This window comes from Oncorhynchus keta, chromosome 30 (genome assembly GCF_023373465.1).
Source record: "Oncorhynchus keta strain PuntledgeMale-10-30-2019 chromosome 30, Oket_V2, whole genome shotgun sequence".
NCBI classification, from domain to species: Eukaryota; Metazoa; Chordata; class Actinopteri; order Salmoniformes; family Salmonidae; genus Oncorhynchus; species Oncorhynchus keta.
The window spans coordinates 2,768,253-2,838,947 of record NC_068450.1 but is presented as its reverse complement, the minus strand read 5'-3'; the positions used below and the strand labels follow the sequence as shown (position 1 = coordinate 2,838,947).

The 70,695-nt window shown below is 47.4% G+C and overlaps 1 protein-coding gene and 1 long non-coding RNA gene across 3 annotated transcripts; one reads left to right on the top strand and one right to left on the bottom strand.

Annotated features, from left to right (window-relative positions):
• Window positions 1-26,719: 26,719 nt before the first annotated feature.
• On the bottom strand, window positions 26,720-28,555 carry LOC127913723 (uncharacterized). 2 transcript variants are annotated; one of them, XR_008086549.1, is made up of 3 exons: window positions 28,456-28,555; window positions 27,804-27,998; window positions 26,720-27,017 (listed from the first exon to the last, which is right to left on the bottom strand). It is a non-coding gene; the product is annotated as an uncharacterized LOC127913723 (long non-coding RNA). The 2 variants fall into 2 exon arrangements; XR_008086550.1 differs by lacking the exon at window positions 26,720-27,017 and adding an exon at window positions 27,037-27,145.
• Window positions 28,556-41,434: 12,879 nt separating this feature from the next.
• Window positions 41,435-62,037, top strand: lpar4 (lysophosphatidic acid receptor 4). The gene is made up of 5 exons (XM_052487226.1): window positions 41,435-41,727; window positions 55,422-55,988; window positions 56,153-56,443; window positions 60,106-60,338; window positions 61,329-62,037. The coding sequence occupies exons 2-5, from the start codon at window positions 55,704-55,706 to the stop codon at window positions 61,681-61,683; spliced, it is 1,164 nt and encodes a 387-aa protein (XP_052343186.1). The 5' UTR covers window positions 41,435-41,727; window positions 55,422-55,703; the 3' UTR covers window positions 61,684-62,037.
• The last annotated feature ends 8,658 nt before the right edge of the window (window positions 62,038-70,695 follow it).

Here is a 70,695-nt window from a genome sequence, read left to right as displayed (position 1 = left end):
CAGGTCAGCTTTTAATTCTGCTCTGGACCCAGGTCAGCTTTTAATTCTGCTCTGGTCCCAGGTCAGCTTTTAATTCTGCTCTGGTCCCAGGTCAGCTTTTAACTCTGCTATGGTCCCAGGTCAGCTTTTAACTCTGCTATGGACCCAGGTCAGCTTTTAACTCTGCTATGGACCCAGGTCAGCTTTTAACTCTGCTATGGACCCAGGTCAGCTTTTAACTCTGCTATGGACCCAGGTCAGCTTTTAACTCTGCTATGGACCCAGGTCAGCTTTTAACTCTGCTCTGGTCCCAGGTCAGCTTTTAACTCTGCTCTGGACCCAGGTCAGCTTTTAACTCTGCTGGTCCCAGGTCAGCTGGTCTGGTCCTTTTAACTCTGCTCTGGTCCCAGGTCAGCTTTTAATTCTGCTCTGGTCCCAGGTCAGCTTTTAATTCTGCTCTGGTCCCAGGTCAGCTTTTAACTCTGCTATGGACCCAGGTCAGCTTTTAACTCTGCTATGGACCCAGGTCAGCTTTTAACTCTGCTCTGGTCCCAGGGTCAGCTTTTAATTCTGCTATGGACCCAGGTCAGCTTTTAACTCTGCTATGGACCCAGGTCAGCTTTTAATTCTGCTCTGGACCCAGGTCAGCTTTTAATTCTGCTCTGGTCCCAGGTCAGCTTTTAATTCTGCTCTGGTCCCAGGTCAGCTTTTAACTCTGCTATGGACCCAGGTCAGCTTTTAACTCTGCTATGGACCCAGGTCAGCTTTTAACTCTGCTCTGGTCCCAGGTCAGCTTTTAACTCTGCTCTGGTCCCAGGTCAGCTTTTAACTCTGCTATGGACCCAGGTCAGCTTTTAATTCTGCTCTGGTCCCAGGTCAGCTTTTAATTCTGCTCTGGTCCCAGGTCAGCTTTTAACTCTGCTATGGTCCCAGGTCAGCTTTTAACTCTGCTATGGACCCAGGTCAGCTTTTAACTCTGCTATGGACCCAGGTCAGCTTTTAACTCTGCTCTGGTCCCAGGTCAGCTTTAACTCTGCTCTGGTCCCAGGTCAGCTTTTAATTCTGCTCTGGACCCAGGTCAGCTTTTAATTCTGCTCTGGTCCCAGGTCAGCTTTTAACTCTGCTATGGACCCAGGTCAGCTTTTAACTCTGCTCTGGTCCCAGGTCAGCTTTTAATTCTGCTCTGGTCCCAGGTCAGCTTTTAACTCTGCTATGGTCCCAGGTCAGCTTTTAACTCTGCTATGGACCCAGGTCAGCTTTTAATTCTGCTCTGGTCCCAGGTCAGCTTTTAATTCTGCTCTGGTCCCAGGTCAGCTTTTAACTCTGCTATGGTCCCAGGTCAGCTTTTAACTCTGCTATGGACCCAGGTCAGCTTTTAACTCTGCTATGGACCCAGGTCAGCTTTTAACTCTGCTCTGGTCCCAGGTCAGCTTTTAACTCTGCTCTGGTCCCAGGTCAGCTTTTAATTCTGCTCTGGACCCAGGTCAGCTTTTAATTCTGCTCTGGTCCCAGGTCAGCTTTTAACTCTGCTATGGTCCCAGGTCAGCTTTTAACTCTGCTATGGACCCAGGTCAGCTTTTAACTCTGCTATGGACCCAGGTCAGCTTTTAACTCTGCTATGGTCCCAGGTCAGCTTTTAATTCTGCTCTGGTCCCAGGTCAGCTTTTAATTCTGCTCTGGTCCCAGGTCAGCTTTTAACTCTGCTATGGTCCCAGGTCAGCTTTTAACTCTGCTATGGACCCAGGTCAGCTTTTAACTCTGCTATGGACCCAGGTCAGCTTTTAACTCTGCTCTGGTCCCAGGTCAGCTTTTAACTCTGCTCTGGTCCCAGGTCAGCTTTTAATTCTGCTCTGGACCCAGGTCAGCTTTTAATTCTGCTCTGGTCCCAGGTCAGCTTTTAATTCTGCTCTGGTCCCAGGTCAGCTTTTAACTCTGCTCTGGTCCCAGGTCAGCTTTTAACTCTACTCTGGTCCCAGGTCAGCTTTTAATTCTGCTCTGGACCCAGGTCAGCTTTAATTCTGCTCTGGTCCCAGGTCAGCTTTTAATTCTGCTCTGGTCCCAGGTCAGCTTTTAACTCTGCTATGGTCCCAGGTCAGCTTTTAACTCTGCTATGGACCCAGGTCAGCTTTTAACTCTGCTATGGACCCAGGTCAGCTTTTAACTCTGCTATGGACCCAGGTCAGCTTTTAACTCTGCTATGGACCCAGGTCAGCTTTTAACTCTGCTATGGACCCAGGTCAGCTTTTAACTCTGCTCTGGTCCCAGGTCAGCTTTTAACTTGCTCTGGACCCAGGTCAGCTTTTAACTCTGCTATGGTCCCAGGTCCTGGTCCCAGGTCAGCTTTTAACTCTGCTCTGGTCCCAGGTCAGCTTTTAACTCTGCTCTGGTCCCAGGTCAGCTTTTAACTCTGCTGGACCCAGGTCAGCTTTTAACTCTGCTATGGTCCCAGGTCAGCTTTTAATTCTGCTATGGACCCAGGTCAGCTTTTAACTCTGCTATGGTCCCAGGTCAGCTGGTCCCAGGTCAGCTTTTAACTCTGCTCTGGTCCCAGGTCAGCTTTTAACTCTGCTCTGGTCCCAGGTCAGCTTTTAACTCTGCTATGGACCCAGGTCAGCTTTTAACTCTGCTATGGTCCCAGGTCAGCTTTTAATTCTGCTGGACTCAGCTTTTAACTCTGGGTCCCAGGTCAGCTTTTAATTCTGCTCTGGACCCAGGTCAGCTTTTAATTCTGCTCTGGTCCCAGGTCAGCTTTTAACTCTGCTATGGTCCCAGGTCAGCTTTTAACTCTGCTATGGACCCAGGTCAGCTTTTAACTCTGCTATGGACCCAGGTCAGCTTTTAACTCTGCTATGGACCCAGGTCAGCTTTTAACTCTGCTATGGACCCAGGTGGCTCTGGTCCCAGGTCAGCTTTTAACTCTGCTCTGGACCCAGGTCAGCTTTTAACTCTGCTATGGTCCCAGGTCAGCTGGTCCCAGGTCAGCTTTTAACTCTGCTCTGGTCCCAGGTCAGCTTTTAACTCTGCTCTGGTCCCAGGTCAGCTTTTAACTCTGCTATGGACCCAGGTCAGCTTTTAACTCTGCTATGGACCCAGGTCAGCTTTTAACTCTGCTATGGACCCAGGTCAGCTTTTAATTCTGCTCTGGTCCCAGGTCAGCTTTTAACTCTGCTATGGACCCAGGTCAGCTTTTAACTCTGCTCTGGTCCCAGGTCAGCTTTTAACTCTGGGACCCAGGTCAGCTTTTAACTCTGCTATGGGTCCCAGGTCAGCTTTTAACTCTGCTCTGGTCCCAGGTCAGCTTTTAACTCTGCTCTGGTCCCAGGTCAGCTTTTAACTCTGCTATGGACCCAGGTCAGCTTTTAACTCTGCTATGGTCCCAGGTCAGCTTTTAATTCTGCTATGGACCCAGGTCAGCTTTTAACTCTGCTCTGGTCCCAGGGTCAGCTTTTAATTCTGCTATGGACCCAGGTCAGCTTTTAATTCTGCTCTGGTCCCAGGTCAGCTTTTAACTCTGCTCTGGTCCCAGGTCAGCTTTTAACTCTACTCTGGTCCCAGGTCAGCTTTTAATTCTGCTCTGGACCCAGGTCAGCTTTTAATTCTGCTCTGGTCCCAGGTCAGCTTTTAATTCTGCTCTGGTCCCAGGTCAGCTTTTAACTCTGCTATGGTCCCAGGTCAGCTTTTAACTCTGCTATGGACCCAGGTCAGCTTTTAACTCTGCTATGGACCCAGGTCAGCTTTTAACTCTGCTATGGACCCAGGTCAGCTTTTAACTCTGCTCTGGTCCCAGGTCAGCTTTTAACTCTGCTCTGGACCCAGGTCAGCTTTTAACTCTGCTATGGTCCCAGGTGCTGGTCCCAGGTCAGCTTTTAACTCTGCTCTGGTCCCAGGTCAGCTTTTAACTCTGCTCTGGTCCCAGGTCAGCTTTTAACTCTGCTATGGACCCAGGTCAGCTTTTAACTCTGCTATGGACCCAGGTCAGCTTTTAACTCTGCTATGGACCCAGGTCAGCTTTTAATTCTGCTCTGGACCCAGGTCAGCTTTTAATTCTGCTCTGGTCCCAGGTCAGCTTTTAATTCTGCTCTGGTCCCAGGTCAGCTTTTAACTCTGCTATGGACCCAGGTCAGCTTTTAACTCTGCTATGGACCCAGGTCAGCTTTTAACTCTGCTATGGACCCAGGTCAGCTTTTAACTCTGCTATGGACCCAGGTCAGCTTTTAACTCTGCTCTGGTCCCAGGTCAGCTTTTAACTCTGGGTCCCAGGTCAGCTTTTAACTCTGCTATGGACCCAGGTCAGCTTTTAATTCTGCTCTGGTCCCAGGTCAGCTTTTAATTCTGCTCTGGTCCCAGGTCAGCTTTTAACTCTGCTATGGACCCAGGTCAGCTTTTAACTCTGCTCTGGTCCCAGGTCAGCTTTTAACTCTGCTCTGGTCCCAGGTCAGCTTTTAATTCTGCTCTGGACCCAGGTCAGCTTTTAATTCTGCTCTGGTCCCAGGTCAGCTTTTAACTCTGCTATGGTCCCAGGTCAGCTTTTAACTCTGCTATGGACCCAGGTCAGCTTTTAACTCTGCTATGGTCCCAGGTCAGCTTTTAACTCTGCTATGGTCCCAGGTCAGCTTTTAATTCTGCTCTGGTCCCAGGTCAGCTTTTAATTCTGCTCTGGTCCCAGGTCAGCTTTTAACTCTGCTATGGTCCCAGGTCAGCTTTTAACTCTGCTATGGACCCAGGTCAGCTTTTAACTCTGCTATGGACCCAGGTCAGCTTTTAACTCTGCTCTGGTCCCAGGTCAGCTTTTAACTCTGCTCTGGTCCCAGGTCAGCTTTTAATTCTGCTCTGGACCCAGGTCAGCTTTTAACTCTGCTCTGGTCCCAGGTCAGCTTTTAATTCTGCTCTGGACCCAGGTCAGCTTTTAACTCTGCTCTGGTCCCAGGTCAGCTTTTAACTCTGCTATGGACCCAGGTCAGCTTTTAATTCTGCTCTGGTCCCAGGTCAGCTTTTAACTCTGCTATGGACCCAGGTCAGCTTTTAACTCTGCTATGGACCCAGGTCAGCTTTTAATTCTGCTCTGGTCCCAGGTCAGCTTTTAACTCTGCTCTGGTCCCAGGTCAGCTTTTAACTCTGCTCTGGTCCCAGGTCAGCTTTTAACTCTGCTCTGGTCCCAGGTCAGCTTTTAACTGCTCTGGTCCCAGGTCAGCTTTTAACTCTGCTATGGTCCCAGGTCAGCTTTTAACTCTGCTATGGACCCAGGTCAGCTTTTAATTCTGCTCTGGTCCCAGGTCAGCTTTTAATTCTGCTCTGGTCCCAGGTCAGCTTTTAACTCTGCTATGGTCCCAGGTCAGCTTTTAACTCTGCTATGGACCCAGGTCAGCTTTTAACTCTGCTATGGACCCAGGTCAGCTTTTAACTCTGCTCTGGTCCCAGGTCAGCTTTTAATTCTGCTCTGGACCCAGGTCAGCTTTTAATTCTGCTCTGGTCCCAGGTCAGCTTTTAACTCTGCTATGGTCCCAGGTCAGCTTTTAACTCTGCTATGGACCCAGGTCAGCTTTTAACTCTGCTATGGACCCAGGTCAGCTTTTAACTCTGCTATGGTCCCAGGTCAGCTTTTAATTCTGCTCTGGTCCCAGGTCAGCTTTTAATTCTGCTCTGGTCCCAGGTCAGCTTTTAACTCTGCTATGGTCCCAGGTCAGCTTTTAACTCTGCTATGGACCCAGGTCAGCTTTTAACTCTGCTATGGACCCAGGTCAGCTTTTAACTCTGCTCTGGTCCCAGGTCAGCTTTTAACTCTGCTCTGGTCCCAGGTCAGCTTTTAATTCTGCTCTGGTCCCAGGTCAGCTTTTAATTCTGCTCTGGTCCCAGGTCAGCTTTTAATTCTGCTCTGGTCCCAGGTCAGCTTTTAACTCTGCTCTGGTCCCAGGTCAGCTTTTAACTCTGCTATGGTCCCAGGTCAGCTTTTAACTCTGCTATGGACCCAGGTCAGCTTTTAACTCTGCTATGGACCCAGGTCAGCTTTTAACTCTGCTCTGGTCCCAGGTCAGCTTTTAACTCTGCTATGGTCCCAGGTCAGCTTTTAATTCTGCTCTGGTCCCAGGTCAGCTTTTAATTCTGCTCTGGTCCCAGGTCAGCTTTTAATTCTGCTCTGGTCCCAGGTCAGCTTTTAACTCTGCTATGGTCCCAGGTCAGCTTTTAACTCTGCTATGGACCCAGGTCAGCTTTTAATTCTGCTCTGGTCCCAGGTCAGCTTTTAATTCTGCTCTGGTCCCAGGTCAGCTTTTAACTCTGCTATGGTCCCAGGTCAGCTTTTAACTCTGCTATGGACCCAGGTCAGCTTTTAACTCTGCTGGACCCAGGTCAGCTTTTAACTCTGGGTCCCAGGTCAGCTTTTAATTCTGCTCTGGACCCAGGTCAGCTTTTAATTCTGCTCTGGTCCCAGGTCAGCTTTTAACTCTGCTATGGTCCCAGGTCAGCTTTTAACTCTGCTATGGACCCAGGTCAGCTTTTAACTCTGCTATGGACCCAGGTCAGCTTTTAACTCTGCTATGGTCCCAGGTCAGCTTTTAATTCTGCTCTGGTCCCAGGTCAGCTTTTAATTCTGCTCTGGTCCCAGGTCAGCTTTTAACTCTGCTATGGTCCCAGGTCAGCTTTTAACTCTGCTATGGACCCAGGTCAGCTTTTAACTCTGCTATGGACCCAGGTCAGCTTTTAACTCTGCTCTGGTCCCAGGTCAGCTTTTAACTCTGCTCTGGTCCCAGGTCAGCTTTTAATTCTGCTCTGGACCCAGGTCAGCTTTTAATTCTGCTCTGGTCCCAGGTCAGCTTTTAATTCTGCTCTGGTCCCAGGTCAGCTTTTAACTCTGCTCTGGTCCCAGGTCAGCTTTTAACTCTGCTATGGTCCCAGGTCAGCTGGTCCCAGGTCAGCTTTTAACTCTGCTCTGGTCCCAGGTCAGCTTTTAACTCTGCTCTGGTCCCAGGTCAGCTTTTAACTCTGCTATGGACCCAGGTCAGCTTTTAACTCTGCTATGGTCCCAGGTCAGCTGGTCCCAGGTCAGCTTTTAACTCTGCTCTGGTCCCAGGTCAGCTTTTAACTCTGCTCTGGTCCCAGGTCAGCTTTTAACTCTGCTATGGACCCAGGTCAGCTTTTAACTCTGCTATGGACCCAGGTCAGCTTTTAACTCTGCTATGGACCCAGGTCAGCTTTTAATTCTGCTCTGGACCCAGGTCAGCTTTTAATTCTGCTCTGGTCCCAGGTCAGCTTTTAATTCTGCTCTGGTCCCAGGTCAGCTTTTAACTCTGCTATGGACCCAGGTCAGCTTTTAACTCTGCTATGGACCCAGGTCAGCTTTTAACTCTGCTCTGGTCCCAGGTCAGCTTTTAACTCTGCTCTGGTCCCAGGTCAGCTTTTAACTCTGCTATGGACCCAGGTCAGCTTTTAATTCTGCTCTGGTCCCAGGTCAGCTTTTAATTCTGCTCTGGTCCCAGGTCAGCTTTTAACTCTGCTATGGACCCAGGTCAGCTTTTAACTCTGCTCTGGTCCCAGGTCAGCTTTTAACTCTGCTCTGGTCCCAGGTCAGCTTTTAATTCTGCTCTGGACCCAGGTCAGCTGGGTCCCAGGTCAGCTTTTAACTCTGCTATGGTCCCAGGTCAGCTTTTAACTCTGCTATGGACCCAGGTCAGCTTTTAACTCTGCTATGGTCCCAGGTCAGCTTTTAACTCTGCTTTTGTCCCAGGTCAGCTTTTAATTCTGCTCTGGTCCCAGGTCAGCTTTTAATTCTGCTCTGGTCCCAGGTCAGCTTTTAACTCTGCTATGGTCCCAGGTCAGCTTTTAACTCTGCTATGGACCCAGGTCAGCTTTTACCTCTGCTATGGACCCAGGTCAGCTTTTAACTCTGCTCTGGTCCCAGGTCAGCTTTAACTCTGCTCTGGTCCCAGGTCAGCTTTTAATTCTGCTCTGGACCCAGGTCAGCTTTTAACTCTGCTCTGGTCCCAGGTCAGCTTTTAATTCTGCTCTGGACCCAGGTCAGCTTTTAATTCTGCTCTGGTCCCAGGTCAGCTTTTAACTCTGCTATGGACCCAGGTCAGCTTTTAATTCTGCTCTGGTCCCAGGTCAGCTTTTAACTCTGCTATGGACCCAGGTCAGCTTTTAACTCTGCTATGGACCCAGGTCAGCTTTTAATTCTGCTCTGGTCCCAGGTCAGCTTTTAACTCTGCTCTGGTCCCAGGTCAGCTTTTAACTCTGCTCTGGTCCCAGGTCAGCTTTTAACTCTGCTCTGGTCCCAGGTCAGCTTTTAATTCTGCTCTGGTCCCAGGTCAGCTTTTAACTCTGCTATGGTCCCAGGTCAGCTTTTAACTCTGCTATGGACCCAGGTCAGCTTTTAATTCTGCTCTGGTCCCAGGTCAGCTTTTAATTCTGCTCTGGTCCCAGGTCAGCTTTTAACTCTGCTATGGTCCCAGGTCAGCTTTTAACTCTGCTATGGACCCAGGTCAGCTTTTAACTCTGCTATGGACCCAGGTCAGCTTTTAACTCTGCTCTGGTCCCAGGTCAGCTTTTAATTCTGCTCTGGACCCAGGTCAGCTTTTAATTCTGCTCTGGTCCCAGGTCAGCTTTTAACTCTGCTATGGTCCCAGGTCAGCTTTTAACTCTGCTATGGACCCAGGTCAGCTTTTAACTCTGCTATGGACCCAGGTCAGCTTTTAACTCTGCTATGGTCCCAGGTCAGCTTTTAATTCTGCTCTGGTCCCAGGTCAGCTTTTAATTCTGCTCTGGTCCCAGGTCAGCTTTTAACTCTGCTATGGTCCCAGGTCAGCTTTTAACTCTGCTATGGACCCAGGTCAGCTTTTAACTCTGCTATGGACCCAGGTCAGCTTTTAACTCTGCTCTGGTCCCAGGTCAGCTTTTAATTCTGCTCTGGTCCCAGGTCAGCTTTTAACTCTGCTATGGACCCAGGTCAGCTTTTAATTCTGCTCTGGTCCCAGGTCAGCTTTTAACTCTGCTATGGACCCAGGTCAGCTTTTAACTCTGCTATGGACCCAGGTCAGCTTTTAATTCTGCTCTGGTCCCAGGTCAGCTTTTAACTCTGCTCTGGTCCCAGGTCAGCTTTTAACTCTGCTCTGGTCCCAGGTCAGCTTTTAACTCTGCTCTGGTCCCAGGTCAGCTTTTAATTCTGCTCTGGTCCCAGGTCAGCTTTTAACTCTGCTATGGTCCCAGGTCAGCTTTTAACTCTGCTATGGACCCAGGTCAGCTTTTAATTCTGCTCTGGTCCCAGGTCAGCTTTTAATTCTGCTCTGGTCCCAGGTCAGCTTTTAACTCTGCTAGGTCCCAGGTCAGCTTTTAACTCTGCTATGGACCCAGGTCAGCTTTTAACTCTGCTATGGACCCAGGTCAGCTTTTAACTCTGCTCTGGTCCCAGGTCAGCTTTTAATTCTGCTCTGGACCCAGGTCAGCTTTTAATTCTGCTCTGGTCCCAGGTCAGCTTTTAACTCTGCTATGGTCCCAGGTCAGCTTTTAACTCTGCTATGGACCCAGGTCAGCTTTTAACTCTGCTATGGACCCAGGTCAGCTTTTAACTCTGCTATGGTCCCAGGTCAGCTTTTAATTCTGCTCTGGTCCCAGGTCAGCTTTTAATTCTGCTCTGGTCCCAGGTCAGCTTTTAACTCTGCTATGGTCCCAGGTCAGCTTTTAACTCTGCTATGGACCCAGGTCAGCTTTTAACTCTGCTATGGACCCAGGTCAGCTTTTAACTCTGCTCTGGTCCCAGGTCAGCTTTTAACTCTGCTCTGGTCCCAGGTCAGCTTTTAATTCTGCTCTGGACCCAGGTCAGCTTTTAATTCTGCTCTGGTCCCAGGTCAGCTTTTAATTCTGCTCTGGTCCCAGGTCAGCTTTTAACTCTGCTCTGGTCCCAGGTCAGCTTTTAACTCTGCTCTGGTCCCAGGTCAGCTTTTAATTCTGCTCTGGACCCAGGTCAGCTTTTAATTCTGCTCTGGTCCCAGGTCAGCTTTTAATTCTGCTATGGTCCCAGGTCAGCTGGTCCCAGGTCAGCTTTTAACTCTGCTCTGGTCCCAGGTCAGCTTTTAACTCTGCTCTGGTCCCAGGTCAGCTTTTAACTCTGCTATGGACCCAGGTCAGCTTTTAACTCTGCTATGGTCCCAGGTCAGCTTTTAATTCTGCTATGGACCCAGGTCAGCTTTTAACTCTGCTCTGGTCCCAGGGTCAGCTTTTAATTCTGCTATGGACCCAGGTCAGCTTTTAACTCTGCTATGGACCCAGGTCAGCTTTTAATTCTGCTATGGACCCAGGTCAGCTTTTAACTCTGCTATGGACCCAGGTCAGCTTTTAACTCTGCTCTGGTCCCAGGTCAGCTTTTAACTCTGCTCTGGTCCCAGGTCAGCTTTTAACTCTGCTATGGACCCAGGTCAGCTTTTAACTCTGCTCTGGTCCCAGGTCAGCTTTTAATTCTGCTCTGGACCCAGGTCAGCTTTTAACTCTGCTCTGGTCCCAGGGTCAGCTTTTAACTCTGCTATGGTCCCAGGTCAGCTTTTAACTCTGCTATGGACCCAGGTCAGCTTTTAATTCTGCTCTGGACCCAGGTCAGCTTTTAATTCTGCTCTGGTCCCAGGTCAGCTTTTAACTCTGCTATGGTCCCAGGTCAGCTTTTAACTCTGCTATGGACCCAGGTCAGCTTTTAACTCTGCTATGGTCCCAGGTCAGCTTTTAATTCTGCTCTGGTCCCAGGTCAGCTTTTAATTCTGCTCTGGTCCCAGGTCAGCTTTTAACTCTGCTCTGGTCCCAGGTCAGCTTTTAACTCTGCTATGGACCCAGGTCAGCTTTTAACTCTGCTATGGACCCAGGTCAGCTTTTAACTCTGCTCTGGTCCCAGGTCAGCTTTTAACTCTGCTCTGGTCCCAGGTCAGCTTTTAATTCTGCTCTGGACCCAGGTCAGCTTTTAATTCTGCTCTGGTCCCAGGTCAGCTTTTAACTCTGCTATGGTCCCAGGTCAGCTTTTAACTCTGCTATGGACCCAGGTCAGCTTTTAACTCTGCTATGGACCCAGGTCAGCTTTTAACTCTGCTATGGTCCCAGGTCAGCTTTTAACTCTGCTATGGACCCAGGTCAGCTTTTAACTCTGCTATGGACCCAGGTCAGCTTTTAACTCTGCTCTGGTCCCAGGTCAGCTTTTAATTCTGCTCTGGACCCAGGTCAGCTTTTAATTCTGCTCTGGTCCCAGGTCAGCTTTTAATTCTGCTCTGGTCCCAGGTCAGCTTTTAACTCTGCTCTGGTCCCAGGTCAGCTTTTAACTCTGCTCTGGTCCCAGGTCAGCTTTTAATTCTGCTCTGGACCCAGGTCAGCTTTTAATTCTGCTCTGGTCCCAGGTCAGCTTTTAATTCTGCTCTGGTCCCAGGTCAGCTTTTAACTCTGCTATGGTCCCAGGTCAGCTTTTAACTCTGCTATGGACCCAGGTCAGCTTTTAACTCTGCTATGGACCCAGGTCAGCTTTTAACTCTGCTATGGACCCAGGTCAGCTTTTAACTCTGCTCTGGTCCCAGGTCAGCTTTTAACTCTGCTCTGGACCCAGGTCAGCTTTTAACTCTGCTATGGTCCCAGGTCAGCTGGTCCCAGGTCAGCTTTTAACTCTGCTCTGGTCCCAGGTCAGCTTTTAACTCTGCTCTGGTCCCAGGTCAGCTTTTAACTCTGCTATGGACCCAGGTCAGCTTTTAACTCTGCTATGGTCCCAGGTCAGCTTTTAATTCTGCTATGGACCCAGGTCAGCTTTTAACTCTGCTCTGGTCCCAGGGTCAGCTTTTAATTCTGCTATGGACCCAGGTCAGCTTTTAACTCTGCTATGGACCCAGGTCAGCTTTTAATTCTGCTATGGACCCAGGTCAGCTTTTAACTCTGCTATGGACCCAGGTCAGCTTTTAACTCTGCTCTGGTCCCAGGTCAGCTTTTAACTCTGCTCTGGTCCCAGGTCAGCTTTTAACTCTGCTATGGACCCAGGTCAGCTTTTAACTCTGCTCTGGTCCCAGGTCAGCTTTTAATTCTGCTCTGGACCCAGGTCAGCTTTTAACTCTGCTCTGGTCCCAGGGTCAGCTTTTAACTCTGCTATGGTCCCAGGTCAGCTTTTAACTCTGCTATGGACCCAGGTCAGCTTTTAATTCTGCTCTGGTCCCAGGTCAGCTTTTAATTCTGCTCTGGTCCCAGGTCAGCTTTTAACTCTGCTATGGACCCAGGTCAGCTTTTAACTCTGCTCTGGTCCCAGGTCAGCTTTTAACTCTGCTCTGGTCCCAGGTCAGCTTTTAATTCTGCTCTGGTCCCAGGTCAGCTTTTAACTCTGCTATGGTCCCAGGTCAGCTTTTAACTCTGCTATGGACCCAGGTCAGCTTTTAATTCTGCTCTGGTCCCAGGTCAGCTTTTAATTCTGCTCTGGTCCCAGGTCAGCTTTTAACTCTGCTATGGACCCAGGTCAGCTTTTAACTCTGCTATGGACCCAGGTCAGCTTTTAACTCTGCTCTGGTCCCAGGTCAGCTTTTAACTCTGCTCTGGTCCCAGGTCAGCTTTTAATTCTGCTCTGGTCCCAGGTCAGCTTTTAATTCTGCTCTGGTCCCAGGTCAGCTTTTAACTCTGCTCTGGTCCCAGGTCAGCTTTTAACTCTGCTATGGACCCAGGTCAGCTTTTAACTCTGCTATGGTCCCAGGTCAGCTTTTAATTCTGCTCTGGTCCCAGGTCAGCTTTTAATTCTGCTCTGGTCCCAGGTCAGCTTTTAACTCTGCTCTGGTCCCAGGTCAGCTTTTAACTCTGCTATGGACCCAGGTCAGCTTTTAACTCTGCTATGGACCCAGGTCAGCTTTTAACTCTGCTCTGGTCCCAGGTCAGCTTTTAACTCTGCTCTGGTCCCAGGTCAGCTTTTAATTCTGCTCTGGACCCAGGTCAGCTTTTAATTCTGCTCTGGTCCCAGGTCAGCTTTTAATTCTGCTCTGGTCCCAGGTCAGCTTTTAACTCTGCTATGGACCCAGGTCAGCTTTTAACTCTGCTCTGGTCCCAGGTCAGCTTTTAACTCTGCTCTGGTCCCAGGTCAGCTTTTAACTCTGCTATGGTCCCAGGTCAGCTTTTAACTCTGCTATGGACCCAGGTCAGCTTTTAACTCTGCTATGGACCCAGGTCAGCTTTTAACTCTGCTATGGTCCCAGGTCAGCTTTTAACTCTGCTATGGACCCAGGTCAGCTTTTAACTCTGCTATGGACCCAGGTCAGCTTTTAACTCTGCTCTGGTCCCAGGTCAGCTTTTAATTCTGCTCTGGACCCAGGTCAGCTTTTAATTCTGCTCTGGTCCCAGGTCAGCTTTTAATTCTGCTCTGGTCCCAGGTCAGCTTTTAACTCTGCTCTGGTCCCAGGTCAGCTTTTAACTCTGCTCTGGTCCCAGGTCAGCTTTTAATTCTGCTCTGGACCCAGGTCAGCTTTTAATTCTGCTCTGGTCCCAGGTCAGCTTTTAATTCTGCTCTGGTCCCAGGTCAGCTTTTAACTCTGCTATGGTCCCAGGTCAGCTTTTAATTCTGCTCTGGTCCCAGGTCAGCTTTTAACTCTGCTATGGACCCAGGTCAGCTTTTAACTCTGCTATGGACCCAGGTCAGCTTTTAACTCTGCTCTGGTCCCAGGTCAGCTTTTAACTCTGCTCTGGTCCCAGGTCAGCTTTTAATTCTGCTCTGGTCCCAGGTCAGCTTTTAATTCTGCTCTGGTCCCAGGTCAGCTTTTAACTCTGCTCTGGTCCCAGGTCAGCTTTTAACTCTGCTATGGACCCAGGTCAGCTTTTAACTCTGCTATGGTCCCAGGTCAGCTTTTAATTCTGCTCTGGTCCCAGGTCAGCTTTTAATTCTGCTCTGGTCCCAGGTCAGCTTTTAACTCTGCTCTGGTCCCAGGTCAGCTTTTAACTCTGCTATGGACCCAGGTCAGCTTTTAACTCTGCTATGGACCCAGGTCAGCTTTTAACTCTGCTCTGGTCCCAGGTCAGCTTTTAACTCTGCTCTGGTCCCAGGTCAGCTTTTAATTCTGCTCTGGACCCAGGTCAGCTTTTAATTCTGCTCTGGTCCCAGGTCAGCTTTTAATTCTGCTCTGGTCCCAGGTCAGCTTTTAACTCTGCTATGGACCCAGGTCAGCTTTTAACTCTGCTCTGGTCCCAGGTCAGCTTTTAACTCTGCTCTGGTCCCAGGTCAGCTTTTAACTCTGCTATGGTCCCAGGTCAGCTTTTAACTCTGCTATGGACCCAGGTCAGCTTTTAACTCTGCTATGGACCCAGGTCAGCTTTTAACTCTGCTATGGTCCCAGGTCAGCTTTTAACTCTGCTATGGACCCAGGTCAGCTTTTAACTCTGCTATGGACCCAGGTCAGCTTTTAACTCTGCTCTGGTCCCAGGTCAGCTTTTAATTCTGCTCTGGACCCAGGTCAGCTTTTAATTCTGCTCTGGTCCCAGGTCAGCTTTTAATTCTGCTCTGGTCCCAGGTCAGCTTTTAACTCTGCTCTGGTCCCAGGTCAGCTTTTAACTCTACTCTGGTCCCAGGTCAGCTTTTAATTCTGCTCTGGACCCAGGTCAGCTTTTAATTCTGCTCTGGTCCCAGGTCAGCTTTTAATTCTGCTCTGGTCCCAGGTCAGCTTTTAACTCTGCTATGGTCCCAGGTCAGCTTTTAACTCTGCTATGGACCCAGGTCAGCTTTTAACTCTGCTATGGACCCAGGTCAGCTTTTAACTCTGCTATGGACCCAGGTCAGCTTTTAACTCTGCTCTGGTCCCAGGTCAGCTTTTAACTCTGCTCTGGACCCAGGTCAGCTTTTAACTCTGCTATGGTCCCAGGTCAGCTGGTCCCAGGTCAGCTTTTAACTCTGCTCTGGTCCCAGGTCAGCTTTTAACTCTGCTCTGGTCCCAGGTCAGCTTTTAACTCTGCTATGGACCCAGGTCAGCTTTTAACTCTGCTATGGTCCCAGGTCAGCTTTTAACTCTGCTATGGACCCAGGTCAGCTTTTAACTCTGCTCTGGTCCCAGGTCAGCTTTTAACTCTGCTCTGGTCCCAGGTCAGCTTTTAATTCTGCTCTGGTCCCAGGTCAGCTTTTAATTCTGCTCTGGTCCCAGGTCAGCTTTTAACTCTGCTCTGGTCCCAGGTCAGCTTTTAACTCTGCTATGGACCCAGGTCAGCTTTTAACTCTGCTATGGACCCAGGTCAGCTTTTAACTCTGCTCTGGTCCCAGGTCAGCTTTTAACTCTGCTCTGGTCCCAGGTCAGCTTTTAATTCTGCTCTGGTCCCAGGTCAGCTTTTAACTCTGCTATGGTCCCAGGTCAGCTTTTAACTCTGCTATGGACCCAGGTCAGCTTTTAATTCTGCTCTGGTCCCAGGTCAGCTTTTAATTCTGCTCTGGTCCCAGGTCAGCTTTTAACTCTGCTATGGACCCAGGTCAGCTTTTAACTCTGCTATGGACCCAGGTCAGCTTTTAACTCTGCTCTGGTCCCAGGTCAGCTTTTAACTCTGCTCTGGTCCCAGGTCAGCTTTTAATTCTGCTCTGGTCCCAGGTCAGCTTTTAATTCTGCTCTGGTCCCAGGTCAGCTTTTAACTCTGCTCTGGTCCCAGGTCAGCTTTTAACTCTGCTATGGACCCAGGTCAGCTTTTAACTCTGCTATGGTCCCAGGTCAGCTTTTAATTCTGCTCTGGTCCCAGGTCAGCTTTTAATTCTGCTCTGGTCCCAGGTCAGCTTTTAACTCTGCTCTGGTCCCAGGTCAGCTTTTAACTCTGCTATGGACCCAGGTCAGCTTTTAACTCTGCTATGGACCCAGGTCAGCTTTTAACTCTGCTCTGGTCCCAGGTCAGCTTTTAACTCTGCTCTGGACCCAGGTCAGCTTTTAACTCTGCTATGGTCCCAGGTCAGCTGGTCCCAGGTCAGCTTTTAACTCTGCTCTGGTCCCAGGTCAGCTTTTAACTCTGCTCTGGTCCCAGGTCAGCTTTTAACTCTGCTATGGACCCAGGTCAGCTTTTAACTCTGCTATGGTCCCAGGTCAGCTTTTAATTCTGCTATGGACCCAGGTCAGCTTTTAACTCTGCTCTGGTCCCAGGGTCAGCTTTTAATTCTGCTATGGACCCAGGTCAGCTTTTAACTCTGCTATGGACCCAGGTCAGCTTTTAATTCTGCTCTGGACCCAGGTCAGCTTTTAACTCTGCTCTGGTCCCAGGGTCAGCTTTTAACTCTGCTATGGTCCCAGGTCAGCTTTTAACTCTGCTATGGACCCAGGTCAGCTTTTAATTCTGCTCTGGTCCCAGGTCAGCTTTTAATTCTGCTCTGGTCCCAGGTCAGCTTTTAACTCTGCTATGGACCCAGGTCAGCTTTTAACTCTGCTCTGGTCCCAGGTCAGCTTTTAACTCTGCTCTGGTCCCAGGTCAGCTTTTAATTCTGCTCTGGTCCCAGGTCAGCTTTTAACTCTGCTATGGTCCCAGGTCAGCTTTTAACTCTGCTATGGACCCAGGTCAGCTTTTAATTCTGCTCTGGTCCCAGGTCAGCTTTTAATTCTGCTCTGGTCCCAGGTCAGCTTTTAACTCTGCTATGGACCCAGGTCAGCTTTTAACTCTGCTATGGACCCAGGTCAGCTTTTAACTCTGCTCTGGTCCCAGGTCAGCTTTTAACTCTGCTCTGGTCCCAGGTCAGCTTTTAATTCTGCTCTGGTCCCAGGTCAGCTTTTAATTCTGCTCTGGTCCCAGGTCAGCTTTTAACTCTGCTCTGGTCCCAGGTCAGCTTTTAACTCTGCTATGGACCCAGGTCAGCTTTTAACTCTGCTATGGTCCCAGGTCAGCTTTTAATTCTGCTCTGGTCCCAGGTCAGCTTTTAATTCTGCTCTGGTCCCAGGTCAGCTTTTAACTCTGCTCTGGTCCCAGGTCAGCTTTTAACTCTGCTATGGACCCAGGTCAGCTTTTAACTCTGCTATGGACCCAGGTCAGCTTTTAACTCTGCTCTGGTCCCAGGTCAGCTTTTAACTCTGCTCTGGTCCCAGGTCAGCTTTTAATTCTGCTCTGGACCCAGGTCAGCTTTTAATTCTGCTCTGGTCCCAGGTCAGCTTTTAATTCTGCTCTGGTCCCAGGTCAGCTTTTAACTCTGCTATGGACCCAGGTCAGCTTTTAACTCTGCTCTGGTCCCAGGTCAGCTTTTAACTCTGCTCTGGTCCCAGGTCAGCTTTTAATTCTGCTCTGGACCCAGGTCAGCTTTTAATTCTGCTCTGGTCCCAGGTCAGCTTTTAATTCTGCTCTGGTCCCAGGTCAGCTTTTAACTCTGCTATGGTCCCAGGTCAGCTTTTAATTCTGCTCTGGTCCCAGGTCAGCTTTTAATTCTGCTCTGGTCCCAGGTCAGCTTTTAACTCTGCTCTGGTCCCAGGTCAGCTTTTAACTCTGCTATGGACCCAGGTCAGCTTTTAACTCTGCTATGGACCCAGGTCAGCTTTTAACTCTGCTCTGGTCCCAGGTCAGCTTTTAACTCTGCTCTGGTCCCAGGTCAGCTTTTAATTCTGCTCTGGACCCAGGTCAGCTTTTAATTCTGCTCTGGTCCCAGGTCAGCTTTTAATTCTGCTCTGGTCCCAGGTCAGCTTTTAACTCTGCTATGGACCCAGGTCAGCTTTTAACTCTGCTCTGGTCCCAGGTCAGCTTTTAACTCTGCTCTGGTCCCAGGTCAGCTTTTAATTCTGCTCTGGACCCAGGTCAGCTTTTAATTCTGCTCTGGTCCCAGGTCAGCTTTTAATTCTGCTCTGGTCCCAGGTCAGCTTTTAACTCTGCTATGGTCCCAGGTCAGCTTTTAATTCTGCTCTGGTCCCAGGTCAGCTTTTAATTCTGCTCTGGTCCCAGGTCAGCTTTTAACTCTGCTCTGGTCCCAGGTCAGCTTTTAACTCTGCTCTGGTCCCAGGTCAGCTTTTAATTCTGCTCTGGACCCAGGTCAGCTTTTAATTCTGCTCTGGTCCCAGGTCAGCTTTTAATTCTGCTCTGGTCCCAGGTCAGCTTTTAACTCTGCTATGGACCCAGGTCAGCTTTTAACTCTGCTCTGGTCCCAGGTCAGCTTTTAACTCTGCTCTGGTCCCAGGTCAGCTTTTAATTCTGCTCTGGACCCAGGTCAGCTTTTAATTCTGCTCTGGTCCCAGGTCAGCTTTTAATTCTGCTCTGGTCCCAGGTCAGCTTTTAACTCTGCTATGGTCCCAGGTCAGCTTTTAATTCTGCTCTGGTCCCAGGTCAGCTTTTAATTCTGCTCTGGTCCCAGGTCAGCTTTTAACTCTGCTCTGGTCCCAGGTCAGCTTTTAACTCTGCTATGGACCCAGGTCAGCTTTTAACTCTGCTATGGACCCAGGTCAGCTTTTAACTCTGCTCTGGTCCCAGGGTCAGCTTTTAACTCTGCTATGGTCCCAGGTCAGCTTTTAACTCTGCTATGGACCCAGGTCAGCTTTTAATTCTGCTCTGGTCCCAGGTCAGCTTTTAATTCTGCTCTGGTCCCAGGTCAGCTTTTAACTCTGCTATGGACCCAGGTCAGCTTTTAACTCTGCTCTGGTCCCAGGTCAGCTTTTAACTCTGCTCTGGTCCCAGGTCAGCTTTTAATTCTGCTCTGGACCCAGGTCAGCTTTTAATTCTGCTCTGGTCCCAGGTCAGCTTTTAATTCTGCTCTGGTCCCAGGTCAGCTTTTAACTCTGCTATGGTCCCAGGTCAGCTTTTAACTCTGCTCTGGTCCCAGGTCAGCTTTTAATTCTGCTCTGGTCCCAGGTCAGCTTTTAACTCTGCTATGGTCCCAGGTCAGCTTTTAACTCTGCTATGGACCCAGGTCAGCTTTTAATTCTGCTCTGGTCCCAGGTCAGCTTTTAATTCTGCTCTGGTCCCAGGTCAGCTTTTAACTCTGCTATGGTCCCAGGTCAGCTTTTAACTCTGCTATGGACCCAGGTCAGCTTTTAACTCTGCTATGGACCCAGGTCAGCTTTTAACTCTGCTCTGGTCCCAGGTCAGCTTTTAACTCTGCTCTGGTCCCAGGTCAGCTTTTAATTCTGCTCTGGTCCCAGGTCAGCTTTTAATTCTGCTCTGGTCCCAGGTCAGCTTTTAACTCTGCTCTGGTCCCAGGTCAGCTTTTAACTCTGCTATGGACCCAGGTCAGCTTTTAACTCTGCTATGGTCCCAGGTCAGCTTTTAATTCTGCTCTGGTCCCAGGTCAGCTTTTAATTCTGCTCTGGTCCCAGGTCAGCTTTTAACTCTGCTCTGGTCCCAGGTCAGCTTTTAACTCTGCTATGGACCCAGGTCAGCTTTTAACTCTGCTATGGACCCAGGTCAGCTTTTAACTCTGCTCTGGTCCCAGGTCAGCTTTTAACTCTGCTCTGGTCCCAGGTCAGCTTTTAATTCTGCTCTGGACCCAGGTCAGCTTTTAATTCTGCTCTGGTCCCAGGTCAGCTTTTAATTCTGCTCTGGTCCCAGGTCAGCTTTACTCTGCTCTGGTCCCAGGTCAGCTTTTAACTCTGCTCTGGTCCCAGGTCAGCTTTTAATTCTGCTCTGGACCCAGGTCAGCTTTTAATTCTGCTCTGGTCCCAGGTCAGCTTTTAATTCTGCTCTGGTCCCAGGTCAGCTTTTAACTCTGCTATGGTCCCAGGTCAGCTTTTAACTCTGCTATGGACCCAGGTCAGCTTTTAACTCTGCTATGGACCCAGGTCAGCTTTTAACTCTGCTCTGGTCCCAGGTCAGCTTTTAACTCTGCTCTGGACCCAGGTCAGCTTTTAACTCTGCTCTGGTCCCAGGTCAGCTTTTAACTCTGCTCTGGACCCAGGTCAGCTTTTAACTCTGCTATGGTCCCAGGTCAGCTGGTCCCAGGTCAGCTTTTAACTCTGCTCTGGTCCCAGGTCAGCTTTTAACTCTGCTCTGGTCCCAGGTCAGCTTTTAACTCTGCTATGGACCCAGGTCAGCTTTTAACTCTGCTATGGTCCCAGGTCAGCTTTTAATTCTGCTATGGACCCAGGTCAGCTTTTAACTCTGCTCTGGTCCCAGGGTCAGCTTTTAATTCTGCTCTGGTCCCAGGTCAGCTTTTAACTCTGCTCTGGTCCCAGGTCAGCTTTTAACTCTGCTATGGTCCCAGGTCAGCTTTTAACTCTGCTATGGACCCAGGTCAGCTTTTAATTCTGCTATGGTCCCAGGTCAGCTTTTAACTCTGCTCTGGTCCCAGGTCAGCTTTTAACTCTGCTATGGACCCAGGTCAGCTTTTAATTCTGCTCTGGTCCCAGGTCAGCTTTTAACTCTGCTCTGGTCCCAGGTCAGCTTTTAACTCTGCTATGGACCCAGGTCAGCTTTTAACTCTGCTATGGACCCAGGTCAGCTTTTAACTCTGCTATGGACCCAGGTCAGCTTTTAACTCTGCTATGGACCCAGGTCAGCTTTTAACTCTGCTCTGGTCCCAGGTCAGCTTTTAACTCTGCTCTGGTCCCAGGTCAGCTTTTAACTCTGCTCTGGACCCAGGTCAGCTTTTAACTCTGCTCTGGACCCAGGTCAGCTTTTAACTCTGCTCTGGTCCCAGGTCAGCTTTTAACTCTGCTCTGGACCCAGGTCAGCTTTTAATTCTGCTCTGGTCCCAGGTCAGCTTTTAATTCTGCTCTGGTCCCAGGTCAGCTTTTAACTCTGCTATGGTCCCAGGTCAGCTTTTAACTCTGCTATGGTCCCAGGTCAGCTTTTAACTCTGCTCTGGACCCAGGTCAGCTTTTAACTCTGCTCTGGTCCCAGGTCAGCTTTTAACTCTGCTCTGGACCCAGGTCAGCTTTTAATTCTGCTCTGGTCCCAGGTCAGCTTTTAATTCTGCTCTGGTCCCAGGTCAGCTTTTAACTCTGCTATGGTCCCAGGTCAGCTTTTAACTCTGCTATGGTCCCAGGTCAGCTTTTAACTCTGCTATGGACCCAGGTCAGCTTTTAACTCTGCTCTGGTCCCAGGTCAGCTTTTAACTCTGCTCTGGTCCCAGGTCAGCTTTTAACTCTGCTCTGGACCCAGGTCAGCTTTTAACTCTGCTCTGGACCCAGGCCAGCTTTTAATTCTGCTCTGGTCCCAGGTCAGCTTTTAATTCTGCTCTGGTCCCAGGTCAGCTTTTAACTCTGCTATGGTCCCAGGTCAGCTTTTAACTCTGCTATGGACCCAGGTCAGCTTTTAACTCTGCTCTGGTCCCAGGTCAGCTTTTAATTCTGCTCTGGTCCCAGGTCAGCTTTTAAAATCCAATTTCAGCAGTTCTGAGCTCCTAATGTCATTTAACCCATATGGACTAGGACAGCATCAACCCCTGGCAGCTGTCGTAATATGACAGGACACAGTAATGTCCTGTACTCATGCCACAGGATATCAGGGTTAACTGTTTATAAGGGCCTGCATTCAATCGGGAGGGTCTTATGTGCTGTGGGATCAGCTATAGACAGATTGTCTTAGAAAGGCTGTCCAGCCAGCCAACAGCAGTGAGAGGTCAGGAGTTGTTTGTAATTGGACAATCTGAGACACACACATGCCTAGGATTAGGTTAAAGTCACAGACATGGGCGCACACACACTTCAGTGTTTGGTAACTAAGCCGTGCTCCTCTGTCCGAGGCTGTACTGGTCACACCACCATGAACAATGAGCCTATTACTGATGTCTCCATGTCCATGTCCATGTCCATGTCCATGTCCATGTCTATGTCTATGTCTATGTCTATGTCCATGTCCATGTCCATGTCCATGTCCATGTCCATGTCCATGTCCATGTCCATGTCCATGTCCATGTCCATGTCCATGTCTATGTCTATGTCCATGTCCATGTCTCTCTCTCTCTCTCTCTCCCTATATCTTTCAATGTCCACCTCATTTTGTGGTCAGTGTGCACTTACCAGTCTTCTGTTGAGAGCCAGGTCTGCCTACGATGGTCTTTCTCAATTGCAAGATTGTGCTCACTGAGTCTGCACATAGTCAAAGTTTTCAGTTTGGGTCAGTCAAAGTGGTCAGGTATCCTGCTAGTGTGTACTCTCTGTTTCGGGCCAAATAGTGTTCTAGTTTGCTCAGGTTTTTGTTAATTCTTCCCAACGTGTGAAGTAATGATCTTTTTGTTTTCTCAGGATTTGGTTGGGTCTAATTATGCTGCTGTCCTGGCGTCCTCTGGAGTGTGTTTGTGCTTGTGAACAGAGCCTCAGGACCAGCTTGCTTAGGGGAATCTTCTCCAGGTTCATCTCTCTGTAGGTGATGGCTTTGTTATGGAAGGTTTGGGAAGGTCTCTCTCTATCTCTATGTATCTCTCAATTCAATACTTTTGGGTCAGTCACGGTGCTCAGATATTCTGCCACTGTGTACTATTTGTTTAGGGCCAAATAGATTTCTAGTTTTCTGGGGTTTTTTTAAATATAAGGAAGGCTTACGAATTCATGGTTCTTCCCTTCGGCCTCTCCTTGGCACCTAGCACTTTTTACAAAGTGTTATGGACGCTGTCCTGGCACCTCTCACGTCCCGGGGATTGTTAATCAACAGGTCAAAGGCTGCGAGGCCAGACAGATTACCAGGACGTGTGCTCAGGGCATGTGCTGACCAACTGGCAAGTGTCTTCACTGACATTTTCAATATGTCCCTGATTGAGTCTGTAATACCAACATGTTTCAAGCAGACCACCATAGTCCCTGTGCCCAAGAACACTCAGGTAACCTGCTCACATCAACAGCATTATCCCAGAAACCCTAGACCCACTCCAATTTGCATACCACCCAAACAGATCCACAGATGATGCAATCTCTATTGCACTCCACACTGCCCTTTCACACCTGGACAAAAGGAACACCGATGTGAGAATGCTATTCATTGACTACAGCTCAGCGTGCAACACCATGGTGCCCTCAAAGCTCATCACTAAGCTAAGGACCCTGGGACTAAACAACTCCCTCTGCAACTGAATCCTGGACTTCCTGACGGGCCCCGGTGGTGAGGGTAAGTAGCAACACATCTGCCACGCTGATCCTCAACACTGGAGCTCCCCAGGGGTGCGTGCTCAGTCCCCTCCTGTACTCCCTGTTCACCCACAACTGCATGGCAGCCTGCCATCCAGGACCTCTACACCATTCGGTGTCTTAGGAAGGCCCTAAAAATGGTCAGACTCCAGCCACCCTAGTCATAGAGTGTTCTCTCTGCTACCGCACGGCAAGCTGTACCGGAGCACCAAGTCTAGATCCAAGAGGCTTCTTAACCGCAGGTTATGTGAGCTATGTGTTCACTCCAATCCTCTACAGTGCTAGAGGAGCCTCAAAAATGATGTAGAGAATGTGTGTCGCTGCCATTGGGTCTATATATAGGGGCGGACCCCAGCCGTAACACAGGTGTACACGGGAGTAAATCGGTAAATCCTCACCTCGGACGTATCCCTCCGCCGCGGAGTGATACCAATATATTGGAGTGATCCATATAGCTCACAGTGTGTCTTATGGTGGTGTTTAATAATTCCGCCCTGACAACAGCCCTAAAGGTACCAGCAGCACCAGAGGCCAGATCACTGTCTTTAAACTAGCAGCAGATAGAGGCCTAACCTTGAGACTGTGTGGCCATTTCTCTGTGACTATCGGACCTGCAGTATTTCCCTTTTCTCTCTAAAGGTGAGCAGAACCAGAAGTCTCCATGCTTCAGCTCAGTGTGTTTGCCCCACAGCTTCACAAAGCCCAAAACTGACCGCATGAGCAGCCAATAGAGGCAGGAGTGTACTGGACTGGAGAGAGAGAAAGAGAGAGAACAGAGAGATCAGAGAGCGATAGATAGAGAGAACAGAGAGAGAGAACAGAGAGAGAGAACAGAGAGATCAGAGAGTGATAGAGAGAGAGAACATTGAGAGAGAGAACAGAGAGATTTTTTTTAAATTGAGAGAGAGAACAGAGAGAGATAACAGAGAGAGAGAGAACAGAGAGATCAGAGAGCGATAGAGAGAGATAACATTGAGAGAGAGAACAGAGAGATCAGAGAGCGATAGAGAGAGAGAACAGAGAGAGAACAGAGAGAGAGAGAACAGAGAGATCAGAGAGTGATAGAGAGAGAGAACAGAGAGAGAGAGAACAGAGAGATCAGAGAGCGATAGTGAGAGAGAACATTGAGAGAGAGAACAGAGAGATCAGAGAGCGATAGAGAGAGAGAACAGAGAGAGAGAACAGAGAGAGAGAACAGAGAGATCAGAGAGCGACAGAGAGAGAGAACAGAGAGAGAGAACAGAGAGAGAGAGAACAGAGAGAGAGAACAGAGAGATCAGAGAGCGATAGAGAGAGAGAACAGAGAGAGAGAACAGAGAGAGAGAGAACAGAGAGAGATAACAGAGAGATCAGAGAGCGATAGAGAGAGAGAACAGAGAGAGAGAACAGAGAGAGAGAGAACAGAGAGAGAACAGAGAGATCAGAGAGCGATAGAGAGAAATAACATCGAGAGAGAGAACAGAGAGAGAGAACAGAGAGAGATTTTTTTTTAATTGAGAGAGAGTCAACTTCTCCTGACTTGTTATAACTTTTTGGTTGTTATGAGCGAGATTGACACGATTAAATGAGCAAAAATGTATTGGTAATCAAATTGTACAACTGAAGATCAACACAGGAGGAAAAGATTGACAGAGAGTGAGTTAAAAGACCAATCTTAATCGTGCTAGCTAGCCAAATTCAAATCTGTCAGCTCGCTTACCTTCTAGCTCCAACTGTTTAATGCTGGTAACCATAGCAACATGGCCACTGAGGCAGCGACAGCAGAGACTGACAGACTTTCCCCCCTTTTCTGAATATCCAGCAGAAATCAACTCAGAGCAAGGAAGAATCAATATTAAAACACAGAAATGTGAGGGAGAACTCATAAACGTTGTTTGCCGACTGGTCACAAAACAGGACTGTTACAAACCTGTTATTTTATACAGACCCACTACTGCCTGGCGTACAGCTGGTACCAGACAACACTACTGCCTGGCGTACAGCTGGTACCAGACAACACTACTGCCTGGCGTACGGCTGGTACCAGACAACACTACTGCCTGGCGTACGGCTGGTACCAGACAACACTACTGCCTGGCGTACAGCTGGTACCAGACAACACTACTGCCTGGCGTACGGCTGGTACCAGACAACACTACTGCCTGGCGTACAGCTGGTACCAGACAACACTACTGCCTGGCGTACGGCTGGTACCAGACAACACTACTGCCTGGCGTACAGCTGGTACCAGACAACACTACTGCCTGGCATACAGCCGGTACCAGACAACACTACTGCCTGGCGTACAGCTGGTACCAGACAACACTACTGCCTGGCGTACAGCTGGTACCAGACAACACTACTGCCTGGCGTACGGCTGGTACCAGACAACACTACTGCCTGGCGTACAGCTGGTACCAGACAACACTACTGCCTGGCGTACAGCTAGTACCAGACAACACTACTGCCTGGCGTACGGCTGGTACCAGACAACACTACTGCCTGGCGTACAGCTGGTACCAGACAACACTACTGCCTGGCGTACAGCTGGTACCAGGCAACACTACTGCCTGGCGTACAGCTGGTACCAGACAACACTACTGCCTGGCGTACGGCTGGTACCAGACAACACTACTGCCTGGCGTACGGCTGGTACCAGACAACACTACTGCCTGGCGTACAGCTGGTACCAGACAACACTACTGCCTGGCGTACAGCTGGTACCAGACAACACTACTGCCTGGCGTACAGCTGGTACCAGACAACACTACTGCCTGGCATACAGCTGGTACCAGGCATTTCAACTGTACGACAAAGAAAGGCCTCTGCAAGGGAAGGCAAATCCACATGTTTGAGGACAGCGGTAAGGACCAGGAAAACAGGTTCCTGACAGTAAACATGTATCAGAATGTCACTGTCATGGTCCAGGGCAGTGGGGCTGCACTCCACCCGACCCCCCCCGGGATAGATGGAGGAAACCAAAAAGGACAAGGAGAGCATCCCAACCTCTCCCTTCACCTCAGGCACCTCAACAGCAGGACCATCTTCCCCCTGCCTGCCAGCACAGAGAACAGACTGTAGAGACTCCCAGAGAGAAGCTACAGCACAGAGAACAGACTGTAGAGACACCCAGAGAGAAGCTACAGCACAGAGAACAGACTGTAGAGACTCCCAGAGAGAAGCTACAGCACAGAGAACAGACTGTAGAGACACCCAGAGAGAAGCTACAGCACAGAGAACAGACTGTAGAGATTCCTAGAGAGAAGCTGCAGCCCCTCACCTAACAATCCCACTGACCCAGGTTTACCCACAATCCTCCCATACCCTCAACCCTTTACCCACACCCCCAGTCAACAAGGAGGCTTACATGGAGACACCTACTACAGAGAGAAGCTCCCCCCCGACACACCCCCACTCATCCCTCCATGTACACAGGCCCTGTGTACCCAGCCCCAGACCATAAATCCACTACTCTGGTAAAACCCACTGAGGTGGCCATCCTCATTGACTCAAATGGAAATTCATCCAAGATGATAAACTCTTCTCCCACCACAAGGTGTCCAAACATATGGTGCCCAAAAACACAGGATGCACTCCACATCCTGTCCCAGCCTGACTTTGGCACACCAGGCCACATTATTATTCACCACGGCACCAACAACCTGCGAGAGGAGCAGGAGAGAGGAGGCAGCCTGGTCAACAGAGTAGCAGAGAGGCCAAACCCCATTGAAACCCTGCATGCAGAGTTCTGTAAGATTATCCTACATGTCCAGAGGAAAACTACAAACAATGCATGCAGGGCAGAATTAGGCCAATATCCACTAATAATAAAAACTCAAAAAAGAGCAATTCAGTTTTGGAAACATCTAAAATACAGTGAGCCCCTCTCATATCATTACCAAGCCCTGCAATGCCAAGAGCTGAGCAAAGAAAAGAGTCCTCTCATCCAGCTGGTCCTGGGGCTGAGTTCACTAACCTGTTCTACTAACACACTGAAGCCTCAGTCCCCTCATCCAGCTGGTCCTGGGGCTGAGTTCACTAACCTGTTCTACTAACACACTGAAGCCTCAGTCCCCTCATCCAGCTGGTCCTGAGTTCACTAACCTGTTCTACTAACACACTGAGGCCTCAGTCCCCTCATCCAGCTGGTCCTGGGGCTGAGTTCACAAACCTGTTCTACTAACACACTGAAGCCTCAGTCCCCTCATCCAGCTGGTCCTGAGTTCACTAACCTGTTCTACTAACACACTGAGGCCTCAGTCCCCTCATCCAGCTGGTCCTGGGGCTGAGTTCACAAACCTGTTCTACTAACACACTGAAGCCTCAGTCCCCTCATCCAGCTGGTCCTGGGGCTGAGTTCACAGACCTGTTCTACTAACACACTGAAGCCTCAGTCCCCTGATCCAGCTGGTCCTGGGGCTGAGTTCACAAACCTGTTCTACTAACACACTGAAGCCTCAGTCCCCTCATCCAGCTGGTCCTGGGGCTGAGTTCACTAACCTGTTCTACTAACACACTGAAGCCTCAGTCCCCTCATCCAGCTGGTCCTGGGGCTGAGTTCACTAACCTGTTCTACTAACACACTGAAGCCTCAGTCCCCTCATCCAGCTGGTCCTGGGGCTGAGTTCACTAACCTGTTCTCCTACCACACTGAAGCCTCAGTCCCCTCATCCAGCTGGTTCTGAGTTCACTAACCTGTTCTACTAACACACTGAAGCCTCAGTCCCCTCATCCAGCTGGTCCTGGGGCTGAGTTCACAGACCTGTTCTACTAACACACTGAAGCCTCAGTCCCCTCATCCAGCTGGTCCTGAGTTCACTAACCTGTTCTACTAACACACTGAGGCCTCAGTCCCCTCATCCAGCTGGTCCTGGGGCTGAGTTCACTAACCTGTTCTACTAACACACTGAAGCCTCAGTCCCCTCATCCAGCTGGTCCTGAGTTCACTAACCTGTTCTACTAACACACTGAAGCCTCAGTCCCCTCATCCAGCTGGTCCTGGGGCTGAGTTCACAAACCTGTTCTACTAACACACTGAAGCCTCAGTCCCCTCATCCAGCTGGTCCTGGGGCTGAGTTCACAGACCTGTTCTACTAACACACTGAAGCCTCAGTCCCCTGATCCAGCTGGTCCTGGGGCTGAGTTCACAAACCTGTTCTACTAACACACTGAAGCCTCAGTCCCCTCATCCAGCTGGTCCTGAGTTCACTAACCTGTTCTACTAACACACTGAGGCCTCAGTCCCCTCATCCAGCTGGTCCTGGGGCTGAGTTCACTAACCTGTTCTACTAACACACTGAAGCCTCAGTCCCCTCATCCAGCTGGTCCTGGGGCTGAGTTCACTAACCTGTTCTACTAACACACTGAAGCCTCAGTCCCCTCATCCAGCTGGTCCTGGGGCTGAGTTCACTAACCTGTTCTCCTACCACACTGAAGCCTCAGTCCCCTCATCCAGCTGGTTCTGAGTTCACTAACCTGTTCTACTAACACACTGAAGCCTCAGTCCCCTCATCCAGCTGGTCCTGGGGCTGAGTTCACTAACCTGTTCTACTAACACACTGAAGCCTCAGTCCCCTCATCCAGCTGGTCCTGGGGCTGAGTTCACAGACCTGTTCTACTAACACACTGAATCCTCAGTCCCCTCATCCAGCTGGTCCTGAGTTCACTAACCTGTTCTACTAACACAATGAATCCTCTGTCCCCTCATCCAGCTGGTCCTGAGTTCACTAACCTGTTCTACTAACACACTGAATCCTCAGTCCCCTCATCCAGCTGGTCCTGGGGCTGAGTTCACTAACCTGTTCTACTAACACACTGAAGCCTCAGGACCAGAACATCCAATCAATCAGAATAAATCTAATTACAACACAGTAAAAACAAAACTACATTGCTTATTGGGAAACACAAGCACAAACACAAAGCAAAATGCAGTGCTACCTCGCCCTAAATCAACAGTACACCGTAGCTAACTATTTGACCATGGTTACTGATCAAAACCTTAGAAAAACCTTGACAAAGTACAGGCTCAGTGAGCACAGCCTTGCCATTGAGAAGGGTAGACACAGGAAAACCTGGCTCCCTGTAGAGGAAAAGCTGTGCAACCACTGCAAAACAGCAGAACCTGAGACAGAGCTGCATTTCCTGACAAAATCAAGTGATGAGAGTAGGTGAGAAATCATATAGAGAGAACATATATAGAGAGAGAACACAGAGAGAGAGAACAGAGAGAGAGAGAACAGAGAGAGAGAACAGAGAGAGAGAACAGAGAGAGAGAACAGAGAGAGAGAGAACAGAGAGAGAGAACAGAGAGAGAGAACAGAGATAGAGAGAGAGAGAACAGAGAGAGAGAGAACACAGAGAGAGAGAGAGAGAGAACAGAGAGAGAGAACATATATAGAGAGAGAACAGAGAGAGAGACAACAGAGAGAGAGAGAGAGAGAGAGAGAACAGAGAGAGAGAGAGAGAACAGAGAGAGAGAGACACAGAGAGAGAGAGAACATATATAGAGAGAGAACACAGAGAGAGAGAGAACAGAGAGAGAGAGAACAGAGAGAGAGAACACAGAGAGAGAGAGAGAACACAGAGAGAGAGAGAACAGAGAGAGAGAGAACAGAGAGAGAGAACAGAGAGAGAGAGAACAGAGAGAGAGAGAGAACACAGAGAGAGAGAGAGAGAGAACACAGAGAGAGAGAGAGAACAGAGAGAGAGAGAACAGAGAGAGAGAGAGAGAGAGAGAGAACACAGAGAGAGAGAGAGAACAGAGAGAGAGAGAACACAGAGAGAGAGAGGACACAGAGAGAGAGAGAGAACACAGAGAGAGAGAGAACACAGAGAGAGAGAATACAGAGAGAGAGAGAACACAGAGAGAGAGAGAGAGAACACAGGGAGAGAGAGAACACAGGGAGAGAGAGAACACAGAGAGAGAGAGAGAACACAGAGAGAGAGAACACAGAGAGAGAGAGAACACAGAGAGAGGAGGGAGGGATGAGATAGAACATAGAGAGAAAACAGAGATAAAACATAGAGAGAGAACAGAGAGAACAGAGAGTAAGAGAGAGAGAGAACAGAGAGATCAGAGATAGAGAGATATTATCTACCTCACTTGCTTTGGCAATGTTAACACATGTTTCCCATGCCAATAAAGCCCCTTGAATTGAATTGAATTGAGAGAGAACAGAGAGAACAGAGAGAACAGAGAGATCAGAGATAGAGAGAGAGAACTGAGAGATAGAACATAGAGAGAGAGAACAGAGAAATAGTACACAGAGAGAGGACATAGAGAGAGAACAGATAGAGAGAGAACAGAGAAATAGAACAGAGAGGACATAGAGAGATAACAGATAGAGAGAGAACAGAGAAATAGAACAGAGAGATAGAGCAGAGAGAGATAGAACAGAGAGAGAGAGAGAGACATAGAGAGAAGGGAGGGGTGAGAGAGAGAGATCAACATCTATATGTGTATATGGTATCCTCTGAGCCAATCTGTATCTGTATCCCCCTCCACACACACACACACACACACACACACATACACATACACACACACACACACACACACACACACACACACACACACACACACACACACACACACACACACACACACACACACACACACACACACACACACACACACACACACACACACACACACACACACACACACACACACACACACACACACACACACACACACACACACACACACACACACACACACACACACACACAGGTCTCCAGTGGAACGTTCATGGATGAAAGAGTTGACAGTTAGTAGGCGTAACTGCACAGAGTGCATTATGGGTAGCTGGGAAGCTGCTCCTATCCTCCCTGTCACTCCCTTTTCCTGGTTCCAGGAACTCTTGAAGACACATGCACCTGCTTACACACACACACAGTGTCTCTCTCTCCCTCTCTCTCTCTCTCTCAATTCAAAGGGTTTTGTCAGCATGGGAAACATGTTTCCATTGCCAAAGCAAATGGAATAGAGAATTAACAAAATGTAAGGACACATTAGTAAACATTACTCACATAAGGTTTTAAAGAATATAATGTTATATTATTGTGTTTGTACAGTGAAGTATGAAATATCAAATAAATAAACAGAAAAATACAGGTTGTATTTAGAATAGTTAATAGAATAGATAGAATAGAATAGTGTTTGTTCTCCACTGGTTGACCTTTTCTCATGGTAACAGGCCACACATCTTGCTGCTGTGACTTCACACTGCGATATTTCACCTAACAGATATGGGACTTTATCAATGTTTGTGGGATCTGTGGGAAACATGTGTCTCTAATATGGTCAAACATTTGGCAGGAATTTAGGGAGTGCAGCTCAGTTTCCACCTCATTTTGTGGGCAGTCGTTATATAGCCTGTGTCACATCCTGACCTTAGTTCCTTTTTTTATGTCTCTATTTTAGGTTGGTCAGGGCGTGAGCTGGGGTGGGCATTCTGTTTTGTTCTATGTTTGTATTTCTAGGTGTTTGGCCTGGTATGGTTCCCAATCAGAGGCAGCTGTCAATCGTTGTCTCTGATTGAGAACAATACTTAGGCAGCCTGTTTTCGCTCTTGAGTTGTGGGTAGTTGTTTTCTGTCTCTGTACCAGACAGGACTGTTTCGTTTGTTCTTTTTGTTCAGTGTAATTAAAAGATCATGAACACGTACCATGCTGCACCTTGGTCCTCTCCTTCTTCCACCAACGACAACCGTTACAGCCTGTCTTCTCTTGAGAGCCATGTCTGCCTACGGCAGCCTTTCTCAATAGCAAGGCTATGCTCACTAAGTTTGTACAAAGTCATTGATTTTCTTAAGTTTGGGTCAGTCACAGTGGTCAGGTATTCTGCCACTGTTTACTCTCTGTTTGGGGCCAAATAACATTCTAGTTCGCTCAGTTTTTTGGTTGATTCTTTCCAATGTGTGAAATAGTTAACATTTTCTTTTCTGATGATTTCTTTGGGTCTAAATGTGTTTCTGTCCTGGGCTCTTTGGGGTCTGTTTGTGTTTGTGGTGGAATGTGTGGGCATCGCTTCCTTTTAAGTGGAAGGAGAACTGAACAGCTCTTTTCTGGATTGTGTGCTCTGTTTCTAGAGCAAAAGTGTCTAGATAGAATTTGCATTTGTTGTCTTGGCAACTGGATCTTTCTTTGGAACACCATTTTGTTGGTCTTACTGAGATTTGCTATCAGGGCCCAGGTCTGACAGTCTGTGCAGAAGATCTAGGTGCTGCTTTAGGCCCTCCTTGGTTGGGGACAGAAGCACCAGATCAGTAGACATTTGACTTCTGAGTCAGTAAGGTGAAATACAATGCTTTTAGTTTTAGAAGTATGTAGGACTAACTTATCCCTTGCCACCCATTCTGAAAATAACTGCAGCTCTCTGTTGAGTGTAGCAGTCATTTCAGTTGCTGTTGTAGCTTGACATGCATAGTGTTGAGTCATCTGCATACATAGACACACTGGCTTTACTCAAAGCCATGTATGTCATTAGAAAATAAATAAGGGGCCTAGACAGCTGCCCTGGGGAGTTCCTGATTCTACCTGGATTATGGTTGAGATGCTTCCATTAAAGAACACCCTCTGTGTTCTATTAAACAGGTAACTCTTTATCCACATTATAGCAGTGGGTGTAAAGCCAATCATCAGTCATTTGTGTAAGCACTATGCTTGTTGAATGTCCTTACCTATTAGCATGCTGACAGTTTGATGTCAATTTGTTTACTGTAAAATAGCATTGTATCTTGCCAAACACATTTTTTCCAAAAGTTTACTAAGGGTTGGTAACAGGCTGATCGGTCGGCTATTTGAGGCAGTAAATGGGGTTCACTATTCTTAGGTAGCGGAATGACTTTTACTACAGTCCAAGCCTGGGGGAACTCACTTTCTAGTAGGCTTAAATTGAAAATATAGCAATGTAAAAATAATTAAAGTAGCTGGCAATATCAGTTAGTTTTTTGATGAATGAGCCATGTGATTCAGTGAATGATGGCACTGAAATATCTGCAGCATTAGTAAAAATGTGATCAATACATGTTATTGATTTTATTCCTGTGCTCTTTGAAACTAACCTGGTAGGTTGACAGTTTGTAGCTTTTTCTCGGGTGGGTAGCTTGATGAAAGCCAGTCAGTATTTAAATCACCCAGAAAATATATCTCTCTGTTGATATCACATACATTATCAAGCATTTCACACATGTTATCCAGATACTGACTTTTAGCACTTTGTGGTCTATAGCAGCTTCCCACCAGAATGGGCATTAAGTAAGGCAGATGAACCTATAGCCATATTACTTCAACAGTATTTGACATGAGCTCCTCTAATATTTACATGAATGTAGTTCTGAATATAAACAGCAACACCTCCTACTTTGGTATGTTTTTTCTGTATATGTTATTACCTTGTATTTCTACCACTGTATCAAAGGTGCTATCTAAGGGTTAGTTTTCATAGATCAGTCAGAACATGAATATCATCTGTTACTAGCAACCTATTGATTTAATTAACCTTGCTTCTTAAGCTACATATGTTAACGTGGGCTATTTTGAGCACTTTTCTTCTGGGATGCATACTGTTTTCATTGCTTTTACTGGGAAGCTCAGCAGAAGTAGATGTGCTCATGTTATTGATGTTTATGCAGGGTGAGCTGCACACAGTAGACTTCCTCCTAGGGCACACCGGCTCAGTGCTAACAGTAGACTTCCTCCTAGGGCACTGTGCCTCAGTGCTAACAGTAGACTTCCTCCTAGGGCACACCGGCTCAGTGCTAACAGTAGACTTCCTCCTAGGGCACTCTGCTTCAGTGCTAACAGTAGACTTCCTACTAGGGCACACCGCCTCAGTGCTAACAGTAGACTTCCTCCTAGGGCACTCTGCCTCAGTGCTAACAGTAGACTTCCTCCTAGGGCACACCGCCTCAGTGCTAACAGTACACTTCCTCCTAGGGCACACCGCCTCAGTGCTAACAGTAGACTTCCTCCTAGGGCACACCGCCTCAGTGCTAACAGTAGACTTCCTCCTAGGGCACACCGCCTCAGTGATAACAGTAGACTTCCTCCTAGGGCACTCTGCCTCAGTGCTAACAGTAGACTTCCTCCTAGGGCACACCGCCTCAGTGCTAACAGTAGACTTCCTCCTAGGGCACTCTGCCTCAGTGCTAACAGTAGACTTCCTCCTAGGGCACACCGGCTCAGTGCTAACAGTAGACTTCCTCCTAGGGCACTCTGCCTCAGTGCTAACAGTAGACTTCCTCCTAGGGCACTCTGCCTCAGTGCTAACAGTAGACTTCCTCCTAGGGCACATCGGCTCAGTGCTAACAGTAGACTTCCTCCTAGGGCACTCTGCTTCAGTGCTAACAGTAGACTTCCTCCTAGGGCACTCTGCCTCAGTGCTAACAGTAGACTTCCTACTAGGGCACACCGCCTCAGTGCTAACAGTAGACTTCCTCCTAGGGCACACCGCCTCAGTGCTAACAGTAGACTTCCTCCTAGGGCACACCGCCTCAGTGCTAACAGTAGACTTCCTCCTAGGGCACACCGCCTCAGTGATAACAGTAGACTTCCTCCTAGGGCACTCTGCCTCAGTGCTAACAGTAGACTTCCTCCTAGGGCACACCGCCTCAATGCTAACAGTAGACTTCCTCCTAGGGCACTCTGCCTCAGTGCTAACAGTAGACTTCCTCCTAGGGCACACCGGCTCAGTGCTAACAGTAGACTTCCTCCTAGGGCACTCTGCCTCAGTGCTAACAGTAGACTTCCTCCTAGGGCACTCTGCCTCAGTGCTAACAGTAGACTTCCTCCTAGGGCACACCGGCTCAGTGCTAACAGTAGACTTCCTCCTAGGGCACTCTGCTTCAGTGCTAACAGTAGACTTCCTCCTAGGGCACTCTGCCTCAGTGCTAACAGTAGACTTCCTCCTAGGGCACACCGCCTCAGTGCTAACAGTAGACTTCCTCCTAGGGCACACCGCCTCAGTGCTAACAGTAGACTTCCTACTAGAGCACACCGCCTCAGTGCTAACAGTAGACTTCCTACTAGAGCACACCGCCTCAGTGCTAACAGTAGACTTCCTACTAGAGCACACCGCCTCAGTGCTAACAGTAGACTTCCTCCTAGGCCACACCGCCTCAGTGCTAACAGTAGACTTCCTCCTAGGGCACACCGCCTCAGTGCTAACAGTAGACTTCCTCCTAGGGCACACCGCCTCAGTGCTAACAGTAGACTTCCTCCTAGGGCACACCGCCTCAGTGCTAACAGTAGACTTCCTCCTAGGGCACTCTGCCTCATTGCTAACAGTAGACTTCCTACTAGAGCACACCGCCTCAGTGCTAACAGTAGACTTCCTACTAGAGCACACCGCCTCAGTGCTAACAGTAGACTTCCTACTAGAGCACACCGCCTCAGTGCTAACAGTAGACTTCCTACTAGAGCACACCGCCTCAGTGCTAACAGTAGACTTCCTACTAGAGCACACCGCCTCAGTGCTAACAGTAGACTTCCTACTAGAGCACACCGCCTCAGTGCTAACAGTAGACTTCCTACTAGAGCACACCGCCTCAGTGCTAACAGTAGACTTCCTACTAGAGCACACCGCCTCAGTGCTAACAGTAGACTTCCTCCTAGGGCACTCTGCCTCATTGCTAACAGTAGACTTCCTCCTAGAGCACACCGCCTCAGTGCTAACAGTAGACTTCCTACTAGAGCACACCGCCTCAGTGCTAACAGTAGACTTCCTACTAGAGCACACCGCCTCAGTGCTAACAGTAGACTTCCTACTAGAGCACACCGCCTCAGTGCTAACAGTAGACTTCCTACTAGAGCACACCGCCTCAGTGCTAACAGTAGACTTCCTACTAGAGCACACCGCCTCAGTGCTAACAGTAGACTTCCTCCTAGGGCACACCTCCTCAGTGCTAACAGTAGACTTCCTCCTAGGGCACACCGCCTCAGTGATAACAGTAGACTTCCTCCTAGGGCACACCGCCTCAGTGCTAACAGTAGACTTCCTCCTAGGGCACACCGCCTCAGTGCTAACAGTAGACTTCCTCCTAGGGCACTCTGCCTCAGTGCTAACAGTAGACTTCCTCCTAGGGCACACCGCCTCAGTGCTAACAGTGCACTTCCTCCTAGGGCACACCGCCTCAGTGATAACAGTAGACTTCGTCCTAGGGCACTCTGCCTCAGTGCTAACAGTAGACTTCCTCCTAGGGCACACCGCCTCAATGCTAACAGTAGACTTCCTCCTAGGGCACACCGCCTCAGTGTTAACAGTATGTATATGTATATGCCATTTAGCAGACGCTTTTATCCAAAGCGACTTACAGTCATGTGTGCATACATTCTACTTATGGGTGGTCCCGGGAATCGAACCCACTACCCTGGCGTTACAAGCGCCATGCTCTACCAACTGAGCTACAGAAGGACCATGAAGGACCATGACAGTAGACTTCCTCCTAGGGCACTCTGCCTCAGTGCTAACAGTAGACTTCCTCCTAGGGCACACCGCCTCAGTGCTAACAGTAGACTTCCTCCTAGGGCACTCTGCCTCAGTGCTAACAGTAGACTTCCTCCTAGGGCACTCTGCCTCAGTGCTAACAGTATAGTGAGGCAAAAAGTATTTAGTCAGCCACCAATTGTGCAAGTTTTCCCACTTAAAAATATGAGAGGGGCCTGTAATTTTCATCATAGGTACACTTCAACTATGACAGACAAAATGAGAAAAAAAATGAATTTAATGATTTGCAAATTATGGTGGAAAATAAGTAAAAATCCTACAAGCTCTATATTGTCCGTGTCGTCGTTCAGCCACGACTCTGTGAAACATAAGATATTACCGTTCTTAAAACGTCTTTGGGATTGGTGTCACATCCACGGGACGGTTGAGCTACCAGCTCATTAGCATGAGGATGAGGTTGTAATTAACAAGAACATTTCCCAGGACATAGACATATCTGATATTGGCAGAAAGCATCAATTCTTGTTAATAGTTGATTCTAATATTTGTATTGATCTATATCTGTTTGCTGTTTGTTATAGAGCCAAAAAGACAAGTGGGTTATCCATTAGATAACTCTTCATGTTGTTGTTTGTTTAGTGTTTTCCAATTTTTCCCAGAAATGGTTAGAGTTTATGGATTCTTCAATTACTTTTTCTGTAGGGTATTTCTGTATTGTATTTAGTGATTCCCCATAGGGAAGGCATACGCTCAGGTTTTCTGGGTCTCTATGTTTTTGGCTGGATAGGTTTCTTGGTTTCTTAATTTCTCTCTTAGGTTTTTGCAATCTCTCAAATAATTTGTCACTGTGGTTCATTTTCTTACGTTTTCTGCTTTAATTGTGTTCAATTGATAGGGAAACTGAGAGGTCAAATATACTGTTTAGGTTTTCTACTGCCAAGTTTTCACCTTCACTATTACAGTGAAACGTTTTGTCCAGGAAGTTGTCTAAAAGGGGTTGAATGTGTTGTTGCCTAATTCATTTTTGGTAGGTTTCCACATTACTTTCCTTCCATCTACAGTATTTCTTAATATTATTCAGTTCCTTTGGCTTTGATGCCTCATGGTTGAGTATTGCTCTGTTTAAGTCGACTGTGATTTTGCTGTGGTCTGATAGGGGTGTTAGTGGACTGACTGTGAACGCTCTGAGAGATTCTGGGTTGAGGTCAGTGATAAAGTAGTCTACAGTACTACTGCCAAGAGATGAGCTATAAGTGTATCTACTGTAGGAGTCCCCTCAAAGCCTACCATTGACTATGTACACAACCAACGTGCGACAGAGCTACAGGAGTTTAAACCATTTTTGTTGGTATGTTTTCATAGTTGTAGTTATGTTATTGTGTGCCTTTCCACCTTACAATAAGGATAAATATATATTTTCAAATAAGTTGTGTCTAAGTTGACATATGGGGGATGGAATGCTGTCACCTTCAGGTAGGTGTTTGTCCCCCTGTGTGCTGAGGGTGTCAGGTCTTGTCCAGTTATGGCATTTAGGTCAACACAGACTATGTCCCTTGGCCTGTAAATCTCTTCCTCTAGGATGGAGAAGCTGTCTTCGTTAAAGTATGGGGATTCTAGTGGGGGGATATACATTCGGAAAGTATTCGGACCACTTTTTTCACAATTTCTAATGTTACAGCCTTAATTTAAAATGTATTAAATTGTTTCCCCCCCCACATCAATCTACACACAATACCCCATAATGACAGCAAAACCAGGTTTTTATACATCTTTGCAAATCAATTAAAAATACAAAACTGAAATATCACATTTACATCAGTATTCAGACCTTTACTCTGTACTTTGTTGAAGCACCTTTGGCATCAATAACAGCCATGAGTCTTCTTGGATATGATGCTACAAGCTTGGCACACCTGTATTTGTGGAGTTTCTCAAGTCCGGGCTCTGACTGGGCCATTCAAGGACATTCAGAGACTTGTCCCGAAGCTTAGGGTTGTTGTCCTAATAGAAAGTAAACCTTTGCCCCAGTCTGAAATCCTGAGCGCTCTGGAACAGCATCTCTCTGTACTTTCGCTCCGTTCATTTTTGCCTCGATCCTGACTAGTCTCCCAGTCCCTGCCGCTGAAAAACATCCCCACAGCATGATGCTACCACCACCATGCTACCACCATGCACTTGGCATTTAGGGCAAAGAGTTCAATCAATTCAATCAATTCATCAGACCAGATAATCTTGTTTCTCACGGTTTGAGAGTCCTTAAGGTGCCTTTTGGCAAATCCCAAGCGGGCTGTGCCTTTTACTGAGGAGTGGCTTCTGTTTAAAGGCCTGATTGGTGGAGTGCTGCAGAGATGGTTGTCCTTCTGGAAGGTTCTCCCATCTCCACAGAGTAACTCTGGAGATCTGTCAGAGTGACCATCGGGTTATTCCTTCTCCCCCGATTGCTCAGTTTGGCCGGGCAACCAGCTGTAGGAAGAGTCTTGGTGGTTCCAAACGTCTTTCATTTAACAATGATGGAGGCCACTGTGGCCTTCGGGACCTTCAATGTTACAGAAAGTTTTTGGTACCTTTCGACCGATCAGTGCCACAATCCTGTCTAGGCGCTCTACAGACCATTCCTTCCACCTCATGGCTTGGTTTTTGCTCTGACATGCACTTTCAACCGTGGGGCCTAATATAGACAGGTGTGTGCCTTTCCAAATCAAGTCCAATTGAATTTACCACAGGTGGACTCCAATCAAGTTGTAGAAACATCTCAAGGAAGATCAATATAAACAGGATGCACCTGAGCTCAATTCCGAGTCCCATAGCAAAGGGTCTGAATATTTATGTACACAAGGTATTTCTATTAGCAACATTTCTCAAAACCTGTTTTTGCTTTGTCATTATGGGGCATTGTGTGTAGATGTGTAATTTAATACATTTTCGACTGAAAAGGAACAAAATGTGGAAAAAGGGTCTGAATACTTTATGAATGCACTCTAGGTAGCACGCAGGTGGGCATTTTGTCTGTTGAGATCATTTCCTTTTGATTTTCCAGCCAAACGTAAAATGTTCCTGTCTGATTAATTTAATAGAGTGAGTTAGGTCTGCTCTACACTAAATGAGGGTACCCCCTGAGTTCCTTCCCTGTTTCACACCTGGTAGTTTGGTGGATGGGGCAGCGTTCTGTAACCTAGTAGTAGGTCCATCTCCACTATTACCATGTGGTGAAGTTCAGGTTCCTGCTCTTTAGGCTAAAGGCAGATGACCTCAGGCCTTGGATATTCCAGCATGAATAAGGGCAACCAGTGAACACTTTCTGTTCCATAAAGTGTTGAATGTTGAATGTTGTGTTGCTGAGTATCTGGCCCTGTGCTCTCTCTCTCTCTCTCTCTCTCTCTCTAAAAATGCTTGAATCAGTTATAGAGCCCATTACCTTTTATGGTTGTGAGGTCTGGGTTCCGCTCACCAACCAAGAATTCACAAAATTGGACTAACACCATATTGAGACGTTAAATTCTACAACCACCTAAAAGAAAACGATTCCCAAACCTTCCATAACAAAGCCATCACCTATAGAGAGATGAACCTGGAGAAGAGCCCCCTAAGCAAGCTGGTCCTGGGGCTCTGTTCACAAACACACCCCACAGAGCCACAGGACAGCAACAGAATTAGACCCAACCAAATCATAAGACAACAAAAAGATAATTACTTGACACATTGGAAAGAATGAACAAAAAAAATGAGCAAACTAGAATGCTATTTGGCCCTAAACAGAGAGTACACAGTACCTGACCACTATGACTGACCCAAATTTAAGGATAGCTTTGACAGTGTACAGACTCAGTGAGCATAGCCTTGCTATTGAGAAAGGCTGCCGTAGGCAGACATGGCTCTCAAGAGAAGACAGGCTATGTGCTCACTGCCCACAAAATGAGGTGGAAACTGAGCTGCACTTCCTAACCTCCTGCCCAATGTATGACCATATTAAAGACAAATATTTCCCTCAGATTACACAGATCCACAAAGAATTCCAAAACAAATCAAATTGTGATTAACTCCCATATCTACCGAGTGAATACCACCGTTTACCATCACAGCAGCAAGATTTGCAACCTGGTGCCTCAAAAAAGGGCAACCAGTGAAGAACAAACACCATTGTAAATACAACATATATTTCTGTTTTAGTTTATATTCCCTTTTGTGCTTTAGCTATTTGCACATTACAACACTGTATAAAGACATAATATGACATTTGAAATGTCTTTATTATTTTGGAACTTTTGTAAGTGTAATGCTTCCTGTAAATCTGTTATTGTTTATTTCACGAAGTGTTCATTACCTATTCCCATTTCACTTGCTTTGGCAATGTAAACATATGTTTTCCATGCCAATGAAGCCCTTGAATTGAATTGAGAGAAAGAGAGTGGAAGAGAGGGGGAGGGAGAAAGGGAGAGGGAGAGAGAGAGGGAGAGAGGGGGTGGAGAAGGGGAGAGGGAGAGGGAGAGGGAGAGGGAGAGGGAGAGAGAGAGAGGGAGAGGGAGAGAGGGTAGTGGAGAAAGGGAGAGGGAGAGTGGGATGGAGAAAGGGAGAGGGGGAGGGAAAGAGGGAGAGGGAGAGGGGGTGGAGAAAGGGAGAGGGAGAGGGGGATGGAGAAAGGGAGAGGGAGAGGGGGATGGAGAAAGGGAGAGAGGGGGTGGAGAAAGGGAGAGGGAGAGGGGATGGAGAAAGGGAGAGGGAGAGGGAGAGGGGGAGGGGGTGGGGAAGGGTTAGGGAGAGAGAGGGGATGGAGAAAGGGAGAGGGGGAGGGGGAGGGGGTGGGGAAGGGTTAGGGAGAGAGAGAGGGGATGGAGAAAGGGAGAGAAAGAGGGAGAGGAGAAAGGGAGAGGGAGAGAGGGGCACGGGACGGAGAGCCCCTCTCTCTCTTTCCTTCCCCTGCTCAACTCTCCCTTCCTCCTCTCCAACAATTCCCTATTCAGCTCCCACGTGCCCCTGCCCCCCCTCCCTCCAACGACCAAGGTGCTATTGTCTCGTTTCCTCTGGCCATGCAAGTCGACCTCCAGCCCACCGACCGCGCACGCGCACGCGAACACACAAACAGATCCTCTGCTGAAATTCACATTCAACTAGGCACAGGACCCTGCGCGGTGAATTGGATCCCTTACTGCGTTTTCCATCTAAATAGAAATAAACAACATGCTCTTCTAGATACGGCAAGATTGTTAAGTTTTTACGAAATGACAGAACCTGGGAAACGTTTAAATACTGTTTGAAGGGAAGTTACTACAAAGAGAAGAAAAGCACTTGTTGGTGAACCAGTCTGATGTTTCCTGGGACAGTAGCAGTGTTGCACGTGTTGACTTGACAACCAGAGGTGACAACCAGGTGAGCTGTCATCATTATCATCATCCTCACGAACTCAGATAACAGGTTTACACTAGTTATCACAGCCACAAAGGTAAAAAATATATATATATACACTGAGTGTACAAAACATTAGGAACACCAACCTAATATTGAGTCGCACCCCCTTTTGCCCTCTGAACAGCCTCAATTTGTTGGAGCATGGACCTTTATTTAACCAGGCAAGTCAGTTAAAAACAAATTCTTATTTTCAATGACGGCCTGGGAACAGTGGGTTAACTGCCTGTTCAGGGGCAGAACGACAGATTTGTACCTTGTCAGCTCGGGGATTTGAACTCGCAACCTTCCGGTTACTAGTCCAACGCTCTAACCGCTAGGCTACCCTACTTCTCACAGTTGTGTCAAGTTGGCTGGATGTCCTTTGGGTGGTGAACCATTCTTGATACACACAGCAAACTGTTGAGTGTGAAAACCCCAGCAGTGTTGCAGTTCTTGACCCAAACCGCCGGGCACATACTACCATACCCTGTTGAAAGGCACTTACATCTTTTGTCTTGCCCATTCACCCTCCGAATGTCTCAAGGTTTAAACATAATTTTTAACCTGTCTCCTCCCCTTCATCTACACGGATTGAAGTGGACTTAACAGGTGACATTAAGGTTAGGTTTAAAATAAGATTTTAAAAAGAGAAATAGTAGAAATCGGCAGGGTTAATACTTTGTGGCTGTGGTAACTAGTGTCAATCAAGATAATCGGTCACTGAACCAAAAGTTATTTTGTTCTTTACAGGTTCAACTGTTAGCCTTTAACAACTTGTTTGGGTCTTAAAAGTTATTTCATCAGCGGCTCTCTCTTTACCTGTCAGATAGGACCAGGACATCTCTCTCTTTCCCTGTCAGATAGGACCAGGACATCTCTCTCTTTACCTGTCAGATAGGACTAGGACATCTCTCTCTTTCCCTGTCAGATAGGACCAGGACATCTCTCTCTTTCCCTGTCAGATAGGACCAGGACATCTCTCTCTTTACCTGTCAGATAGGACTAGGACATCTCTCTCTTTCCCTGTCAGATAGGACCAGGACATCTCTCTCTTTCCCTGTCAGATAGGACCAGGACATCTCTCTCTTTACCTGTCAGATAGGACCAGGACATCTCTCTCTTTACCTGTCAGATAGGACCAGGACATCTCTCTCTTTCCCTGTCAGATAGAACTAGGACATCTCTCTCTTTACCTGTCAGATAGGACTAGGACATCTCTCTCTTTCCCTGTCAGATAGGACCAGGACATCTCTCTCTTTCCCTGTCAGATAGGACCAGGACATCTCTCTCTTTACCTGTCAGATAGGACCAGGACTAAGAGCATGCTTTGAAATCAATGCCAGCTGATTCCTGACCTGGAACTCCTTACAGTATTATGTTTATAAATTTTTAACCCCATAATAACACTGGAATAATGGGGAAAAGAGACAGGCATGGGGGAAGATTATCTGATTATCAGTTTTGCATTTTGATTTGATACATTCAACATGCCTGTCTGCCTGTTTCTCTGCCTGTCTGCCTGTCTGTCTGCCTGTCTGTCTGCCTGCTTCTCTGCCTGTCTGCCTGTCTGTCTGCCTGTCTGTCTGCCTGCTTCTCTGCCTGTCTGTCTGCCTGTTTCTCTGCCTGTCTGTCTGCCTGTTTCTCTGCCTGTCTGCCTGCCTGTCTGCCTGTTTCTCTGCCTGTCTGCCTGTCTGTCTGTCTGCCTGCTTCTCTGTCTGTCTGTCTGCCTGTCTGTCTGCCTGCTTCTCTGCCTGTCTGTCTGCCTGTTTCTCTGCCTGTCTGTCTACCTGCTTCTCTGCCTGTCTGTCTACCTGCTTCTCTGCCTGTCTGTCTGCCTGTTTCTCTGCCTGTCTGTCTGCCTGTTTCTCTGCCTGTCTGTCTGCCTGTTTCTCTGCCTGTCTGTCTGCCTGTTTCTCTGCCTGTCTGTCTGCCTGCTTCTCTGCCTGTCTGCCTGTCTATCTGCCTGTTTCTCTGCCTTTCTGTCTGCCTGCTTCTCTGCCTGTCTGTCTGCCTGTTTCTCTGCCTGTCTGTCTGCCTGTTTCTCTGCCTGTCTGTCTGCCTGTTTCTCTGCCTGTCTGTCTGCCTGCTTCTCTGCCTGTCTGTCTGCCTGTTTCTCTGCCTGTCTGTCTGCCTGTTTCTCTGCCTGTCTGTCTGCCTGTTTCTCTGCCTGTGCTGTCTGCCTGTTTCTCTGCCTGTCTGTCTGCCTGTTTCTCTGCCTGTCTGCCTGCCTGTTTCTCTGCCTGTCTGTCTGCCTGTTTCTCTGCCTGTCTGTCTGCCTGTTTCTCTGCCTGTCTGTCTGCCTGTTTCTCTGCCTGTCTGTCTGCCTGTTTCTCTGCCTGTCTGTCTGCCTGTTTCTCTGCCTGTCTGTCTGCCTGTTTCTCTGCCTGTCTGTCTGCCTGTTTCTCTGCCTGTCTGTCTGCCTGTTTCTCTGCCTGTCTGTCTACCTGTTTCTCTGCCTGTCTGTCTGCCTGTTTCTCTGCCTGTCTGTCTGCCTGTTTCTCTGCCTGTCTGTCTGCCTGCTTCTCTGCCTGGCTGCCTGCCTGTCTGTCTGCCTGTCTGCCTGTTTCTCTGCCTGTCTGTCTGCCTGCTTCTCTGCCTGTCTGTCTGCCTGTTTCTCTGCCTGTCTGTCTGCCTGTTTCTCTGCCTGTCTGTCTACCTGCTTCTCTGCCTGTCTGTCTGCCTGCTTCTCTGCCTGTCTGTCTGCCTGCTTCTCTGCCTGTCTGTCTGCCTGTTTCTCTGCCTGTCTGTCTGCCTGTTTCTCTGCCTTCCTGTCTGCCTGCTTCTCTGCCTTTCTGTCTGCCTGCTTCTCTGCCTGTCTGTCTGCCTGCTTCTCTGCCTGTCTGTCTGCCTGCTTCTCTGCCTATCTGTCTGCCTGTCTGCCTGTTTCTCTGCCTTTCTGTCTGCCTGTTTCTCTGCCTGTCTGTCTGCCTGCTTCTCTGCCTGTCTGTCTGCCTGTTTCTCTGCCTGTCTGTCTGCCTGTTTCTCTGCCTGTCTGTCTGCCTGTTTCTCTGCCTGTCTGTCTGCCTGCTTCTCTGCCTGTCTGTCTGCCTGTTTCTCTGCCTGTCTGTCTGCCTGTTTCTCTGCCTGTCTGTCTGCCTGTTTCTCTGCCTGTCTGCCTGCCTGTCTACCTGTTTCTCTGCCTGTCTGTCTGCCTGTTTCTCTGCCTGGCTGTCTGCCTGTTTCTCTGCCTGTCTGTCTGCCTGTTTCTCTGCCTGTCTGTCTGCCTGTTTCTCTGCCTTTCTGTCTGCCTGTTTCTCTGCCTGTCTGTCTGCCTGCTTCTCTGCCTGTCTGTCTGCCTGTTTCTCTGCCTGTCTGTCTGCCTGTTTCTCTGCCTGTCTGTCTGCCTGTTTCTCTGCCTGTCTGTCTGCCTGTTTCTCTGCCTGTCTGCATGCCTGTCTACCTGTTTCTCTGCCTGTCTGTCTGCCTGTTTCTCTGCCTGGCTGCCTGCCTGTTTCTCTGCCTTTCTGTCTGCCTGTTTCTCTGCCTGGCTGCCTGCCTGTTTCTCTGCCTGTCTGTCTACCTGTTTCTCTGCCTGTCTGTCTGCCTGTTTCTCTGCCTTTCTGTCTGCCTGTTTCTCTGCCTGGCTGCCTGCCTGTTTCTCTGCCTGTCTGTCTGCCTGTTTCTCTGCCTGTCTGTCTGCCTGTTTCTCTGCCTGTCTGCCTGTTTCTCTGCCTGTCTGTCTGCCTGTTCTCTGCCTGTCTGTCTGCCTGTTTCTCTGCCTGTCTGTCTGCCTTTTTCTCTGCCTGTCTGTCTGCCTGTTTCTCTGCCTGTCTGCCTGCCTGTCTACCTGTTTCTCTGCCTGTCTGTCTGCCTGTTTCTCTGCCTGGCTGCCTGCCTGTTTCTCTGCCTGTCTGCCTACCTGTTTCTCTGCCTGTCTGTCTGCCTGTTTCTCTGCCTGTCTGCCTGCCTGTCTACCTGTTTCTCTGCCTGTCTGTCTGCCTGTTTCTCTGCCTGGCTGCCTGCCTGTTTCTCTGCCTGTCTGCCTACCTGTTTCTCTGCCTGTCTGTCTGCCTGTTTCTCTGCCTGGCTGCCTGCCTGTTTCTCTACCTTTCTGTCTGCCTGTCTGTCTGCCTGTTTCTCTGCCTGTCTGCCTGCCTGTCTACCTGTTTCTCTGCCTGTCTGTCTGCCTGTTTCTCTGCCTGTCTGTCTACCTGTTTCTCTGACTGTCTGTCTGCCTGTTTCTCTGCCTTTCTGTCTGCCTGTTTCTCTGCCTGTCTGTCTGCCTGTTTCTCTGCCTTCCTGTCTGCCTGCTTCTCTGCCTGTCTGTCTGCCTGTTTCTCTGCCTGGCTGCCTGCCTGTTTCTCTGCCTGTCTGTCTACCTGTTTCTCTGCCTGTCTGTCTGCCTGTTTCTCTGCCTTTCTGTCTACCTGTTTCTCTGCCTTTCTGTCTGCCTGTTTCTCTGCCTTTCTGTCTGCCTGCTTCTCTGCCTGTCTGTCTGCCTGTTTCTCTGCCTTTCTGTCTGCCTGTTTCTCTGCCTTTCTGTCTGCCTGTTTCTCTGCCTGTCTGTCTGCCTGTTTCTCGTGTTTACTAAGAGGACAAAAAAACAGCTATCTTTCTGTCTGCCTGTTTCTCTGCCTCTTCTGGGACTGCCTGTTTCTCTGCCTTTCTGTCTGCCTGTTTCTCTGCCTTTCTGTCTGCCTGTTTCTCTGCCTGTCTGCCTGTTTCTCTGCCTGTCTGTCTGCCTGTTTCTCTGCCTGTCTGACCTGTTTTGGTCTGCCATTTAGTGGGACTGACTACCTGTTTCTCTGTCTTTCTGTGGGACTGCCTGTCTGTCTGCCTGTTTCTCTATCTATCTGACTGCCTGTCTACCTGTTTCTCTGCCTGTCTGTCTGTATCTTAGTCTCTGCCTGTCTGTCTACCTGTTTCTCTGACTGTCTGTCTGCCTGTTTCTCTGCCTTTCTGTCTGCCTGTTTCTCTGCCTTTCTGTCTGCCTGCTTCTCTGCCTTTCTGTCTGCCTGTTTCTCTGCCTGTCTGCCTGTTTCTCTGCCTGTCTGTCTGCCTGTCTGCCTGCCTGTCTACCTGTTTCTCTGCCTGTCTGTCTGCCTGTTTCTCTGCTTGTCTGTCTACCTGTTTCTCTGACTGTCTGTCTGCCTGTTTCTCTGCCTTTCTGTCTGCCTGTTTCAAGTGCCTGTCTGTTATGTTTCTCTGCCTTCCTGTCTGCCTGCTTCTCTGCCTGTCTGTCTGCCTGTTTCTCTGCCTGGCTGCCTGCCTGTTTCTTGCCTGTCTGTCTACCTGTTTTCTGCCTTTCTGTGTCTGCCTGTTTCTCTGCCTTTTGTCTGCCTGCTTCTCATCCTGTCTTGCGCCTGTTTCTCTGCCTTTCTGTCTGCCTGTTTCTCTGCCTGTTCTGTCTGCCAATAAATGTTTCTCTGCCTGTCTGTCTGCCTGTTCACTCTATGCCTTTTACTGTCTGCCTGTTTCTCTGCCTTTCTGTCTGCAAATGTTTCTCTAAGCCTTTCTGTCTGCCTGTTTCAGTTGCCTAAATTGTCTGCCTGTTTCTCTGCTTTAGTATATTTCCCTCTGTCTGCCTGTTTCTTAGAACCCATTGTGGCCCAAAAAGTTTGCTGCCTTTCAGCTGTTGGTCTAGTACCTGTTTCTCTGCCATTTTCTCTACCTGTTTGCCTGTCTGTGGGACTGACATAAAGAAACAGCTGTATTGTAGTATCTGTACTAGGACTGACAGAAAGAAACAGCTGTATTGGTCTAGTATCTATAGTGGGACTGACAGAAAGAAACAGCTGTATTGGTCTAGTATCTATAGTGGGACTGACATAAAGAAACAGCTGTATTGGTCTAGTATCTATAGTGGGACTGACAGAAAGAAACAGCTGTATTGGTCTAGTATCTATAGTGGGACTGACAGAAAGAAACAGCTGTATTGGTCTAGTATCTATAGTGGGACTGACAGAAAGAAACAGCTGTATTGGTCTAGTATCTATAGTGGGACTGACAGAAAGAAACAGCTGTATTGGTCTAGTATCTATAGTGGGACTGACAGAAAGAAACAGCTGTATTGGTCTAGTATCTATAGTGGGACTGACATAAAGAAACAGCTGTATTGGTCTAGTATCTATAGTGGGACTGACATAAAGAAACAGCTGCATTGGTCTAGTATCTATAGTGGGACTGACAGAAAGAAACAGCTGTATTGGTCTAGTATCTATAGTGGGACTGACAGAAAGAAACAGCTGTATTGGTCTAGTATCTATAGTGGGACTGACATAAAGAAACAGCTGTATTGGTCTAGTATCTGAAGTGGGACTGACAGAAAGAAACAGCTGTATTGGTCTAGTATCTATAGTGGGACTGACATAAAGAAACAGCTGTATTGGTCTAGTATCTATAGTGGGACTGACATAAAGAAACAGCTGTATTGGTCTAGTATCTATAGTGGGACTGGTCAGGTCAGGTCAGGTCATGGACCTTGAAAAGACAGCTGCACACACACAGAGTTCACTCACGGTGACACACACGTTGGCCCAGTCCCTGACACTGCTACCTCAGCTGTAGTATATTCATAACAGATCAGCATGAAGCAACATTATATATAGCTGAATGTTAGGAAGGCTATATAGTCTAGCCAAGTCACTGTGTTAAGTCACTGTGTTACTGTGTTAAGTCACTGTGTTAAGTCACTGTGTTACTGTGTTAAGTCACTGTGTTAAGTCACTGTGTTACTGTGTTAAGTCACTGTGTTAAGTCACTGTGTTACTGTGTTTAATCACTGTGTGTTACTGTGTTAAGTCACTATGTATTGCTGTGTTTAGTCACTGTGTTATGTCACTGTGTGTTACTGTGTTTAGTCACTGTGTGTTACTGTGTTAAGTCACTGTGTTACTGTGTTAAGTCACTGTGTTACTGTGTTTAGTCACTGTGTGTTACTGTGTTTAGTCACTGTGTGTTACTGTGTTTAGTCACTGTGTGTTACTGTGTTTAGTCACTGTGTGTTACTGTGTTTAGTCACTATGTGTTACTGTCTTAAGTCACTGTGTGTTTCTGTGTTAAGTCACTGTGTGTTTCTGTGTTAAGTCACTGTGTTACTGTGTTTGGTCACTGTGTTACTGTGTTAAGTCACTCTGTGCTACTGTGTTAAGTCGCTGTTACTGTGTTAAGTCACTGTGTGTTACTGTGTTAAGTCACATTTTCTTACTGTGTTAAAGTCACTGTGTGTTACTGTGTCAAGTCACTGTGTGTTACTGTGTCAAGCCCCATGTAGTTGCTGTGTTAAATCACTGTTACTGTGTTAAGTCACTGTTACTGTGTTAAGTCACTGTTACTGTGTTAAGTTGCTGTGCGTCGCCGTTTTATGTCATTGTTTGTTACTGTGTTACTCACTACTTCCGGCGCCGACAGAGATGGCCGCCTCGCTTCGCGTTCCTAGGAAACTCTGCAGTTTTTGGTTTTTTTACGTGTTATTTCTTACATTGGTACCCCAGGTCATCTTAGGTTTCATTACATACAGTCGAGAAGAACTGCTGAACATAAGAGCAGCGTCAACTCACCATCAGTACGACCAAGAATATGACTTTCCCGAAGCGGATCCTGTGTTCTGCCTTCCACCCAGGACAACGGAATGGATCCCAGCCTGCGACCCAAAACAACGACGTCGTAAAAGAAGCAAACGAAGCGGTCTTCTGGTCAGGCTCCGGAGACGGGCACATCGTGCGCCACTCCCTAGCATTCTACTCGCAAATGTCCAGTCTCTTGACAACAAGGTTGATGAAATCCGAGCAAGGGTGGCATTCCAGAGGGACATCAGAGACTGTAACGTTCTTTGCTTCACGGAAACATGGCTCACGGGAGAGACGCTATCGGAGTCGGTGCAGCCAGCTGGTTTCTCCATGCATCGCGCCGACAGAAACAAACATCTTTCTGGTAAGAAGAGGGGCGGGGGCGTATGCTTTATGGTTAACGATACGTGGTGTGGTCACAACAACATACAGGAACTCAAGTCCTTCTGTTCACCTGATTTAGAATTCCTCACAATCAAATGTCGACCGCATTATCAACCAAGGGAATTCTCTTCGATTATAATCACAGCCGTATATATTCCCCCCCAAGCAGACACATCGATGGCTCTGAACGACCTTTATTTGACTCTTTGCAAACTGGAATCCACATATCCTGAGGCTGCATTCATTGTAGCTGGGGATTTTAACAAGGCTAATCTGAAAACAAGACTCCCTAAATTGTATCAGCATATCGATTGCGCAACCAGGGCTGGTAAAACCTTGGATCACTGCTATTCTAACTTCCGCGATGCATATAAGGCCCTGCCCCGCCCTCCTTTCGGAAAAGCTGACCACGACTCCATTTTGTTGATCCCTGCCTACAGACAAAAGCTCAAACAAGAAGCTCCCACACTGAGGTCTGTTCAACGCTGGTCCGACCAAGCTGACTCCACGCTCCAAGACTGCTTCCATCACGTGGACTGGGATATGTTTCGTATTGCGTCAGACAACAACATTGACGAATACGCTGATTCGGTGTGCGAGTTCATTAGAACGTGCGTCGAAGATGTCGTTCCCATAGCAACGATAAAAACATTCCCTAACCAGAAACCGTGGATTGATGGCAGCATTCGTGTGAAACTGAAAGCGCAAATCACTGCTTTTAATCAGGGAAAGGTGACCGGAAACATGACCGAATACAAACAGTGCAGCTATTCCCTCCACAAGGCAATCAAACAAGCTAAGCGTCAGTATAGAGACAAAGTAGAATCGCAATTCAACGGCTCAGACACAAGAGGTATGTGGCAGGGTCTACAGTCAATCACGGATTACAAAAAGAAAACCAGCCCAGTCACGGACCAGGATGCCTTGCTCCCAGGCAGACTAAATAACTTTTTTGCCCGCTTTGAGGACAATACAGTGCCACTGACACGGCCGCAACCAAAACATGCAGACTCTCCTTCGCTGCAGCCGAGGTGAGTAAGACATTTAAACGTGTTAACCCTCGCAAGGCTGCAGGCCCAGACGGCATCCCCAGCCGCGCCCTCAGAGCATGCATAGACCAGCTGGCTGGTGTGTTTACGGACATATTCAATCAATCCCTATCCCAGTCTGCTGTTCCCACATGCTTCAAGAGGGCCACCATTGTTCCTGTTCCCAAGAAAGCTACGGTAACTGAGCAAAACGACTACCGCCCCATAGCACTCACTTCCGTCATCATGAAGTGCTTTGAGAGACTAGTCAAGGACCATATCACCTCCACCCTACCTGACACCCTAGACCCACTCCAATTTGCTTACTGCCCAAATAGGTCCACAGACGATGCAATCTCAACCACACTGCACACTGCCCTAACCCATCTGGACAAGAGGAATACCTACGTGAGAATGCTGTTCATCGACTACAGCTCAGCATTTAACACCATAGTACCCTCCAAGCTCGTCATCAAGCTCGAGACCCTGGGTCTCGACCCCGCCCTGTGCAACTGTGTACTGGACTTCCTGACGGGACGCCCCCAGGTGGTGAGGGTAGGTAACAACATCTCCACCCCGCTGATCCTCAACACTGGGGCCCCACAAGGGTGCGTCCTGTACTCCCTGTTCACCCACAACTGCGTGGCCACGCACGCCTCCAACTCAATCATCAAGTTTGCGGACAACACAACAGTGGTAGGCTTGATTACCAACAACGACGAGACGGCCTACAGGGAGGAGGTGAGGGCCCTGGAGTGTGGTGTCAGGAAAATAACCTCACACTCAATGTCAACAAAACTAAGGAGATGATTGTGGACTTCAGGAAACAGCAGAGGGAACACCCCCCTATCCACATCGATAGAACAGTAGTGGAGAGGGTACTAAATTTTAAGTTCCTCGGCGTACACATCACAGACAAACTGAATTGGTCCACCCACACAGACAGCATCGTGAAGAAGGCGCAGCAGTGCCTCTTCAACCTCAACAACCACCCGAGCCACTGCCTGTTCACCCCGCTATCATCCAGAACGCGAGGTCAGTACAGGTGCATCAAAGCTGGGACCGAGAGACTGAAAAACAGCTTCTATCTCAAGGCCATCAGACTGTTAAACAGCCACCACTAACATTGAGTGGCTGCTGCCAACACACTGACTCAACTCCAGCCACTTTAATAATGGGAATTGATGTAAAATATATCACTAGCCACTTTAAACAATGCTACTTAATATAATGTTCACATACCCTACATTATTTATCTCATATGTATACGTATATACTGTACTCTATATTATCTACTGCATCTTTATGTAATACATGTATCACTAGCCACTTTAACTATGCCACTTTGTTTACATACTCATCTCATATGTATATACTGTACTCGATACCATCTACTGTATCTTGCCTATGCCGCTCTGTACCATCACTCATTCATATATCTTTATGTACATATTCTTTATCCCTTTACACTTATGTGTATAAGGTAGTAGTTTTGGAATTGTTAGCTAGATTACTCGTTGGTTATTACTGCATTGTCGGAACTAGAAGCACAAGCATTTCGCTACACTCGCATTAACATCTGCTAACCATGTGTATGTGACAAATACAATTTGATTTGATTTGAAGTCACTGTGTGTTAATGTTTTAATGGACTGTTTTACTCTGTTCAGCTACTTTGTGTTGCTGTGTTAAGTCACGTTGTGTTACAATGTTAAGTCACTATGTGGGATTCAGTACAGAGAGAGACAGAGACCCCCAGTTAAGGAGTAGACTGTGGAAGGCTGTCAACATGAGATGGAGAGAGAGAGAGAATGTGTGGTAGGTACTGTCTAGGTGTGTGTGAGAGAGAGAGAGACATCGTTACAACTCTGTATATAGCAATAATATATGACATTTGAAATGTTTCAATTATTTGGAACTTTTTTAAATATTTGAATTATTTATTTAACCTTTATTTATCTAGGCAAGAACTATTTTTTAACTGGCCTCCTGCGGGGATGGGGGCTGGGATTAACTTCTGTGAGTGTAATGTTAACTGTTCATTTTTTATTGTTTATTTCACTTTTGTTTATTATCTATTTCACTTGCTGTGGCAATGTTAACATATGTTTCCCATGCCAATAAAGACCAATGTTAACATATGTTTCCCATGCCAATAAAGCCCTTTGAATTGAATTGAGAAAGAAAAAGTTGAGGGAAAAACACAAAATCCATTTACACAAACAACAACCGTGGGGCAAAAAAAACCACACACATTTCTTTCCAAAGGGCTGTGGATTGAGACAGGGATGCAGCTTGAGCCCCACCAACATATATATCAACGAATTGGCGATGGCACTAGAACAGTCAGAAGCACCCGGCCTCACCCTACTAGAATCTGAAGTCAAATGTCTCCTGATGATCTGGTGCTTCTGTCACCAACCAAGGAGGGCCTACAGCAGCACCTAGATCTTCTGCACTGATTCTGTCAGACCTGGGCGCTGACAGTAAATCTCAGTAAGACCAACATAATAGTGTTCCAAAAAAGGTCCAGTTGCCAGGATCATAAATACAAATTCCATCAAGACACCGTTGCCATAGAAACAAAAATCACAAAAAAACTATATGTACCTTGGCCTAAGTAACTTCAACAAAGACGTAAATGATCTGAGAGACAAAGCAAGAAGGGCCTTCTTTGTGTACGCAATTTGGACAAAGTTATCAAACCCCAGAAAAGCTCTGTTAAATTCTACATAAAAAAGCCCTCACCTACAGAGAGATGAACCTAGGAAAGGAACATACTAATTAGGATCTGGCTAAAAATACTTAAATCAGGGGTTGTGAGGTCAACATCCCAATTAGGATCTGGCTAAAAATACTTAAATCAGATATCTGAACACATTTCCCTCTAGCCAGCTGGTTGTGAGGTCTGACAAAGCAAAAAGGTCCACACTGGATCACCAACCAAGAAATTCACAAAAAACAGAGAGTGGGAGAATACCTGACACTGATCCTAAATTAAGAAAATCAATGACTATGTACAGTCTGAGAGCATAGCCTTGCTATAGACAGACAGAGGCAGACAGAAAGAGAGACAGAGAGACAGACAGAGAGAGATAGAGAGAGATAGATAGAGAGAGAGAGAGAGAGAGAGAGAGAGAGAGAGAGAGAGAGAGAGAGAGAGAGAGAGAGAGACAGAGAAGAGAGACAGAGAGACAGACAGAGAGAGAGAGAGAGAGAGAGAGAGAGAGAGAGAGAGAGAGAGAGAGAGAGAGAGAGAGAGAGAGAGAGAGAGAGAGAGACAGAGAATATTGTCTATTCCACTTGCTATGGCAAAACAAAATAAAGCCAATTTTGATAAAACTGATAAACTGGGTGTACTGGGTGAAATTCCACAGTGTGACATCACAGCAGCAAGATTTGTGACCTGTTGCCACGAGAAAAGGGCAACCAGTGAAGAACGAACACCATTGTAAATACAACCTATATTTATGCTTATTTACTTTATCTTGTGTACTTTAATAATTTGCACATTGTTAAAACACTGTATATATATATATATATATATATAATATGACATTTGTAATGTTTACTGTACATTTTTATTGTTTATTTCGCTTCTGTATATTATCTACCTCACTTGCTTTGGCAATGTTAACACATGTTTCCCATGCCAATAAAGCCCCTTGAATTGAATTGAATTGAATTGAGAGAGAGAGAGAGAGAGAGAGAGAGAGAGAGAGAGAGAGAGAGAGAGAGAGAAGAAAGAGAGAGAGAGAGAGACTTGAGAAATCCAGGTGTTGGAATGCATTTGTAAGCACTGTCATCTAAATATTTGTTTATAGCCTGAACAAGACCATCTGCAACTGTATTAATATACATTATTTTTTAAATGTCATATCACCTTTATTTCACCTTTATTTCACCTTAATTTCACCTTTATTTAACCTATATTTAACCAGGTTGGCCAGTTGAGAACAAGTTCTCATTTACAACTGCGACCTGGCCAAGATAAATCAAAGCAGTGTGATACAAACAGCAACTCAGAGTTACACATTGGATAAACAAACATACAGTCAATAACGCAATATAATTTTTTTTTATATACAGTGTGTGCAAATGAGGTAAGGAAATAACTCGGCCAATAGTGTAATTACAATTTAGCAATTTACACTGGAGTGATGATATATGTGCAGATGAGTATGTGCAAGTAGAAATACTGGTGTGCAAAAGAGCAGAAAAACTAAAAAAAATATGGGGATGAGGTAGGTAGTTGGTTGGATGGGCTGTTTACAGATGGGCTGTTTATTAAACCCTTATTTAACTGAATCATTTCAGCCAATTATCCCCAGAGTTTGTGAGTCTGCCCTAGGGGAAATGCTTTCATTCTAAAATACTAACTGACTTGGAGGGGAGATGCTAGTCTATCATGCCAACAGTCTAACTGACTTAGAGGGGAGATGCTAGGCTATCATGCTAACAGTCTAACTGACTTAGAGGGGAGATGCTAGGCTATCATGCCAACAGTCTAACTGACTTAGAGGGGAGATGCTAGTCTATCATGCTAACAGTCTAACTGACTTAGAGGGGAGATGCTAGGCTATCATGCTAACAGTCTAACTGACTTAGAGGGGAGATGCTAGGCTATCATGCCAACAGTCTAACTGACTTAGAGGGGAGATGCTAGTCTATCATGCTAACAGTCTAACTGACTTAGAGGGGAGATGCTAGGCTATCATGCCAACAGTCTAACTGACTTGTTTATTTCTGTCTGCAGGTGAAGCAACCAACCCAAACACACACACACATAGTGTCAGCATCTCTGGGAGTGTGTGTGTGTGTGTGTGTGTGTGTGTGTGTGTGTGTGTGTGTGTGTGTGTGTGTGTGTGTGTGTGTGTGTGTGTGTGTGTGTGTGTGTGTGTGTGTGTGTGTGTGTGTGTGCCTGAGATCGGGATGCCTTGGAGGGGGCTTGCCTGGTGGACCCCCCACTGACCTCCCCAGAAAACGCCCACTACCCCACCCCCAACCGTTACCCTTCTACCTCCACCCCGGCCTCAGCATGGCTGGTCTGGTGCTGAATGAGACAGGCATGGAGGACTGTGGGATAGATGACAGCTTTAAGTATGACCTGTACAGCGTGGTCTACAGCGTGGTGTTTGTCCTGGGGCTCTGCACCAACTGTGCTGCTCTCTTTGTGTTCTGCTTCCGGATGAAGCTACGCAACGAGACAACGCTGTTCATGACTAACCTGGCGTTGTCAGACCTTGTGTTTGTGTTCACACTGCCCTTCAAGGTCTACTACAACGTCAACCGACACTGGCCCTTTGGAGATGAACTTTGCAAGGTAGTTACTAGTTTCTAGCCCTTTTCACCGTGTGAACTGTTCTGTCATTGCACAGATGTTTGGCTGTATGTGTCTTTCTGCCTAATACATCTATTCCACCCCCAGGTGTCAGGTAATGAAGGAATGAATCAATTAACCATTCAATCTCTCTCTCTTTCCCCCAGGTATCAGGAACAGCGTTCATCACCAACATCTACGGTTCCATGTTGTTTCTCACCTGCATCAGCGTGGACCGCTTTCTGGCCATCGTCTACCCCTTCCGCTCACGCTCAGTCCGCACGAGGAGGAACGCAGGCCTGGTGTGTGCTGCGGTCTGGCTCACCATCGTGGGTGGAGGGATATCGGTCACCTTCTTTTCCACGATCAACCAGGCGAACCGCGCCACGGCCTGCTTCGAGGGATTCTCCAAGAGCACCTGGAAGACATACCTGTCTAAGATCACTATTTTTATAGAGGTGAGGAGAGAGAGAGAGAGAGAGAGAGAGAGAGAGAGAGAGAGAGAGAGAGAGAGAGAGAGAGAGAGAGAGAGAGAGAGAGAGAGAGAGAGGGATGGAGGCAGGGAGGGAGGGAGGAAGAGAGAGAAGGATTCTATTCGATCTCCTGGGAGACGTAGGCCGTGTTTAAATCAGAAACGGCTTACAGCGTGCTTGACATTTTGAAGGTCATCTCCAATTCATCCAACATCTGACCTTAAAAATATCTCTGGGAACGTGGTAAGATTGAAAGATCTCTGGAAACTCAGTAAGATTGAAAGATCTCTGGGAACGTGGTAAGATTGAAAGATCTTTGGGAATGCGGTAAGATTGAAAGATCTCTGGGAACGCGGTCAGATTGAAAGATCTCTGGGAACGCGGTAATATTGAAAGATCTTTGGGAATGCGGTAAGATTGAAAGATCTCTGGGAACGCGGTAAGATTGGAAGATCTTTGGGAATGCGGTAAGATTGAAAGATCTCTGGGAACGCGGTAAGATTGAAAGATCTTTGGGAATGCGGTAAGATTGAAAGAACTCTGAGAACGCGGTAAGATTTGAAGATCTCTGGGAACGCGGTAAGATTGAAAGATCTCTGGGAACGCGGTAAGATTGAAAGATCTCTGAGAACGCGGTAAGATTGGAAGATCTCTGAGAACGCCGGTAATATTGCTTTAAAAGCCACCTTGTCTTTAAACACAATGGGATTGAATCCTGGCCTCTCAAAGTATGTAATTCAATCAGTATGTCTATCAGTGTATATCAGTGTGTATATATATATATATATATACAGTGCCTTGCGAAAATATTTGGCCCCCTTGAACTTTGCGACCTTTTGACACATTTCAGGCTTCAAACATAAAGATATAAAACTGTATTTTTTTGTGAAGAATCAACAACAAGTGGGACACAATCATGAAGTGGATCGACATTTATTGGATATTTCAAACTTTTTTAACAAATCAAAAACTGAAAAATTGGGCGTGCAAAATAATTCAGCCCCTTTACTTTCAGTGCAGCAAACTCTCTCCAGAAGTTCAGTGAGGATCTCTGAATGATCCAATGTTGACCTAAATGACTAATGATGATAAATACAATCCACCTGTGTGTAATCAAGTCTCCGTATAAATGAACCTGCACTGTGATAGTCTCAGAGGTCCGTTAAAAGCGCAGAGAGCATCATGAAGAACAAGGAACACACCAGGCAGGTCCGAGATACTGTTGTGAAGAAGTTTAAAGCTGGATTTGGATACAAAAATATTTCCCAAGCTTTAAACATCCCAAAGAGCACTGTGCAAGCGATAATATTGAAATGGAAGGAGTATCAGACCACTACAAATCTACCAAGACCTGGCCGTCCCTCTAAACTTTCAGCTCATACAAGGAGAAGACTGATCAGAGATGCAGCCAAGAGGCCCATGATCACTCTGGATGAACTGCAGAGATCTACAGCTGAGGTGGGAGACTCTGTCCATAGAACAACAATCAGTCGTATATTGCACAAATCTGGCCTTTATGGAAGAGTGGCAAGAAGAAAGCCATTTCTTAAAGATATCCATAAAAAGTGTTGTTTAAAGTTTGCCACAAGCCACCTGGGAGACACACCAAACTTGTGGAAGAAGGTGCTCTGGTCAGATGAAACCAAAATTTAACTTTTTGGCAACAATGCAAAACGTTATGTTTGGCGTAAAAGCAACACAGCTCATCACCCTGAACACACTATCCCCACTGTCAAACATGGTGGTGGCAGCATCATGGTTTGGGCCTGCTTTTCTTCAGCAGGGACAGGGAAGATGGTTAAAATGGATGGGAAGATGGATGGAGCCAAATACAGGACCATTCTGGAAGAAAACCTGATGGAGTCTGCAAAAGACCTGAGACTGGGACGGAGATGTGTCTTCCAACAAGACAATGATCCAAAACATAAAGCAAAATCTACAATGGAATGGTTCAAAAATAAACATATCCAGGTGTTAGAATGGCCAAGTCAAAGTCCAGACCTGAATCCAATCGAGAATCTGTGGAATGAACTGAAAACTGCTGTTTACAAATGCTCTCCATCCAACCTCACTGAGCTCGAGCTGTTTTGCAAGGAGGAATGGGAAAACATTTCAAAAAATAAAATATATAAATAATAATAATAATAATATATGCCATTTAGCAGACGCTTTTATCCAAAGCGACTTACAGTCATGTGTGCATACATTCTACGTATGGGTGGTCCCGGGAATCGAACCCACTATCCTGGCGTTACAAGCGCCATGCTCTACCAACTGAGCTACAGAAGGACAGTCTCTCGATGTGCAAAACTGATAGAGACATACCCCAAGCGAATTACAGCTGTAATCGCAGCAAAAGGTGGCGCAGTTTTTGATTTGTTAAAAAAGTTTGAAATATCCAATAAATGTCGTTCCACTTCATGATTGTGTCCCACTTGTTGTTGATTCTTCACAAAAAAATACAGTTTTATATATATCTTTATGTTTGAAGCCTGAAATGTGGCAAAAGGTCGCAAAGTTCAAGGGAGCCGAATACCTTCGCAAGGCACTGTATATATCAGTGTGTCTATCAGTGTGTATATATATATATATATACGTTTATCAGTGTGTATATCAGTGTGTGAATCAGTGTCTATCAGTGTATATATATATATATACGTTTATCAGTGTGTATATCAGTGTGTGAATCAGTGTCTATCAGTGTATATATATATTATACGTTTATCAGTGTGTATATCAGTGTGTGAATCAGTGTCTATCAGTGTATATATATATATATACGTTTATCAGTGTGTATATCAGTGTGTGAATCAGTGTCTATCAGTGTATATATATATATATACGTTTATCAGTGTGTATATCAGTGTGTGAATCAGTGTCTATCAGTGTATATATATATATATACGTTTATCAGTGTGTATATCAGTGTGTGAATCAGTGTCTATCAGTGTATATATATATATATACGTTTATCAGTGTGTATATCAGTGTGTGAATCAGTGTCTATCAGTGTATATATATATATATACGTTTATCAGTGTGTATATCAGTGTGTGAATCAGTGTCTATCAGTGTATATATATATATATACGTTTATCAGTGTGTATATCAGTGTGTGAATCATGTCTATCAGTGTATATATATATATATACGTTTATCAGTGTGTATATCAGTGTGTGAATCAGTGTCTATCAGTGTATATATATATATATACGTTTATCAGTGTGTATATCAGTGTGTGAATCAGTGTCTATCAGTGTATATATATATATATACGTTTATCAGTGTGTATATCAGTGTGTGAATCAGTGTCTATCAGTTGGCCAACTGAGAGGTATATATATATATATACGTTTATCAGTGTGTATATCAGTGTGTGAATCAGTGTCTATCAGTGTATATATATATACGTTTATCAGTGTGTATATCAGTGTGTGAATCAGTGTCTATCAGTGTATATATATATATACGTTTATCAGTGTGTATATCAGTGTGTGAATCAGTGTCTATCAGTGTGTATATATATATATATATACGTTTATCAGTGTGTATATCAGTGTATATGTATGTCAGTGTGTGTATCAGTGTGTCTATAGGGGTGTATCTTATTATTTATTTATGTGCTAAGCTATTCCTGTCCTCTCCAGATCGTAGGTTTTCTCCTCCCACTCCTAACCAACCTGGTGTGTTCCTCTCTGGTGCTGAGAACCCTCCGTCGCCCAGGGACCATCGGCCACGGCTGCAACAGCAAGCGCCGGGTGCTCCGTATGATCCTCGTCCACCTGGCCATCTTCATCATCTGCTTCGTCCCCTACAACTCCATCCTCTTCCTATATGCCATGGTGCGGACCCAGGCTCTGGCCAACTGTAACCTTGAGAGGTATAACTAACCCTAACCCTACAACTCAATCGTCTTCCTCTACACCATGGTGCGGACCCAGGCTCTGGCCAACTGTAACCTTGAGAGGTATAACTAACCCTAACCCTACAAATCAATCCTCTTCCTCTACACCATGGTGCGGTATAACTAACCCTAACCCTACAAATCAATCCTCTTCCTCTACACCATGGTGCGGTATAACTAACCCTAACCCTACAAATCAATCCTCTTCCTCTACACCATGGTGCGGACCCAGGCTCTGGCCAACTGTAACCTTGAGAGGTATAACTAACCCTAACCCTACAAATCAATCCTCTTCCTCTACACCATGGTGCGGTATAACTAACCCTAACCCTACAACTCAATCCTCTTCCTCTACACCATGGTGCGGTATAACTAACCCTAACCCTACAAATCAATCCTCTTCCTCTACACCATGGTGCGGTATAACTAACCCTAACCCTACAACTCAATCCTCTTCCTCTACACCATGGTGCGGACCCAGGCTCTGGACAACTGTAACCTTGAGAGGTATAACTAACCCTAACCCTACAAATCAATCCTCTTCCTCTACACCATGGTGCGGTATAACTAACCCTAACCCTACAAATCAATCCTCTTCCTCTACACCATGGTGCGGTATAACTAACCCTAACCCTACAACTCAATCGTCTTCCTCTACACCATGGTGCGGACCCAGGCTCTGGCCAACTGTAACCTTAAGAGGTATAACTAACCCTAACCCTACAACTCAATCCTCTTCCTCTACACCATGGTGCGGACCCAGGCTCTGGACAACTTTAACACTTTAGCATTTGCATTTTAAGAAATCAATAAATCAACATGTCAATTTTTTATAAAAAACATTGTCCTCTGAATTGTGTTGTTTGTAGATATGTGATTTAGTCTATGTCTATGTACAATATGGTGTTTGGTGCAAAATGACTTGCCACATTGAAGCCATTAATTAGCGTTTTTCTGAATGTGAAGGTTTGTCCGGACGCTGTACCCCATCACCCTGTGTCTGGCCACCCTCAACTGCTGCCTAGACCCAGTGGTGTATTACTTTACATCTGAGTCCTTCCAGAAGAGTCTCACCACAGGGGGGAAGGGAGGGGTCCGGGCTGAGAGCATCCCCCGCAGCGACACACACCTGAGTAGTGAGGCAGAGACGCAGCAGGACACAGGGACAATGACCAGGGATGGGAGACCGTGGAGAGACACACGGGACTGGACAGTCACCAGGAGAGACTCACAAGAAGCATCACTCACTAGAAACACCCAGGACGCATATGCTCTCGCCAGCAATGGGAAAGATACGGGAGTGAATGAGACTCAGTTCTGACACTACGGGTGAGAGAGAAATAAAAAGAGAGAGAGAGAGATGGAGAAAGAGAGCGAGGGGACAGTTCAGGATGGAGAAATCAGGTTTCTGAGTTTAAGCCCTAGTTCAAAGCCACTGTATCTCCGCTCCAAACAAAAGAAATATGTCACTTTCTCTTTGGAAGAGCAGGGATTGAATGCCGTCTGAAACAAACCCTGTCAAAAAGTCTGATGATAGTTTGGGTCTCTGCCGCTCTTTTGGCATAGTGCAGGTGAAGCCTTCCTGCAGCTCGCCTGAGCAGTTCTTCCACTGTCAGGAGAAATGGTAATGCATATCAATATATGTTAATTGCATGCAAATAAAGATTGCTTTGCTAACCACACCCACAACAGAAAGACAATCATGGTCTCAGATTCGCAGGTAGAGGACTTCTGTGAGATGTTGCTGTTATGTCTGAATTCAACACTTTACCAGTGATGAAGTCTGTTACAGTGTTGCGATTGGTTGACTGGGTGAATAGGGTCAATATCAGGGGATATCTTTATCTTTGTATTTCCGGATAGCTGACTGGCTCGATTAGGTCATATGTAGCAACATTTGAAATCGTGTTTTTTACATTGGACAAAAGTAGAGACTAGAAAATTGTACATTACACAATACAGTTGAGGAACAATGGGAAAGCCATTCTGCTTTGAAAATGTATATACTGAAGAGCTTTTCTTTGTCTCCACCCATTCAGCATCGTTCACACCCTCTTAGGCCTTAGCCCCACCCATTCAGCATCGTTCACACCCTCTTAGGCCTTAGCCCCACCCATTCAGCATCGTTCACACCCTCTTAGGCCTTAGCCCCACCCATTCAGTAGCGTTCACACCCTCTTAGGCCTTAGCCCCACCCATTCAGCATCGTTCACACCCTCTTAGGCCTTAGCCCCACCCATTCAGCATCGTTCACACCCTCTTAAGCCTTAGCCCCACCCATTCAGCATCGTTCACACCCTCTTAAGCCTTAGACCACACCCATTCAGCATCGTTCACACCATCTTAAGCCTTAGCCCCACCCATTCAGCATCGTTCACACCCTCTTAAGCCTTAGCCCCACCCATTCAGCATCGTTCACACCCTCTTAGGCCTTAGCCCCACCCATTCAGCATCGTTCACACCCTCTTAAGCCTTAGCCCCACCCATTCAGCAGCGTTCATTCTTACAGCCCCACCCATTCAGCATCGTTCCCCTCTTAGGCCTTAGCCCCACCCATTCAGCATCGTTCACACCCTCTTAGCCCCACCCATTCAGCATCGTTCACACCCTCTTAAGCCTTAGACCACACCCATTCAGCATCGTTCACACCCTCTTAGGCCTTAGCCCCACCCATTCAGCATCTTCACACCCCTTAAGTCTTAGCCCCACACATTCAGCACCCCACCCATTCAGCATCGTTCACACCCTCTTAAGCCTTAGCCCCACCCATTCAGCAGCATTCACACCATCTTAAGCCTTAGCCCACACCCATTCAGCATCGTTCACACCCTCTTAGGCCTTAGCCCCACCCATTCAGCATCGTTCACACCATCTTAAGCCTTAGCCCCACCCATTCAGCATCGTTCACACCCTCTTAAGCCTTAGCCCCACCCATTCAGCAGCATTCACACCATCTTAAGCCTTAGCCCACACCCATTCAGCATCGTTCACACCCTCTTAGGCCTTAGCCCCACCCATTCAGCAGCGTTCACACCCTCTTAGGCCTTAGCCCCACCCATTCAGCAGCGTTCACACCCTCTTAGGCCTTAGCCCCACCCATTCAGCATCGTTCACACCCTCTTAAGCCTTAGCCCCACCCATTCAGCATCGTTCACACCCTCTTAAGTCTTAGCCCCACCCATTCAGCATCGTTCACACCCTCTTAGGCCTTAGCCCCACCCATTCAGCATCGTTCACACCCTCTTAAGCCTTAGACCACACCCATTCAGCATCGTTCACACCCTCTTAGGCCTTAGCCCCACCCATTCAGCAGCGTTCACACCCTCTTAGGCCTTAGCCCCACCCATTCAGCATCGTTCACACCCTCTTAAGCCTTAGCCCCACCCATTCAGCAGCGTTCACACCATCTTCAGCCTTAGCCCCACCCATTCAGCATCGTTCACACCATCTTAAGCCTTAGCCCCACCCATTCAGCATCGTTCACACCCTCTTAAGCCTTAGCCCCACCCATTCAGCAGCGTTCACACCCTCTTAGGCCTTAGCCCCACCCATTCAGCAGCGTTCACACCCTCTTAGGCCTTAGCCCCACCCATTCAGCAGCGTTCACACCCTCTTAGGCCTTAGCCCCACCCATTCAGCATCGTTCACACCCTCTTAAGCCTTAGCCCCACCCATTCAGCAGCGTTCACACCCTCTTAGGCCTTAGCCCAACCCATCTCTTTAAGGATACACATGTGAGGCCATGTGCTAAACAGAGTGAATATGGTAGTGTACTAAACAACCAAAGATTACGACAAAACAAAGGCTGGTTTATATTACGTCTTTCGACAGTTGTCGCAGTGACATCATGTACATTCTATTGATGTCCAGCATCATATTTGTTGTTGTTGTTATGAAAAAGTAAAAACACAAAAATGTCACGCTTTCATCAGCAGCCTGATGGTCCAAAATAGCATGACTGATGTATTTTAACACCAATAAACCCATCAGTTTAAACATGAATTTAGTTTCTCACAATCTAGCAAACCAGGCAACTAAAAGCAACTTTCTAAACGATGTTTAGGATCGTTTCTTGCTTGTTAGCTAGCTAACATTAAGTTAGCTGGCTAGCCAGTTCAAATAATGACCATATCACAACTCACAATAAGCTAATAACAGACAATAGCTTACAGTTGTGAGTGTGATGAAGTAAAAGCACAACATTCTTACCGTAGAATTTTAGAACTTGGACACTGCCTTGCTGGCCTAAGAGAGTCGCACGCTAATATGATTTTGGTGCAGATTTTGGTGCATGTTGTTCTTCACACTACCGTCTCTGGTAAACACATGCTATATCAAATAAATCAAAGTTTATTCGTCACATGCACAGGATACATATGTTGGTAACGGTACAGCGAAATGGTTACTTGCATAGTGGAGTCGATTGTTTAGGCATGTAACGTTAGATAGCTAGCTAGCTAGGTGCCGGTGGGACTTTTCAGCTGTGTACCCACCTTCCTTAGTCCGATTGCCCACTCTCTCTTTGGGCTTCTGGACTCTGGGTTGCCCACTCTCTCTTTGGGCTTTTGGACTCTGGGTTGCCCACTCTCTCTTTGGGCTTCTGGACTCTGGGTTGCCCACTCTCTCTTTGGGCTTCTGGACTCTGGGTTGCCCACTCTCTCTCTGGGCTTCTGGACTCTGGGTTGCCCACTCTCTCTTTGGGCTTCTGGACTCTGGGTTGCCCACCCTCTCTCTGGGCCTCCGGACTCTGGGTTGCCCACTCTCTCTTTGGGCTTCTGGACTCTGGGTTGCCCACTCTCTCTTTGGGCTTCTGGACTCTGGGTTGCCCACTCTCTCTTTGGGCTTCTGGACTCTGGGTTGCCCACTCTCTCTTTGGGCTTCTGGACTCTGGGTTGCCCACTCTCTCTTTGGGCTTCTGGACTCTGGGTTGCCCACTCTCTCTTTGGGCTTCTGGACTCTGGGTTGCCCACTCTCTCTTTGGGCTTCTGGACTCTGGGTTGCCCACTCTCTCTTTGGGCTTCTGGACTCTGGGTTGCCCACTCTCTCTTTGGGCCTTTGGGTTACCAAGTGCCGGTGGTACTTTTCAGCCGGGTACCCACCTTCCTTAGTCCGATTGCCCACTCTCTCTCTGGGCCTCTGGACTCTGGCTCCTGGCGCTTCTATGTGCACCTGGTAACCCATTTGTATTGAAGAGGGGAGGTGGAGGAAGACGCCTTCCGTCCCGACAAAAGCTTGGATCGAGGGCTGACTTTCAATAGATCGCAGCAAGTGAGCTGCTTTGCTACGTACCGCCCCAGTCAAACTGCCCACCAGCCGGGTGCTTGAAGCCAGAAGCGAGAGCCCGCTCGGGGCTCGCCTCACCGGGTAAGTGAAAAAACGATAAGAGTAGCGGTATTTCACCGGCGGCTGGGGCCTCCCACTTTTTCTACACCTCTCATGTCTCTTCACAGTGCCAGACTAGAGTCAAGCCCAACAGGGTCTTCTTTCCCCGCTGATTCCGCCAAGCCCGTTCCCTTGGCTGTGGTTTTGCTAGATAGTAGGTAGGGACAGTGGGAATCTCGTTCATCCATTCGAGCCATAGGTACCACTTTTCAACCTATCACCCCCTGGGTGATTAGAGTGTAAACTCTTTGCTAGGCTCGCATCATCGAATTTCTTCATATGACCGTGCCCGGTGTGAACCCGGGCTGTCTACAGGCTGGTCCGCGGTGAATAGAGGTGTCAATTGACTTGGATAATGTCCCCCGGTTCCCCTAAAGAGGGAAGCACTATTGGCGGTTGTATGCACTGCCCATTGGCTCTCATGCCCGGATTGTTCAAGACATGAGCCTCCGTACAGTGACCTATCACCGCGTAGCCTATGGGTTATCTCCACCTTGAGTCTCCAAACGTAGGGGGGACAAACACACCTAAAATGTGTGAGGTCCCGTTCTCAGGCAAGCCTGAGGCCTGGTAGTGTCAGCTAATGGCCCGTCACATGCCATTCCACTTCGTGCTCCGAGGAGAGAGCTCCCACCTTGACGTGTAGGTTCCCGAATCAGGCAAACCTGAGACCTGGTACGTACCGCTGGGCACCGGCCATCCCCATTTGATGTTCACTCTCAGCGGGGAGCGTTCCATTGAAACCACACGGTTTAGAGCTGTCCATGCAAGCAGGGAGTAGCAAGCTTTTTGTTTCATCACAGCCATCTGTGATCAGACTGACACCGCAGAATGTTTAATCAGCCGATCCCAGTGTCTTGGACATCCCCACCCAGCCGGGGCTGGACTTCAGGCCTTCACTCTCTGACTGTTTGCCTAGCCATGCTAAGCATATCATTGGAGCCCCCTTCCGCTCTATGTGTTATTAGGGGACCCCTTTCAGGGTCCCCTTGAGATGTTTTATTATAATATTTTTTTAATTGTTTTATTGTTTATATATATATATATATTTTTTTTAATTTTTAAAATAATAAAACAAAACTTTGCACCCCGGCCTTTATGGTGCCTGTAACCCTCAGGTTCCTTAACTTGAACCGGGCAGCTTACCTTGACTTTCTTATTTACATCCTATTGCTTCAGGAATTGGCTATCCCTCTATACAACTTTATTGAGCATCCGCTCTTACCTCTCTCCCTTCGACCAGCTCGGCCTATCCCTTCTCCCGTTCCGGTATGGTTGAGTGTTCTCCCGTGGCTACTCACCCCCCCTTACCTTTGAGGCTTCTGCTATTCTTCTTCGAGTCCTGTTGTCTCAATACTTATTTACAATCTATTAACGTTTGGTGAGCAACCGTTCTTACCTTACTCCCTCCGGCCAATTTGGCTTGTCCTCTCCTTTCCCAGTATGGTGATCATTCGGTCGCTATTTTCCACTCACCTTTCACTTAGATACATATACTGGTTTTGTTCAGCTTCTGCTGCCTCAGGGATTAACCTCATTATAGTTCTTAGTGGGCAATTGCTCTTACCTTACTCCCTCCAGCATCTTGTCCTCTCCACTCCCCCAGCAGGCTGTGGAAGTACTTTTACCACCATGGTACTCCTTAGGCCCCGTCCTATTGGGTCTCCTAGCTAGGCTAGGGTTGCGTTCCACGTGAGTACTAGGATTCCCTGTTCGAGCTCAGGGTCGGATCTGAGGGTCGACAATGAGAGTGCCTCTATCTCTCAGCAGGCACCCCCGATAGTCGCCTATCGGACCCTCGAATGGCTATCTTCGCTTCCACCATCCGATTCCACTGCCGCTTCTCTCTACTGCAGCTCACCCCCAGGGCACGCAGAAGTCCGCTATTGCCCGCCGGCCTCTTGCCCCGGGCTCCCAAAGGAAATCCGAACACCCTCACCTTCCTCACTTTCAGAGCCGTCATAACGTACGGAGTAACCGGGGTGTATCACGCAACTTTCTCGGCTGTTGCGACCTTGAGCGTATCAAAGGCCATCTCGTACCGCACAGTAACATCCACCACCAAAGCGTTACCATTTTTCACGAACACCAGGTCTGGGTGCCGCAGTGCCCCAGCAGGTGACCTTCCATCCGGTAGGGTCTGTACCCCTCACCGCTACTTTTTTCCTTCCCTCCAGGGGAGGCAGACTTGCCTCATCCCCACCAGCTCTCATCCACATCCTAAGATACTCTTTCGGCTCAACTGTTCTGCGGGTAACTAATCACGTAATGGCATCTTTGGAATGCCATAGGCGGTAGACCCTCCTGGCCTGGATCGATGGGATTAGACAAGCTAGCTTTCCTATGACAAGTCCTCTGTCCTGGCATCTGCTGATCGTCCATCATGTACCCCGAGCCGCAGCCTTCAAGGGTTTCGATCATTGGGTCTCGGTCCATATTAAACAACAGCAGGGGACATTGGGTCTCCCGTTTGACTTCAACTCTTACGTCAAAGGGAGGGGACAACTCTCCATTGACTGTTATTGTGGTCATTACTTCGGTGTACGAGTCACTCACTGAATCAAATGCACGTGCAAAATCAACCAACACCACGGCCAACATCTCGCCTTTCGCCCTGCTCTGCTTGATTAGACCTACCAAGATCATCAAGTTTAGGATACGAGAGTATAACAACACCACCGACCCGATAGTTAGATGCCTCCACCTGGGTGAGTAGAATTGGGTCGTCGGTCTATCAGAGTTGTTCTACACTTCTTGAATGGCCCAACCACATGGAAAAGGTAGCGGCCAATTTCGCACCAGAGGGATCCCACTCTCGCATTGCCGTTTTCGTTACCCCATCTGGCCCTGCTGCTGTACAGCTCTTAATTGCCCCTAGGTTTTCACATACTTCGGCAGCCGAAATGTGAGATTGGAAAACCCCGTTATCGGCCCTCCCCTTCGAGAAAAACCGGCCAAGCTCCCGGTATGCTTCTCGACACCTCCCACTGGCTCTTGAATGCCAAAACAGCCTCAAGCGGAGGGGGCGCGGCCGCACCACCTTCATTGCCATCCAGGATATACTTAGCAAGTCTTGCCTGTTTCTTTGCACACAGTTCCTGCACTCTATGGTATTCAGACCGACTCTTCCCGTACCTCCTTTCACTTGACACTACGGGCCTGTGTTTTTTCGCTTGGGTTGGCCAACCCGGGATCATCGCACCCCCACCCAGCAGCCGCTGTAGTTCAAGGGCCGACAACTCGAGCAAGGCTGGGCTCTGCTCAACCCCCCTTAGGGACAATGTGACTGCTCCAATCTGTACCCCATCTTTGGTAGCATCCCCGTTCAGCATCTCGTGGAGTATTCCATGGATGCCGTGTTGGGGTGTTGATGGTGTTACCGGTTTGGACAGCATCCTGATAGAATCACCTCCCTCAGGTGCCTCCTTGGACTTGTCACTTTTCGCTTCTTTCAGTCTCAGTTGTCGTCTTCTCTGCCTCACCTGCTCTGCAGTTTTACCGGTTCCCAGGCAGTCTGCTACTCGCCAGTTAACCTTGCTCACCCCAGCCAGCTCCCCACTTAGACGCACCATCTCGTTTTCCTCATCAATCGTCCATCCTTTCCCTGCACACCTCTGGTTCTTGTCCTTTGCTGTCATCTCCCCCTCCTTTTCTCGACAGTAGATGGCAATGTGCTTGTGTCTCTTGAGTTGCGTCTTTCCCCTAGCCTTTGTGAAACTTCCCAGACAGTGTCTAAACCTTCCGTAAATAAGTCAGTTCTTAAAATAAAGACTTAAAACTCAAAATTCTATAAGTGCCTACCCCAAGGAGGACATGTGTTCACTTTCAGCTTCCTGTGTAAACCGGAAGTGCCTTAAAATGGTGTCATAGGTGCTGCTTCCAAGGGTTAAAAAGGTCAGATCTTTTCAAAACTTCATATGTGTTATTAGGCAACCCCCATGAACTGTAAGTCAGTCTTTTCTCCCAACAGATGTCAAAGAAAAGCTCTCTCTCTCATACACACACACACACACACACACACACAGCAAGGATGGAGTGACAAAGTGCGGTGCTTAAAGACACACAGAGCCTGCAATGGCATTTCCATATTCTCTAGGCCATGCCGAGTTCTGCGAGATGCCCTGCTTGACCGTAGCTCGCTCTAAGTGCAGCAACCCTGAAATAAGTAGGCCAAAATGAAGCTTGGCCCTAAATGTCATTTGCTTTTGGGTGACAGTGAGAGAACCGTTAAGGTGAGAAGCACAATTCGACCTCAGGTATGTTCCTAAGGTCCTTCTGATCTGTGCAAGCCAAACCTTGACCGTGTGGCATTAACCCTTAACAGTAAAACAGGGTTTTTTGATCTAACAGATTACAGTGACATCTCTCCCCATAGGAATACAATTCCTGCTCCTCTAAAGTAAACCTGAAGTCTATGTGGATTATGAATGCCTTATGAACCTGTCTTCAATGACAGTCCATCAGGACACTATGAGGTCTACCTGTGTCGATTCTAAGCTTCCTGGATCAACCGGAAGTGGTTAAAAATCACCCTAAACATGTTTTTTCATACCCAACCAGCAGTTTGTGATAAATAGTGCATTCAACCCTGTGTAAATCGGTCAGTTCTTAACGTAAACACTTAAAACTCAGGATTCTGTAAAGGCATACCCCAATGAGGATATGTGTTGACTTATAGCTTCCTGTGCCAACCGGAAGTGCCATAATTGGTGTCACAGGGGCTGTTTCGAAGGATTAAAAAAGTCAGATCTTTCCAAAACCTCATATGCGTGATTAGGCAACCCCCATAAACTATAAATCAGTCATTTCTCCCATAAAATGTCAAAGGCAAACTAAATTACACACACATACAGCTTGGAAGGAGGGACATATTGGGGTGCGTAGAGACAGACAGTGCCTGCAATAGTTAGCTTTGTTCGAGCTAAAAAAGAACCGTCAGACCTAGAGTTCT

Coding starts and splice junctions, on each gene's coding strand:
- lpar4 (XM_052487226.1), top strand. CDS start 55,704: ATGGCTGGTCTGGTGCTGAATGAGACAGGCATGGAGGACTGTGGGATA. Junction 55,989..56,152: donor TTGGAGATGAACTTTGCAAG/GTAGTTACTAGT, acceptor TCTTTCCCCCAG/GTATCAGGAACAGCGTTCAT. Junction 60,339..61,328: donor GCCAACTGTAACCTTGAGAG/GTATAACTAACC, acceptor CTGAATGTGAAG/GTTTGTCCGGACGCTGTACC.